Source organism: Jaculus jaculus, chromosome 15 (assembly GCF_020740685.1).
Source record: "Jaculus jaculus isolate mJacJac1 chromosome 15, mJacJac1.mat.Y.cur, whole genome shotgun sequence".
NCBI classification, from domain to species: domain Eukaryota; kingdom Metazoa; phylum Chordata; class Mammalia; order Rodentia; family Dipodidae; genus Jaculus; species Jaculus jaculus.
Window position 1 is genome coordinate 40,054,457 of NC_059116.1, and position 72,089 is coordinate 40,126,545.

The following is a 72,089-nucleotide window of genomic DNA, read 5'->3' on the forward strand; positions in this document are numbered from 1 at the left end:
AAAATTAAACTAAATACAATTTATAATATATAATAGTTATAAATCTACTATGAGCCAGGAACAAATTTTAATAATTTAAATACATGCCCCCCCCCCAGCAACTTGTGCCTGACGCTCCCTTACCAGAAACTTGTAGGCAATCCACCTCCTGGGAGACTGGCACGTGGCCCCCTTGGACTGACCCAGGTATGAGGACAGGGGTGAAGTCCACCATCTAGTGCTGACTAGACTCACTAACCTTTCCTCACCCTACTGGACATCAACACATACCAAAAAAAAAGTCTAAACATGCCATTAATCATATACTTCAATGTTTTTCCACTCTCTTGCTGCCTGATCAAATTAAAACAGATATGGCCCCTGTTTCGTTGGCAAGGCCTTTGTAGATTTTCTCCAGACCTGGAAAATCTCACATTCCACAGGCATCCCATACAACCCCCAAGACCTGGAAAATCTCACATTCCACAGGCATCCCATACAACCCCAAGGGCCAAGCTATCATTAAAAGTTATAATCAGACTCTCAAATCTCAATTACAAAAACAAAACAGGGAATCCTTACCCCCACATGACCAACTAAAAAAGCCATTATTTACCCTAGATATTTTTTAATTTTTCTAACAATTTATAATATGTGATAGTTATAAATCTATTGGGAGCCATGGGTGAAATGTGGTAATTTAAATAAATGGCCCCCAGTATATTCAATTGTTTATCTTATGGTGTGATGGTGGGTTTCAGATTTCAATCTATATAAGAAGTGTGCCTAACAGGAGTTCCTAAAGTGTACTGTGACATTTGGCTTTAGGCTTGTACTTTTAATGTCTAACTATCCTTCGTACTTACAGCTTTAAAGTAGTTCCTGAGAAAATTCAAAGTGTACCTCCCTCTAAGATCTTGGGCTAGATCCTTACCCTAGATACAGTTTCACCTGTTAGACACTCTCTATACTAAGGTTAAAAGTTAGAACTCATTTCGAGTGTCATGTAGATTTTCAATGGATTTGTGTTACTTCTAAAAAATATAATAACAGTCAACAGTGTTGGGAAAATGCATTTAAGAGATATTTGACACAACGATAATATTTCTTTAGATCTGATTCAATTCCATACAGAGATTTTGTCTTTACAAAATAATCATCTTACTTTTAATGCAGCTAAAGCTGCTGATGACATAATATCTACTTTTAAGTCTGCCTTGCCTGGATAAAATTCTCTCACTTTTGGATGGGAAGCTTTGCTACTACAGGTGCTTATCTTTTACTGATTATGTGTCTGCTGCCCATACTCATTAAAAGCCTTTTGAGATCCTTTATGGATAATCATACAGAAGTACTTGGAATATAGCTACGGACCCAACCCTGGCTTCTTGAGACATTATCTTAAAGCCCCTACATAGGCTGGTAGTCAAAGACGGGTAAGATTCTCTTGAGTTAGGTCAACCTAAGACAGGACATGAATGATGGAGTTCATGTACCAATGACGGGTAAGGCCTAAATATTGTAGAGGACAACCTAAGACAGACACAGTCTTTTTGCACTGAGGCTCAAAAGGGCCCAGTTCATTAAAAATAATAAATAAAAAAGGGGAAATTGTCTGAAACCATTTTGCTGGCCTTGTATCCATAGCTCTGGGCCATTTGACAGCAAGACTTTAACACCTACATGTAAACAAGATTATACATATTCAGTGCTACTGATAAAAGCTGGCCATTCCTTAATATTTATGTTTGTATTATTAAGATCCAAGTGTTTGTTTGTTTTCCAACCTTTGTACAAAGAAGTAATTAAAGCACAAAAACTCTGTAACAGAAAGGAGGTTTTTAATAAAAACTTATATGAAGCTCATAGAATTTTTGTCCATAAAAAAATCTTTATAAAAAGAAAAAGTCCCATTTGGTTACCAACGAGAGACCTAAAATATCTGGGCCTCCCTGGCTGCTTACAGTACAAATGCCCATACAACCCTAAAAAATTGCTCAGCCACCTTCCCCATCCCCATCCAGCTTTTCCCAATATTTCTTCTGGGCATTTGGGCCCCCCTTTCCCCTAATAAATCCAATATAGATATGGGATACATTCATCCTTCCTTCTGTACTTTTAACACATCTGAGCCCAATGCTCAATGCTGCCTGCCTTCTGGAATGGCTTATGTTTGTGGAGGTGGGATGGCCTATAAATTTCTGCCCACCAATTGGACAGGTCTTTGTTCCCTAGCCACCTTAATCCCAGATGTAGATATAATTCCTGGAAGCTAGATTCCCTGGCTAAGGTAGTCCTACAAAACAGGAGAGGACTATACCTACTAATGGCCAAAACGGGAGGCATATGTTTGTTTTTACAGGAAAAATGCTGCCTTACACCAATAAATTAGGAGTCATCCAGGACAAGATTAAGAGGCTCCAGGAAGACTTGAAGAGGAGGCAGTGGGACCTCCGGGACAAGCCACTACAGATGGGCTTACATGACTTCTTACCCTACCTTCTCCCTCTACCTGAACCCCTCCCACTCTTTCTCCTTCTCCCTCCCCTTCTCCTTCTCCTCACTGTCGGGCCTTGTGTAATTAACAAAATTACACAATTTATTCACCAGTGGCTAGAGGCAATAAAACTTCATCAGGTCAAAATACATTATCACAGGCTGACAACTCAGGAATTATGTTCCTCAGATGACCCACTGCATTCACCTCCGTCCTCCATGTGACCAATGATGGGTAAGCTCCCCAGAGAAGGACAACCTAAGACAGGCCATGGAGTGGGTTCTCAACAAGCTAAACACATGGTACCCAATTACGGGTAAGATCCCCAGAGGGGAAGAACCTAAGACAGGGGCCACGGTGACTAACGCTCTTACTAAAACAAAAGAGGGAAAAGTTGGGTCCTGAAAGGTCCAGGCATGAGGCCTAGTGGGACTTCCTGAGCCTTGGCAAAAGTTTGGTGACCTGTCTCTGGCCAGGTAGGACTCAGTAAGATGCTTAATGGCTTCTTGCCTGCCACCTCCACGTGGCAATTGAAATTAATAATTTTAATAGTTAGTTTCCTATTGGCCCTTACCTCTTTCCCCCAGCCCATCCTAAAATCACTGCCTTCATCCCCAACATGATATAGGCAACTGCTCATAGCAATAAAGTGAGTTTTTCTGTGAGTTCCTGCTTTGAAAAGACTCCTGACTCACTGTGGTTTTTCTCCAGAGGCTAGGAGAGGTTTCTGATTCATTGTACGCTCGTCTAGCTCCTCAACTCCTTGGGAGGAACCGGCAGGCCTGGTCCTTCCACAGAACTACCTGACCAGGGAGGAGCCCGGCAAATGTGACACTAATTGATTCAGCTAGAAAACATTTGTCCCAACGATACAGTTGATTGTTCATGTTAATGACAATCTGAAAAACTTGTGGGAAGGCGCAGCAAAGTATAACCTGTAGGTTACTTGTTCACTATGTGAAGATTGTGTGTGTGTGTGGCATGTGTGTATGCTATATCTATACCCATGTTCTCATCGATGCACTTGTGTGGGGGTATGCATGGACATGTATGTGCATGCAAGGGGAAGCCAGAGGTCAATGTCAGATATCTCCCTCCTTTATTCTCCACTTTATGTATTGAAATAAGTCTCTCACTGAGCCTGGAACACACAAGTTCAGCTAGACTAGTTAGACAAAGATCTTCTGTTCTGTGCCACACAGCAGTGTGATGAGAGTCATGAACCAATATACCCAGATTTTTACAAGGGTGTTGGAAATATGAACTCAGGTCTTTACACTTACATGGCAAGCACATTACATAATGAGCCATCTCCCTATCCACTGAGACATATCACTATTCATTTTTAATACTGGTTGAGAGAAAGGATATGCTTCACAATGTGCCATGGTGAGCACGATCCCTGACCACTGTCCACTTGATGCCAGTAACATCACCCCAGAGGTGTGATCACCAAAACTGTCTGCAGACATTGTCAACTGTCTCTTGAGGGAAAATTACTATATAAGAGAAACATTGATTGTTAAGTTGAGTAAAAGAAGGAACTGAAGCAATTCATAACATAATCATAAAATTATTTTATTATTTTTTGTTGTACATATGTATGATTTATGTGTTTCTGTGTGTGTGAGTATGGATGCACATATGTCACAGCAAGCATTTTATCCATGGAGACATCTTCCCAGCCCCAGGGAACAGATTGTTAAATGACACTTGTCAAAAAAAAAAAAAAGTCAACTAGAAGAGATGTTACTGAGGAGAGCACAGCATGTGCAACAGCCCTGGGCAAAGGATCGAGATAGGAGTGGGAAGAAGACAGTGAAGAGAAGAAGAGGCTTGGTAGCAGAATAGTATAAGGGATTCTGACCTGGCTGTAAGTCTTGTCTATACCTGTGAGGAAGAGAAGTTTGGCCAAGAAGAGACATATGCAGAGATGGAGGTGGAGGTAGGTGTTGTGATTCTGGATGGCATGACATAGCAGGAAGGTGGCAATGGTCAAGAACAGACACAGCAGGGAAATTATGGACCCCATGTGACTAATGATGTATGAGAAGAATTCCATCTGTTAAGAAGAAGAAGATCTACTGTTGGCTTCAAACAGGATCAAAAACCATTCCTACCCCTGAGCAAGAAAAAAAAAATTACCCAGACCTCTTTGAGTTGCTATCACAGTCTCAGAGGCTTTTATCCTGACAATCATCTTGACCTTCATGTTGCCCATGCTCCTTACACATCCACTGATAACCCTCTGCACTCATTCCCACATCTGGTATATCCACCAACTTCCATGTTACAGAGGCTGAACATCTACTAACTACACTTCCGAGAATACCTTGCCATTGAGTTTCTGCCTGTAAAGCAGATTCTCCATTGAGATAGTTATGAAAGTCTGGGAAAGAAGAAAATAGTACCTTCTTGCAGATAAAATTGCTCTATGAATGTAGTCCACATTCCAACTATCAAGTCCTAACTGCATAGCAGAGGAGTGGTCATGACATCAGCAATTTCTGTTTGTGTATGTGTGTGCACACTGCACATTTGGACACCCATGTATGTGCATGCATGTGGAGATCAGAGATTAATAACATCAGATATCTTCCTCAAACACTTCACAGTTTACTTTTGACTCAGGCTTTCTCACTGAACCTAAACCTGACAGTTCAGGCTAGAATAGATGGCCAGTAAGCCCTAGATAGTCTCTTGTCTCCACCTCCCTGGCACTGGGATTACAAATTTGTGACTCCACACTCATCACCTTATGTGGGTACCAGAGATCCCAACTCATCCTTGTGTGCAAGAACTTTACCCATTGAACAATCTCCCCACCCTGATAAGCACTTTCTGATTTTGGGATTACGCTGAGGCTGGTGGGGTGACCTTGAAGGTAAAAATCCAAGGCTCAGCCTTTAAACTGCAACATCTCTATCTCCTATTGGCAATATTGTGAGCCACTACCTACCCATATGAATCCCTCTTTGAAATAGATGAAGTCAAGCACTTGATTACAAACCAAATGCTAATTGTAAGACCCTAGTGCCAAAGACACTGTATGCTGTTGTTACAGAACATGAAGAGAACTAGCTGGAATCTGGAAGAGAGTCAGTCCACAGACAGTTAGCTTTTCAGGTGCCAGAAGGTGCTCAATGAGTGACTTGGGGAAAATGTCAAACATCTATAAATGCAAATCCTCTTCTATGCTACTGAGCAGGAAAAAACATGACATGATGCTCACTGAAGTACAAGAGTGGCACACAGCCATAGTGGGTAACCAACTGCACTTGAATGGGCTAACAGATCTTCTCAGTGGAACAAAACCCATGGCTGGAACTTGGAAACAAGTCAGAATCATACCCAAGAAATGAGTTAGCTCTCCACTATCAAGCTCCCACCAATCTTGGCCTACAAGAGGTTCTACAACTATTGAATTTTCTCTAAATTAATAATGGTTATCTCATTTATCCAGTCCTGACTTCAGTCTCCATTGCAGAATCTGCTTCTCTTTGTCATATGGGTGCAGAACCTGAGGAGAGAATCAGCCCATGGCACCTCACCAGGGCACCAACTGAAACCAAGAGTAATTGGAAAAATGAGCAAGAGTTCTGCTTTCTTGGTGAACCTGATACCAGCCTAGGTGTGAAGGAGATACACACCGAAAACAATGAAATCCTACCAAACCAGAGATCCAGAGACACAGAGGCACCCAAGACCTCTTGAATGTAGCAGACCTAAAGTGAACCCAACATGGCTCAGGGATAGTCATGAAAGAATGGGTGTAAAGATTGTTAGATACACAAGTTGGGAAGTTATGCACAGAGATATTGCCTGTTCACCTTAACTGATGGCTATCCCCACAAAGAATGACCCACAGTTCCCATGGGGATATCTGACATTCCCAATGAGGAAGGTCCCTTTGGAGGGGGGAGGAGGCTAAGGATGATACCAACATGTGCTGTTTACACACTGAATATGGGCATAACTAATGAAGAAGAAAAAAGAAATACCTGAAGTAATTGCCACTTGTTTGCTGAAGCCCAGACATGCAGACATGAGATACTCCAACTTCAGGGAGTAGAATATAACAAACCTATTTTACTGTGCCATTTACTCATGGTTAATTTTTGAATTTATGGTACATTTGAATGAGTTCCTGTCTGTTAAAGATAATATCAGCCAGTATAGCATGAGCTCCTCTAGTCATTGTCTAAGGATGGTTAAAAACTGACATGATTTTGCAAGTTTGCAGGTGTTATGGATTTGGATGAAATGCATAGCTGCTCTAACCTGTTTGCAAGGGGAATATTAATAATAACTTTTTATGTGGTTGTTTCAGAAAGATTAAATTAAGAAAAATATGGAGGCATTTATCAATATGGTCTGTAAGATATCAAGCCCATAAATATTAGATTCATGGTTAATTTTCTTGCTCTGTTTTGATAGAAATAAGCTGGGTTCCACTGAAATCATAGAGTAACATATTCAAGAAAACTGGGATCTGAAGAGAATCAGATGGTTCTGGAACCTCCAACATTCTTGCTCTATATTCAGCTCTTCTAAGTCATGAGCTACACCATCTTCTCTGTAGCAATTAGTCTATAGTCTTGAAAACAATACCAAGTATCTTACAAACAAACTAATTAATTTAACCTAGAAATTTTCAGAAAAGGACAAGGAAGATACTCTACAGCCTTAGCACCTGTGATTGTAAACATCTTTAATTAGTTTAGATACCTGTGTGGGTAACAATTACCCAGAGAACGTTGGAAACAGAGATACAGTACTTGAATTTTTTTTATTTTTTCAGATGACAATCAATGTTTGAGCATCTGGCTGTACCCTAAAGTAGGGAATATGTCTTAAGAGTTAATTTTGTTGTAAGCACTGGACTTAAGATGCCAGAAATGAGACAGTTACTTTACATAGAATAGAGCAGAATCTGGTCTTATTTGAGCTAAAACAGCTAGCTGAATTCTAACACAACCCTTAACAAATCTCTTTCAAATGGAAAAAATAATTGACAACCAGATTTTAGTTTAATCTTGATAGGTATTAATTTTATGTAATAGGAATTTTTATTTAAAAAAATATACATTTCACCCATGAATTAAATTTGACAAAGCTTAAGCAAGGTATCCCAACATATTTTACCTAACAGGAGCAAAAAGATTATAGTGACTGAAATTAAATGACTTGGAGCATCCTTGAGAATTTATAAACATTTGAAAAATCTTTAACTTTAGGCATAGTGTTTAGGCTTAGCCTGAAAATTCTTTCTTACATATGCACACCTTTATCCACATACTTTAACATTCTGATCTAAGTACCACTCAAAAATCATTTTTAATGAGCATTTTATGTCCAGCATTGAAAAGTTCCTTCCCAGTTTCTTCATTCTACTCATCTCACCCCATAATTAACCATGTTTTTTATAAGACTATTAAGAGTAACTACAGCAAATTTATTAATCCTATTACTCTCTGACAAGCATGTAGTCTAGATTAAAGACAATTCTCATCATTGATTCCTCTAACACACTTTGAAATGATTTTATCAGGATTAACTAAGGCAATTTTGTTTTGTCTTAAGGCAGGCTGTCCTAGAAATCAGTTCAGTTGCCTCCTCCTTTTAAGTAACAGGACATTACAGTCATTTTAACATACTTGGCAAATAAGTCACCACCTCAGAGAGAATTTTGTTGTTTTCAATAATCCTGTATGTAACTTGAAATTCACCTAGAACAAAAACTGAGTAATTATATTTATGATATCATGTAACAAATGACATTGTTTACATAAAACTTTAGTTCACCATAGGCTTTAGTTAAAAATGACCATTTTTTCGCCCTTGCCACTTCATGGTTCTGGCTGATACAATATAAGGAGGTTCCCAGGCAACTGGCAAAGGTCACAGGGCAAAGCCTAAGTTTGGGTATACCAGCATTGGAGAGGGCGTGGCCTCCTGTAGCCCGGGGATCCCTAGCAATGACTGGGTAGCTCAGGCCCATCTCCTGAAGGCTCCAGCCTATCCCTGCAATGCCCAACCCAGGTATATGGGATTCCTCTGAACAATTTTTCTCTTGTGGCATGAGTGTGTGCATGTGGTGTACATGTGTGTGTATGCATGATTATATGTGCATGGGCACACATGTGAGGGCACTCATGTCCATGCAGCAATTAGAGGTTGACATTGGGTATCTTCCTCCATCACTCTGTCTTATTCTTTGAGACAGTCTCTCTGAGCCTGGAGCTCACCAGTTTGACCTGACTAGCTGTCCAGTGACCCCTGGGGCTCCTCCCACCTCCTCCTCCCCAGTGCTGAGAGTGCAGGCACATACTGCCATGTTTGGCTTTTACATGAGTGTTGGGGGTCTCAGCTCAGGCCCTCATGCTTACTCTGAAAATGCTTTCCCCACATCGCTGTTTCCACACAACTGAATCTATGACCCCTTCAAAATAAAAGCTTTGATTTAAAACCGAGTATTGCAGCAACTGGGGAAACAGGGCTTCTGTGCATGGACAGAGGTCTCCTGACAAACCTGGATGTGCTCCAGAGTGTAGATGACTGGATTGGAGAAGTTTTCTTTCTTCTCCCCAGTCACGATGCCCCCAACAACACAGAAATTTATCTTCAGCTTTCTTCCAGACTTGGTCCAGGAGGTCTGAGTATCATGGAAGAAGTGCTCATCAAAAACCAGCTCCATGTGTGCAAAGGACATAAAAGCCACTCCATTCATCCCTGTATGTTTCCCCAAATAAAAAGAATTATATACCCTATGGTTAATACATATGGCTCAACACATACATACATGTACAAACACATGTCAATTTTCCCATACATTTTAACAGCCTATTCTGAAGATTTAACTTCCAGATTGGTTGGGGCAGGATAAAACACAATAACTTTTATTCAGCCTTGAATCATAAGGAAATTATGACATTATTTCTAAATAGATGAAATAGAACTTCTGGTTTTTTTTTTTTTTTAAAAAATAACAAGGAAGCCTCACAATGATGTTTAGCACCTTTTCTCTAATTTGCAGGATCTGCATTCTTCTTTCATAGACTCACGACATAGATGTCAGAAAGTGACACTTGGGAGAGGAAGTAGGAGAGACAGAGTAGGGACACAGTGACGTGTGAGGGATGATGCAAAGAGCACCACATTATCTCATAGTCAGAAACACGCAAATATAACCTGACATGTAAACTCGTGATACAAAAGCAGAGAAGAGACACTTGGGTTGAGGATGGGAACCAGTGGAAAGAGAGAACAGGGGTGTGGTTAATGTACAATGTGGAACACAATGTTATATGTGTATGGAAATATCCTGTGAAATCCACTATTTTGGATGCTCACTAATAAAAGAAGAAAAATAGACATATGTTCTAGGCATTATCCTAAATATTTTATCTCATGAATGATTAAATTTCTCCCTCCCACCATAATGGAACCCCCTTTTTGTTTTTCTGCCTCTGCCTCTTAATTCTCTCCAAGGACTTTATTCCCTCCCTTTAAATATATGGATGTTTTTTAGACATTAAGCTATATGCAGATAAGCACAAACGATGGAGGAAGGAAATGTTTTAGATGAATAAAGACATCGCCACAAGATAAATATCCATGGGGATTGAGCAGCAGGGAGGGACTCATGGTGTGGGAATCCATGTGAAGCTTAGTGTCTGTGTTGACATTGAGGGACTGACCAGACAGTTTGATTCACCATGAATTGGGAGTTTCATGATTGGTAATGCAAACATTGGAAAGCAGTTACAGTTGTTGGAATTCTCCACATGTGACTGGTAATTATCAGGGCATGGTTGACATAGTGATGGTGAGTTCTCTGGGTGACTGTACACTGGGCACATGCAAGCCACTGCCTGTGTTTGGCAGTTAACTATGTAGGACCCATGGTTCTGCCTGAGCTCTGACTCCCATAGACCCTTTCTGATACTTTCAATTCACATGTTTCTTGGACCCTCTGATGAAATCCACTTACATCATTTCAACTGTTCTCCAAACAAATCACTATTGGCACAGACCTGGAAAAATATTTCATCAGATTAACTCATTCCCTAGCAGGCGTCTGTGGACATGAGTGAGGTCATGGCACCTGAGGCAGAAGAGGATCTTCACAACATGTTTTTCAACCTCTATTTGTCACTCAGATGGGGACCTCAGATGCAGATGCCCAGGGCAAAGTGTCTCATATTCCTCCAGAGAGAACAAACTTTGTGGAAAGTCACATGGGAAGTTGAGCGGCCTTTCCATTCAGACACAGAGAAAAAACAGACACCCCTGGACATGCACGAACACATCTCATATATGGTGAATATCTTCATGACAGCACATGTCTTACCTCTGGTCACGTATATGTCTCAGAAAGACATGGAGAAGAGGTTCTCCCTGTTTTTTTTCTCTTTGCTCTTGAACTTTCCACACCAATTTGAGAGTTTCACTGGAAGCAGGTGCTTTTGGAGAACAAATCCCCAAAAGCACATTTTTGAAGGCATGCAGGATGACTGCATTTTTGATATTTATTTACAGAAAGAGCATATACCAGAAGGATTTTTCATGTACCTTCTTAATGAAAAGTAAGTGTCCTGTAGTTGCTTCATTTTCTGTATGTTATCATCACCTGTTGATGCATAAATTGTATGTGGCTGATTAGCTAACACTGTAGGTCTTCTGTCATATTACCTCCAATGACATCCATATAATGTGACCAAAAATTATTTTGGTCTTGTAATGAGCCACAGTGTTTTGTGTTTCTTTCCACACCTCACCTAAAATGGTAGGAGTGGAAATAAACAGTCCTCTCTGCCTGGCTTCCTCACAGGTTTCCTTCTGTTGCTAACCCCAAGGCATGTGCTCAGTGAACTTCTCAGAAATAGTTTCAGTGACTGTGTTCAGGGGTGAGCTGCTTCAGCCAGGTGTCCCTTTGTGTCTCCAGTGTTTCTTCACTGGCATTAGTTCCTAAGGCCTCAGAAGGGTCATTTACCTCTGTGCCACACATGAAAGGGAAAACCACTCAGGTAAATACCTAGTGACTCATTAGAATGATGTGGCAGCATCACGTAATGACATGTGTGCTCTGTGACCTATGGATCTGACATTAAACACAGGTACAAGACCGCCACCCACTGAGGGAGTTCATGCTCTGTGAGGTTATTGTGCATCACTGTGACATATGCATGGCCACCAATTTGAATTTTATGAATTTCAGGTATTTGCTAAACATTCTAATTAATGAAAGAAGCTGGCACTTAGTCAATTGTGAATCTGTGTTTGCCCTTCTGGTATAAATGGGATGTCAGTGAAGGCACTGAATGCTGTCCTGGTCAAAAATCCTAAAGCAGCAGTGGCTTCCAGTGCTGGCCACTAACATTTGCAAGCAGGGGTGTATTTTTCACTACAGGTTACCTTTGCAATTATGAAATAGGTCTGTATCTTACATTGTTTGATACAGCATTTTGTCTACTCCTCTATATTTCTAGGTTTTCTTACTATATATTCCCTTCTTTTCCAGTAATTTTATAAAAAGTATTTTCAAACTGTGACCAATGTGCACACAGTGATGCTGATGGTGATGCAGTGTTTTGTGATGTCAGGGGTGCAGAATCTGACCTTTCAGTAGTGGATGTTTTTGCCTCCATTCTCTTGTCATTGGCATAAGTATTCTCATTGTTTACACTTAATAGCATTGCTAATAATACTATGTTTAAGCTGGGATATATCTGCTATAGACAATTCTACTATTTAAAAAAAAAAAAGATTGTGCTCTGTACTGGATATATGATTGGCAATTGCAAATTGAGAGAAAAGGAGCAGATTTCAGATTCCCATGTCTGAAAATAATTAGTTAGAGTTAACAGAGGCATAAGGAGAGGTTCTGGTATAATGCGGATTTCTAGAGAAAGATGGTATGGGTGATCAAACAATCCTTTCTTGATTTAGTTGAATTTGGAACACAGGGATATCAAGTGATCAGACATCTATATTAGGTAGATTGTCAGAGAAATTCATAGCTAAATTTAACAATGGGATATGAAAACAAAATTCTAAGTGAGGGTTCTAGTGGTAAACGAAATCAGGGAAATCTCTAGAATTTGAACAGAGTGCATATCTTGATTTTGAATACAGCAGAGTAATTTCAGTTTGACCCAACTGCCTTATAATGCTGGATGTTGGGTAGAGATATTTTCTGTGTTCATTAGCAGTGAGACTGGGGTGCCTCCAAATCCTCTCCTGCTCTCACTTTCATCTTAGAGACCAACGTGCCTCAGTGACTGCTTCTTCCAGTCATGTGCCCTGGGCATGTTGACTATGACTGAAAGAATATAATTACAATTATACTGGCTTTTAACATTCAGGTGACACATCCTCTCAGCACTGGATTCTAGGGCTCCCAAGGCTTGTTTCAGTCATCCTAAATTCATAAGGAATAAGAGGAACACTAAACCAAGGAAAGCATTTTCCTGCATTAATTACATCTTTTGAGAATTCCTTGGTAAGTGCATTGCCGGTTATGCCTGTTTGCCTCTTGCCCATCTCTGTGGGTCACACAGCACCTCACATGCTCCATGTTCTTAGAAAGTGAATAAAACTCCTTTCTTGTTCTCCCTCTTGCTATTTCATTGCACTTCTAATTGTCAAGTATTCCAGAAATAAGTAGATATCATAATGGTGGAAATATTACCCTGTTCTGATTTTATGGGATTTCAAACATGGATCCTGTAACCATGTTCACTGATGACAAGAGGAGATCTCACAGGTCCATCTATGTATGTCCCTGTTCATAGCTTCTGATCATGTCAAGTGTAGGACACTGGAGTGGTTGGATTCACGTGTCCTCCAAAAACATAGGTGTTCTGATTGTGAAGTTACCACGTGATGGAGATTTGGGAATCAGCACTTCTTGGAGGCAGTGTACTTTTGGGGGCAGGCTGTTGGGCATTTAACAAGGTCCCCCTTGCCTGTGTTTGCATACTCTCCTGTTCCTGTTGTCCACTTCATGTTGGCTAGGGTGAGATATCTACCCTGTTCTCATCCCATTCTTTTCCCTGCCATCATGGGACATCCCCTCAAGTCTGAAAGCAAAAATAAGCCATTTATTCCCAAAAGCTGCTCTTGGTCAGGTGATATCTGCCTGCATTGCAAACCTGACTGCAACAGGCCCTACTGTGCAGGTAGCTTTGTAGTGTACTAGGATGTAGCTATTCACACCCCCACCATGTGTGAGACAAAACTGTTTGCTTTTAGAATGGAGTCTAGACAATTTTTTCTTTAATTTGAATCAATGTATTGTTGTAGGACTTATTCATATTATTTAGGTCATAATGTAATGTTTCCTTTTTAAAAATATTTATTTATTTTATTTGAGAGAGATTTAGAAAGAGGGGGAGGGAGAGATAGAAAATGAATGCAACAGTGCTTTCAGCCACTGTAAATGAATTCCAGATGCATGTGTCACCTTGTGCATCTGGCTTACATGGGTCCTAAGAATTGAATCTGGGTCCTTTGGTTTTGCTGGCAAGTACTTTAACTGATAAGCCATCTCTCCATCCCCTCTCCTTTTTTGTGAATGAGATTTTTATCGAATCCTAAGAAAAATAGTACATAAGATGTTCAGTGGATAACATACTCTAGGCTCCAGCTAGCCTACATTTCACCAATCAGAGGGGGCTAAGATGCATGATTATTTTTCCAGAATGTAATTTTATAGCTGTTAATAATGTTTGTGTTAACTTACATAGGACAGGTTACAACTGTGATGATAATTTGGGGCCCAATTTACAATTTGTTCATATAATAAAGTTCTCCCAGAAAAATGAAAATTCCAAAGGGTAAGGATGCTTTAAATATAAGATATTTAAGAAAAGCTTTCTCTGTGTTTCTTCATCTCTTAAGTAAGAACAGTGGTACTTATGGTTGTTACAAGATTTAAAGGTGCTAACACAGATAAAGGTCCTGGCTTATAATATGCTCAATACATTGTGGTTTACACAGTTCATCTCAAAGACATTAGGCCTCCTCCTGCTTAGACTATGTCATTTCAAATGCAGTAGAGCTCTGTTAGGTGACATCTGCCTTCATCATGTTCTATTGGATCGGTCAATTAGTAGTTCTTATTTGTACAGAGAACTCACTTATGTAATATGGTATATCTGCCTCTGTTCCTTGTCATGTAGAAAATTTTCTCAATAATTTTTGACTCTTGATCTTATTTCATAAAAGAAAGAAGCAAGCTTTTACCTAATGAACAAATTTAGCAAAACTTGTCTATTTCAAAACATACTAAATTTAACTTTTTCATTTTTACTATTAATTTTAATTTTTTATTACCTATGTACATATTCAGTGTGTAAATAGCACATGTTGGTACCATACTTCCTCTCATGCCTATGCCCCTCCAAAGGGCCCCTCCTATTTGGGGATGCCAGTTTCCCCCATGGGTATTGTGGGTCATGAATTGTGGGGGTAGCAATCAGTTATGGGGAAGAAGCAATGTCTCTGTGTACAATGTCCCAACTTGTGGATCCAACAATCTTTCTGCCCCCTTTTCCTTGAATTCCCCTGGACCATATTGGGGTATTTTTAGGTCTACTTCAGTGATGAGATCTTTGGAGCCTCTGTGTCTCTGGATCTCTGGTTTGGTAGGAGTTGATTGTTATCTGTGTCTATCTCCTTCACCCTTGTGCTGATACCAGATTCACCAAGAAAGCAGCATTCTTGCTTATCTCCCCAATTACTCTATGGTTTAAGCTGGGGCCCTGATGAGGTGTCCTGGGCTGACTCTATCCTCAGATTCTGCATCCATCTGAGAAAGAGAAGCAGACTTTCCAATGGACAGTTAAGTCAGCACTGGATAAATAGGATAATCATTATTAGTTTAGAGAGAATTTAATAGGTGTGTAAGACCTCTTGTAGTCCAAGATTTGTTGGAGCTTGAAATTGGAGAACAAAGTTGTTATTTACATCTGATTCTGACTTGTTTTCCAGTTGCAGTTAGGGTTTCACTTCCACTTAGCAGATCTGTTAGCCAATCCAAGAGGAATTGGTAAACCATGATGCCTGTGTGCCACTATTGTACTTGGGTGAGCATCACGTCAGGTAGTTTGCTGCTGAGTAGAACTGGAGTCCTTGTTGGCCATTTTCCCCCAATAGCACGTGTAGCATCTTCTGGCACTAGATGAGCTAACCATCTGGGGACTTCCAGCCCCTCTCTTCTATTTTAATTTAATTTATTTTTTATTGACAACTTCCATAACTGTAGAAAATAACCCATGGTAACTCCCTCCCTCTGCTCACTTTCCCCTTTAACACTCCACGCTCCATCATACACATTTCCCTCTCAATCAGTCTCTCTTTTATATTACGATCATCATCTTGTCCACCTGTTGTGAAGGACTTCTGTAGGTAGTGTCAGGCACTGTGAGATCATGTGTATCCAAGCCATTTTGTATCTGGAGGAGTGCATTGTAAGGATTTCTACCCTTCCTTTGACTTTTACATTCTTTCTGTCACCTCTTCTGAAATGGACCCTGAGCCTTGGAAGGTAAGATAGAGATATTTCAGCACTGAGCACTCCTCCATTACTTCTCAGCACCATGGTGTCTTCTGAGTTATCCCTAGGTAATTGCATCTGAAAAGAGAAGATTTTCTAACCAAAAGTGAGAGTAGCATTAATATATGGGTAAGAACATTAACAGAAGTGCTTGCAAGGCAGTTTGGTGAACACAGTGAACACATTTAGCCAGACACCACACCCCTAGGGGTCATGAGTAACCCCTGTTGTAGGTTTTCAGTGTCAGCGATGCATTACCTCCCATGGAGTGGGCCTTCAGACCAATTAGAGAGTAGCTTGTTGCTCCTATAGCAGACGTGCCACTATTGAACTCACTGGATCATTTGGCCTGGCTCACCAAATTTAAGGCATGCAGTGTCCACTATTGAGTATCTTCATTGGTGATTTCTCTCTCTCTCTCACTGAACTTCATGAAGCATGACTTTTTTCTAGCTTTCTTTCAGCTGGTCTACATGGAGGAGGTTTTCAGCTCAGCTCCAGCAGGGCTTCTCAGTGACCTTGCAGCCCAAGTATGCACAGTCTTCAGCAATAGGGTCTTACCATCTATTCCTGGTGGGATACCAAGGGCCTAGGCAATGGCCTGTAATGTTTTGGGGGCATCAGGGACCTCCCTGGCCAATACCTCACTGGAAGGTATCCCATCACTAGCACCAAAAATTTTCAAGAAACAATCTATGGCTTCTGAGTGTCCCATTGTTCAAAAATGTACATTTCCATATGACTTATTTATAACCTCTTAGATTTGGATCAGCCCTCCCTTCTCCCTTCCTTCACTCAATCTCTTCCACTAACCTCACTTTGGCATTTTCGACCTCATTAGTCTGTTCTTCTGCTTACATTTATACTATACCATCCTATAAAGTCTCTCCTTCCAGTCTATTCCTTTTATATCCTCTTTCCAGCCGACTGACCTCTGTTACTGAGTTTTATTCCACATATGAGGATTCACATATGAGAGAAAACATGTGACAATTTGGCTTTCTTGGCCTGGGTTACCTCAAATAATTTGACTTCACAAATATAACATAAGTCTAACTAGCATGTCTACCATGTAGCTTAACTCTTACTACACTCGAACTAGCTTACATACACATATTATTATTCTTGGTTCATACATGTACATGATTTTGGATAGCTATGCTCCTCCCACTGTTCTGACCCATCTCACCTCTGACTTCTTTTACTTAACTACTACCCAGTCTTTACTCTTAGACTTTGATGATACTGAAGGTCACCTACCTTTCATATCTATGATCTCTTATATACTGATTTTTAATTGTTTTTAGTTTTAGGAAAGAAATGTTGACAAAATGTCCTCCCATAATACTAATATCCCATGACAAATGGATGTTAAATTTTATCAACATGTTTATGTATTTTGATAAACTATTATCTTACATACATATAAAGATGTAGATAAGTAGATAGATAGATAATAGGTAGATGGATGGATGGATAGATAGATTAATAGGTAGATAGATAGATAGATAGATAGATAGATAGATAGATAGATAAATGTAACTTGTGTAAATTTAAGATATTATCTAATGTTCTAATAGTGTATTCATTTTGACTATGTTCACATTATATTTTGGGGTGGAGATAATAAGCTGTAAGATACATCATGAATGTAAAGCCGCCTCTCTCCTATATTATCTTTTTTGGAAAAAGGGAGAGAGACATTGAGATAAGAACACACCATGACCTTCAGCCATTCCAAATAACTCCAGATGCATGTGCCACCTTGTGCATATGGCTAATGTGTGACCTGCATAATGGAACCTGGGTCCTTAGGCTTTGCAGGCAAACTCCTTAACTGTTAAGCCATCCCTCCAGACCTCAGTAATGTCTTTCATTAGATTTTGTCATAAAACCCTAGTGGACTTTTCTTCTGCTCCAAGTACCTTGCTTGATTATATTGTGTCACCTATTAAATACTACATTACATTATTTGCATTCATATACATTGTATGATATTTGGGGCTCATTTGTGGAAAGAATTTGGAAGGAGTTGGAACGTTAGTCTAAGAGATACCTTGCAGTGTTGAATGCAGTTTGATGGACAATTACTTTCAGAGATGAAAGAACTGAAGGTAGTGAGAACTATGGAGTACAAGGATTGGCTCATGAAGGGAGGAGAAACTTTGTAGATACTGGGTTATGCATTGCGCTGTTAGGCAGAGGTAGGAGGAAGGTTGTGAGTTCAAGACCACCCTAAGACTACATAGTGAATTCCAGGTCAGCCTGTGTTAGAGTGATACCCTACTTTGCAAAACCAAAACCAAAATTAAACAAACAAATGAACAAAAACAGTATGTATGACATACTTGCTATGTTCTCATTGACTATACCCTGAGAATTTATTCAAGGTTGTGTTGCATGGAAATGGACTGGTCTGAGTAGATGGATATGGCACAGAAAGAAATAAAAGCTTAGGGCCAAAGAGAAAAGCTCAGTTCAGCTGCAAATGTTCGAGACATCTTAACAATTGGCACTAGTCCAGCTGTTCTCCATTGGGACATCAAGAAAAATGCTGGCTCTATTAAAAGTAAAAGGCATGAATGCTGAAAGAGTGTCCTGCCGCTGAATCTGGCTTTATTCTCTCCTGGATTAACAAAATTGGCAGCCTGTCTAGTATTTGGTTATGCGGTATTATTAATTGAGAGAAAGGATCTTTGTATTTGCAACCTGGTTTTGGTTTTTTTTTTTTTTTTTTTTTTTTTTTTTTAGGGGTGGGGAATGGCCATGAGTAATGTGAGGAAGAATTATTGAAAGTGCCTGCATTGAGGTCCACAAGCTGGCTTTGGTTGGGTGTTTTGTGTCAGCAATGTGAACTTAGCTGCAGCGCTTTGCATAGTATAATAATTTCCAAATCCACTCATTTTAGAGTGAATACCATCATTGTGTTCTTCATGCTGAATGAGCTAAGCTTCATTGTGTACATGTGCCCACATTCCACATCTGCTTGTCTGTGGGTGAGCAGTTACTACGATTCCACAATACGGCTGCTGGGCAAAGTGCTGACAGGAATTGAATACCAGGTGACTCTATACTGGGTTGACTTAGATCCCTTCAGGCATGTGCACAGGAAGGTAGAGCTGGATACTGTAGGAGTTTAAAGTGCATTGTGCATAACCATTTACAGAACTTTGTATCACCATCAGAAAAATTTTGGTGGATCATTGATGATACTGATATTGATAGAGGCTTATATTCCCAGCAGGAAATGTCAGGGATTCCTCCTGGGTCCTCACCAGACTTTCTTGTACTTTGCTTGTGTGTGTCATGGTTACTTGACTGGTTTAGATGGAGTTCAGTGGTCATTAGTTAAATATTGTCCTAATGATTAAGTATTATATTCATTTGCTCTGTAATTACAGGTCATGTGTACCTCTTCTCCTATTCAGACTGACTGGTCAATGTACCCATTTATTGTTTGGTTCACTCATACATTTCTGTTTTATTGATGCATTTTAATACATTCTCTGTATGAATTCTTCTCCATTAATTGCTGCAAATTGCTCTTAGTAGGGCATTTTGTGTAGTTTGTTTCTTGTGCTGTGTGAAAGGTTGTATTTTTCATGTAATCTCATTTATCAAACCTTGTAGATTCCTGGAATTCTTGGAATAGTTTCCCAGAAATCCCAAACCTACACCTATATGTTGAAGTAATTTCCATGGTTTTATCCTAGCAAGAATCCCTTGCCTCATGTCAAGGTGCCTTATTCTTTTTGAGTTAATTTTTGTATGAAATGTGGTCTGGTGGTATTACTCCATTCCTCACCATGTGAATATTCTTTTTCCCTATATTCATTAGAACTAAAACTTTTCTCCAATATACATTTTGGTGACCTATGTACAATTTGATTGGATGTAAGAGCCTGGTTCATATTGTGACACTTCCTTTAAATCACATTGTATCCTTGTCTATTTTTCTGAGACTGCCACATTTTTCTTATCATGGCTCTGTAGTATGAAATCTATAGTGTGAAATCTGGTACAATGAAACCTTTTGTATTGTGCTTCCTTCTCCTGACGTCTAAGTATTTGTGGACATTCTGTGAAAACAGATGAATTTTACCATTTTTATCTCTATTTCCATTATAAATATCATGAACCAATATTGTAAACTTTGCTTTACATAAAACACTATTTTGAGAATTTAATGGGAGAATTTAGGATAATCATTGATCTATTTAAGAATCAGATTTGCAGTTTTTTTCCTAAAATATTTTACATGCTGTCTTTCAATATTTTTTTAGGTTTGGGTCTGTGATACAAACTATCTCAGACTCAGTCACATGTTATTTGCTCCTGTCTTCAATGGTTACAAGGTCACACTTTTCCTTTTGTTTATACTTCAGCATATCCACTCCACAGGTATTTTCTCCCAGATCAGATATAGAAATGGTTTGCATATATTTCTGCCATTGAATCTCTAGGCTTCATTTGTTACATCTTTAACCAACACAGTGATGTGATTTTAAAGGCAATCACTTATATGGACAATGATTAGTTGCACCTAGTTCTTTCATTTGTATATTTAATGGGAAATTTATATGCAATTCAAGAAATTATGTTTTATGTTCCTGCTCATCTGATGAATTTCCACTTGAGAATTTCACTAGCAAAGTAAAATGAATTTCTCTCGTGGTAACTTCAATAATACTTTATTATACTTTTTGTAATACTTGTTTGGTAAATGAACATTGTAGCTTTTTTGATATGATTTGGGAACATTAAAGCAGGGCTGTAGTTTAACAGTGTCATATTCTAAGAGCCTGTGTGGTGAGTGTTTGGATACTATGTCACATGCTGGACGCTTGTGAGATACTGAAGTGATGCACTGGGGAAATTTCACATGCAGGCAGTGACCTCCCAACATACATTGCGGAATTTCAATGTTTCTATGATTTTCTTCTTTACATCCCTAAAGTGACATGAGTGTTTTGGTACACCACTTCCCTATGATCCTCTGGTCTTCTACATTCACAAAAGCACTAGATACCAAAACCCCAAATTGTGGATTGAAATCTTCCAGCCTCTAAGGCCAATAAAACCTTTCTTCTTTTTTAAGTGATTATCTCAAGTATTGTGTTTTAGCAGATAATAGCTTAAATTCATGAAATTTTAGGTGTGCACATTGATATATATCATATTAATATGTTTGCTTCAGAAAAACTACAAATAAATTCTAACAATTTCCGTATCTAAATTTAATCTTTTCCTGAAAATCTGAGAAATGCTGATTGTTGATTGCTTTGCTTCTCACTTATTTTTGCTTTATATTTCTAACTTGTTTGTGTAATTACACCTTAGAATTTTGATTAAATTTTCATTATTATTGGTGCATGTGTGATTGTATATTTGCTCATGCTAATGCTTTTTGTGCCCTGCTTGCCTTCACCTTCCAAAATGTTCTCTTGTCTCTGTCTCATATATTGCTTCAGCCTCAGTGTGGTGGAACTACAGAAGCCTGCCACAGCTTCTGGCTTACAACATAGGGTCTGGGGACCAGAGCAATGTACCCGAGCTTCAGCAGTGAGTGCTTTATTCACTGAGCCATCACTCCAGACACTCAAATAACTTTTTAAATTTTGAATTTTTTTATTTTAAAAAATGTTACTTGAGATATGTGTGTATTGAGTACACAAAGGGTGATACTTCTTCAGTGATATACCCAGTGGTAACTTGCCCATGCTCCTATATTAACCCACATGTGTGCTGATGCAAGCAACTCTAGTAAAACTCAAGTGTCACATACACAAATACACACAAAGACATGGAAATAGAAGAGTGGTTAGTTGGAATCTTAAAGGGTCAGTTGAAGGGAGAAAGAGAATGTAAAGAGAGGTGATTATGTCCAAATATCTGTGACTGGGGAGTTGGCTCAGTGAGTGATGGTGCTTTCTTGCAAAGTCTACCAGCCCGAGTTGAATTCCCCTGTACTCATTTAAAGTCATGTGCACAAAGAAGCACATGCAAGTGAAATTTGTTTGCAGTAGCCAGAGGACCTGACACAGTCATTCTCTCTCACTCTATCTCTGCTTCTGTGTGTGTGTGTGTGTGTGTGTGTGTGTGTGTGTGTGTGTGTGTAGAACCGTCACTCTTTCTCTCTCTCTCCACTTGGAACTTCTGCAATTGCAACAAAATAAGTAATATTTATAAAAATTATATGTATTCTTAATATTCCTAATGAAAAATTAAAATTAAGCAGTGGTCTACAGTTGTTATTAACAAACTATCACTATGATATGATTAGTGATATATTTTTATACAAAGTAGGGTGGACTATCATTCATAATTCAAACTTTTCTGATGTTCATACTCAACTTCCTATACCTTCAATATAATCACAGGACATTTTTACTATAAATATTCCATATATATAAATATGCCATCAGTCATGAAATAATTATATTCATTCATATGCTTCTTTTTGCATAATAACTACATTAGGTGACTAATTTATTTTTATAGTATTGTATTTCATTGAGACTTTGTGCATATATTTGCATTGAATGTGACAGGACATATCCATGACTTCTCCTTCTTACCCTGCATCTCTTCTCTGTCTCTGTTGTACTGTGATCCTGGCTTTATGGAACTTCTACTGCTGTCTGATTACATAGTATTAATATCCCACTTTCAGTATTCAGGAAGAAACTTGAAAACCTGTGCTTTTGTGTCTGACTCATTGATTTAGCCTCTGAGGTATTGACTCAATCTTTCTGCATATGACAGGAATGTATTCCTATTCATTTCTAAAGAGAAAATGTTAAGTATATGCACTATGTTTTAGTCAACCATTCATGTGAACATAAGTGCAAATGCGTACTGCTTTACCTAGCTATGAGCTGCCGGTGCTTTTGATGTGTGCTGACTTTATTTACTGTATGTTTATACTCTGTAGTGACACAGTTGCCTCAAATAATTTTCTTTTTACTTTAGTTGTAGTCATAATATAGTTACTGACAGTGACATGAACTAATTACATAAAAAAATGTATAATATTTTACTTTTTCCTCATGTTCTCACTAGTGTTTATTGATAGTCATTTGGACATTGCACTCATATTCCCTTCAGTGAAATATATTATTAATTCTGCTTTGCTTTTCATTGTCAGGACTACACACACTTTAATCTTTTTTTATTTTTATTTATATATTTGAGAGAGAGAGAAAGACAATGAGAAAGAGGCAGAGAAAAAGAGAGAAAGTGGATAGAGAATAGGTGTGCCAGGACCTCCACCACTGCAAGAGAACTCCAGACACGTGGGTACTGGGAACAGAAGCAGGGCCTTTGGCTTTGTAGGCAGATGCTTTTACCACTAAGCCACTTGTACAACTCCTTGATTATTTTTATTAGCATGTTATTGTATTTCTTTTGAAATGTGTCTGCTCCTTTGATTATTCACTTATTAATTTGATTGTCTCTTTTGTGGAAAATGGTTGATTGTTTTATCTCCACCTTTCTCCTTCCACAAGATGGTTAAGAAGAAAAAACAAAAAAAAAGCTTTCTCCATCCTCTGTCTCTTTACTCTATTCATTATTATTAAGATTAATAATAAAATATAAATTAATATAATACTCTATTCATTATCTATTAATATTGCTGTGCAGGAGTTTCTACTTCAAGTATTCACATGCCAATTTTGTTTTAAATTCATATCCAGCAATATTGGGTGGGCCAACATGTTATATGTTCCCCATGTTTTTCCCTGGTAGCCACTTAAATTCAGGGATTTCTTAATCCTTTCAAATACACATGATTGATTTCTGTTTGGTTCAGGAGATACATATCTCTTTTCAGTCTTGTTAAAGTGGTTATCCAGTCTTTAGAGATCTGTTTCTGGAAGGGCTGTCTCTAATTGAATGAATGCTTTGATAAGTGATTGAATATTTCAACATTAGTATACAAATTCTATGTTATATTTGTTATCTTCATATAAGTGAAAGTATATACATTTGTTTTAGTGGACGATTTGGAGTGTAAAAATAATCACACCTCATAGTTTGCCTAGTAAATAAACTCAAAAATATGTCTAGTTGTATACTAGTATGTTTGCTATGTAATAAGGTTAACATTTTTATACTGCTGTATTTTAATTCTAGTTACCATTCAAAATAAATTTTATGTGAATATAGGGGATTGAAATCTTATTTTAATGAATGCAAGGCAAGCCCCTTTCCAACAGGGCTATTTCCATGTCCCAAAATCTATTTCCCATTTTATGAAATTATAAAAGCATGAACTGTCCAGGCAATATTGTTACATATCCTTTGACTGAATTGATTTTCTTTACTTTTTCCTACACAAATGCATCAACACTATACCATTGCATAAGAATAATATGCAAAGGCGGTTAAACAAGAGAATTATGGGCATGCTTTCCTAGACATTCCAATACCAAACAGCATTTTACAGCCTTCTAGTTCACTCATATGCCTATGAGAGTAAAGTGTTGTCCACCACATTCTGTTCCCTCCTCTTACATACTTTATACATGTATGAATGGAGTTTCAGAGCCTGATGACTCCCCTTTTCCTTTTTAATGCAAGTGCAATATAGTGCATTTTAAATGAAAATGTTTGTTGTTGCTCAAAGAAAGAATTGTAATTAAAAGAAATCAAATGGGTACTTACAACATTCGTGTTAGTTTATTAGCCTAAGAAAATACTACCACACCAGGCAGCAAATTCTTCCATGAAATATAATTTTAATTGCATATTGAGTATGAACAAAGTAAGAAATTCCATGAAAAATGTAACTGGATGCCATCACTTAGAAAATTGAACTATCCAGTGACTGATGGCCAAGGGTAAAGCTAACTGGTAAGAATGTGCTATTGATTCACATACAAATTACCACAAGTAAATTTGTGTTTCACAGATTGACTGGGAGGAACAGAAAACCATATTTAATTTTATGTCAACTGCAATGCTTTCAGGAAAAAATAATGTATCATAAACAGGAGAAATATCCATACTAAAAGCCCCAGATATTCCTTAGATTAATACGTTGAAAGTATAAACCTCTATATAAAGCACAGTAACACACAAGACAGCATGCCAAGTTTGATAACAAATAGACAATGATTTTTTTTTTTTTTTTTTGGCCTGTAACCACTGTACTGTGCAGACAGCTCAGGGGTTTTCTTATTTCTCATTATACCCTAATTGGTGAGATCCAGACCAATCAGAGGCTCTGTTTTTATAAAGGGAGATGGCATCTGAGTTTGGGTTTGTCCTTTGTCCTCCATATGCCTGGACAACTATGTGCATCCACACAGATACAAACACACATGAACGCATCACACACACACACACACACACACACACACACACACACACACACCTGTACAACAAAAAAGGCTGACAGATGAAGGGACTCTAGAAAACTGATATTTAATCTGAAAGAATCAAAAATCCATAGGACACATGTACAATATTGGAAATCTAGATGATAACAGTCATATACTTTTGTGTACATAAAAGACTTTACATATGAAAGAATAGAATAATTAATAAGAGTGAAAGTGGTTCAGGTATGAAATCCTGACAATGGAACAATAAATTCTCACTTTATGAGGTAGAAACCCAGATATTATGCTCTGGTATACTGGAAGTAGAGTGCAGTATTAATGGAAATATGTAGAAAAATCCAAAGTAAATACAAAGGACAATGCCTCAATTAACACATTCATGATGAAAACACATGAGATTCCAAAACTCCAAGATACTAGAAGAGATGTGGACCATAGATTACATATGGACTACTTCAAAAAACATTAAAACCCATTCATACAAATGTAAGCTCAATATGTTGATGTATTGTTAATTAACAAGGGATAAGTATAAACAAGGATTCATTAATGAAATATTTTTCTACAGATCACAGATGCATGTAAATTATAATGTCAAATACTTGTAATCCATTACTTCATAACCTAAAATAGCAGGAATAAAATGAAGGAAAAGGAGGATGAAGAGGGAAAATAACTGTTACTGGAATTACCATTCACTTCAACAACCTTACAAGAGACAAGTATTGGCACTATTGACACATATGCTGAGATGAGGAAAACAGAATGCAATATATAAAGAAAAAGAAAAAAATTTCATCTCACATAATACATAAGACACTAAACAAGGAAAACAGAGAAAGAACACTAAGAGCTACAAAACAAAAACAGATCATCACTACAAAGGCAAGCCCATCTGAGTACATCAGATTCTGAAAATGGAATTTGGCATTGACTATTTCCAGTTTTCAAAGACCATTGATGTCAATCCAAAATTTTGTACTGGCAAATTTAGTCCTCATTATAGAAGATAAAATATCTTTCTATGGCAAATGCTGGCATTATAAGTTTTTGAGAGTTAAGCCATGCCAACAGAGGAAACTGCAATGAATACTTCATACTGCAGAGAAGAAACATACACAAAATCCTACAGGAGGGAAGAAAATCAATGATCAAAACTGCAGCAGACATAAAGCATATGAAGATAGGAAACTCAAAAGTGAAAAAGCCTTCAATTTAACTGGAATTAACTCACCTCTCAATTATAACACTGATCATTATTGGACTCAGCTCTCCAATCAAAAGACACAAGTTAACACGCTAAATCAGAAAACTGCATTCATTTATTTGCTATTTATAAGAAACTCACATTTATGATTAAAGATAGCACTAACTTAAGGAGAAAAAAATCAAAAAATAAAACTGGGAAACAATTAGGTCCAGCTCTATTATTATCTGACAAAATAGACTTTAAAAAGAGAGATAAAATTGACAATTTATACTTATTAAGGGAAAAATACAAGAGATTTTTACCATCATAAAAGTTTATGCATCAAACACAACTGCAGAAAAATTTTAGAGCAAAATTTATTTGGTATTAAACAAATAAATACAAACACAACAATAAGTTTTCATGTTAATGCCACAACATAGTCAAGAGACAAAGCATTTAGCCAAAAACATAGAAAAACAATGGAGATAAAGAACACCATACATCAAATGGACTTAACAGGCATTTATAGAATATTCCATCAAACATCAACAGCTCATGGAAATTTCTCTAAAGCAGATCCTACATTATGGCATAAAGCATGCCTCTAAAAGACCAGGAAAATTGGCATAACACCCTGTATTATATCTGACTGAATTAATGAAAGTAGAAGTCAACAATAAGAGAAACAAAAACAAAATATACCAACTCCTGGAGATTTAACAATGCACTATTAAACAATGATATTAAAAAATCAATGATTTAAAAATAAATGATTTAAAAAACAATTATTTTAAAAAATCCTGAACAAAATGACAATGAAACACGACCTACCAAAACTTTTGGACTATAGTGAGGACAGTCTGAAGAGGAAAACTGATACTTCTAAATGCCATAATTTAAAATAGAGAAATCTAAATTAAATAATTTAACCATTCACATGAGTACTTTTGAAAAACAAGAACAATTCAAACCCAAAATGCCAGACAAAAGGAAAAAATCATAAGCACAGAAACCTTTGAACTCATTTTTTAAAATATTTATTTATTTGAGAGCAGCAGAGAAAATGAGGGAGAGAGAGAGACATAGAGGGAGAGAATGGGCTTGCCAGACCCTCCAGCCACTGCACTCAAACTCCAGATGTGTGCACCTCTTTGTGCAACTGGCTAACGTGGGTCCCGGGGAACCGAGCCTCAAACTGGGGTCCTTAGGATTCACAGGCAAGCACTTAACCACTAAGCCACCTCTCAAGCCCTGAAAAATTGTGGAAACTACTAGATACTTTTATAAAATATAAACAAGATTAATAAACTAATGGCCAAATTTATCAAAACAAAAATAAAGAACATTATGAAAACGGTATTACAATAAATACTAATGAAATAGGGAGACGTGTTAAAGCATACTTCAAAAACACGTATTCCAAGGTCATGGAAAGATATGGAATATAAATAAATTTCTTGATTCCTATCACCTACCTTATCTGAGTTTAGAAGAGAGAAAATGCATGAATGTAGGTATAACATGTAATAAGATTAAAAAAGTAATTAAAACCCTCTAAAGAAAAAAAGTTCAGGCCCAGATGTACTCTCCACTGAATTCTACCACATCCTCATTGAAGAATAAAAACCACTTCTTCTCAGATTATTTCCCACAATTAAAAAGGAAGGAAGGGCTGGAGAGTTAGCTTAGTGTTTAAGTGCTTACCTGTGAAGTCTAAGAACCCTGGCTCAAGGTTCAATTCCCCAGTACTCATGTAAGCCAGATACACAAAGGTGGCACATGCATCTGGCGTTTGCATGGAGGTTCTGATGTGCCCATTCTCTCCTTCTCTCTCTCAAGTAAATAAAATTAAAATTTAAAAAGGAGGGAATATTCCTTTACATCCTTTATGAAGCCAATATTATACTAAAACCCAAACAGACAGAAACACAAGAAAAGTAAATTATAAACAATATCCCTCATGAAATTAGATGTGAAAATTATGAATAAAATTCTTGAGCCAGGCATGGTGGCACATTCCTTTAATCCCAGCACTTGGGAGGCAGAGGTAGGAAGATTGCCGTGAGTGCGAGGCCACCCTGAGACTACATAGTGCATTCCAGGTCAGCCTGGGCTACAGCAAGACACTACCTGAAAAACCAAAAAAAAAAAAAAAAAAAAAAAAAAATCTTGAAAATTGAATCCAACAACATATCAAATGTATCATCCAATTGATCAAGTTGGTTTTATCCCAAGGATGCAGTAATTGTTAAACATATAGATAAACATAATAAATCACATAAATAGAGATAAGACCAGAAATCACATGATTATTTCAATAGATGCAAAGAAAGCCTTTGACAAAATGCAAAGAGCCAATAAACATCTAACAAGGGTCTTCAGCACCTTTAGCCATCAGAAAAATGAGAATTAAAACTACTCTGATATTTTTCTCATACCCTTCAGAATAACAACTACCAAAAAAAAACAAAGAGCAAAGTACTGGCAAAGGTGTCAGAAAAGTACTCTCATTCACTGTTGATAGGAGTGTAAACTTGTACAATTCTAGAAATCAGGGTGGAAGTGCCTCAAAAGTCTGAAAATAGGGCTGGAGAGATGGCTTAACAGTTAAGCGCTTGCCTGTGAAGCCTAAGGACCCTGGTTCAAGGATCAATTCCCCAGGACCCACGTAGGCCAGATCATGTGGAGTTTGTTTTCAGTAGCTGGAGGCCCTAGTGCTCCCATTCTCTCTCTATCTCTCTCTCTCTCCCTCTCCCTCTCTGTCTCCCTCTTTCTCTCTATGTCTGTCTGTCACTCTCAAATAAATACAAAAAATAAACAAAATGTCTGAAAATATATCCACCATTTGATCCAGGGATACCACTCCTGGGTACATACCCTAAAGACTGTGCTCTTTACCACAGTGATACTTGCTGAGCAATGTATTTTGCTGCTCTTTTCACAATTGCTAAGAATTGGAATCTTCCGAGATGCCTACCTGTCGGTGTCCAGCCCTGGCTTGAAGGAGGGTCCCCAAAGACAGGTGTGAAAGGGAGCAGTGCAATAAAGACTTGGAGTCAAGTTCTGGTGCAAGCTGACAGGCTAATGCTGAAGGCAGCTGAGTTTCTCCATCTCTTTTTCTCTGTTTCTATTTTCCTCTGCTTTTCCCCTTGCTTTCTCTCTTTTATTCTTTTTCTCTTGTTTTTTTTTTTCTTTTTCTCTGCTGTCATAGCTCTTAGCTTCAGTTGTTTATTTTCTGATAATGTCATTTAAAAGCAAACTTCAGGAAAGGTACAGTTCCACAGAATTCATAGAAATTTTTGCTATTTCTTTACATCAAACAATCCCATAAATTATTTACCTCAAGTATAGTCACCAGGCCCCTATAATGATGAACTATTTTCACAATTTCTTCATGTATTTGTGGTCAAGCACTTGTGGTTTCCTGAGCTCCTACTTTCAATTACTACATTAAACGTGAGAGACAGAACAACCACAAAATTGGGGTTCCCACCATTGACCCAAGAAACCCATTTATCCCCCATACATTTCTTTTGAATTTTCTTTTGATGTCTCTCGAACACTTAGACTTTGGTCCCCGGATTGAACTCTTTCTGACCTTGGTTGCTTTTCCTGTAGGGATTCTTGGTAGAGTCATAGTTTGCTGCAATTGCCACCATTCAGAAAAATTAGTCATAGAACAAGTTTTGCATTGCTCCAGGAGGTTCACTGTTTCCTCCTCAGTGTACTACACTCCATGCCTGAATTTCCTTTAGGCTTAGGGAAAATGATTATTTCTGACCCATTTTCTTGTTTTTCCAATTCTATGCCAGAGCTTCTTTCAGACACATAGACCAACACCTCCCTAGCATCATTTTTTGCTGGAAAAGTAAATTTAGAAATTAGTGCATCAAGCAAAACACAGAAAAAGACAAACATTATACAGAAAACTATAGATATCTGTAGCACAGACAGCCAAAGATGTTTCTATAGAGGGGCCACATTGGACTCCAAGGAAGAGAAAGCTGGGCTGGAACTGTGTCATGCAGCTCTTCAGCACTCAATTCCTCGTTATCCTGAAGTGGCATGCTTGCCATCTCTGGCACCTATAGGCTGATGAATGGATAATGAAAATGTATTACATAAACACAATGGAATGCTACCCAGCAGTAAGGAAAAATTCAACAGTGAAAATTGCAGGAAAATGCATGAACAAAATCATACTAAGCAAGGTTATAGGCTCAGAAAGAAAACCACACATTCTCTCCTAACATGGAACAAATTGAATTGTGTATAAGTTGTAATAAGCATAAGAATTATTGGCAAGGAATTAGTGACACCAGGAGAACAGGGAAGGAGGGAGGGATGAATGGAGGGGATACTAGAGAGAGAAGTGGAACAACAGAATCCAGGGGGTTAAAATCTTCAGAACATTTGGGTAATGGATGTTTGGAATGTGGAAATATACAAAACTAATGATGTCATGAACAAGTACTGTAGAAAGCATTCTCTTGTTTAGTTAATTAAAAGATATAATACTTAGTAAGAGGGGCAAGAGTAGTATGGGCTGATGTACCACGGAGGGTGTGGAGAAAGCTTAACTCTAAATCTGTAAGTTTTGCTCATAAATCCCATATGGAGAACTGGGTTGCCCCACACAGTGAGCTGTTTGTCAGTGCAACCCACAGGCCCCAAGCCAAAAAAAAAAAAAAAAAAATTAAGCTATTGCCAAACCACTTGTTTATACACCATATCTTATAATGCTGGAAGGTTCTTTGTGAGCTGCTGGGTGATAATGGTCACCAACAGCATGAACAAGCAGATCCTACCATAGACAAAACCATAGCTAGCCAATGCAAGATGTACACACCAGTGCAGCAGTTGCACACAGCCTATGGGGGTAAACAAATGCTCTCTGGCTGGATCTGAGGTCTGTCCTGTGGAAGGGAGTTCATTCCTGCTTCTGAGAACCTAGTGAAAGGCCTATGAGTAGAGAGGTGTTACATTCTAGAGATGATAGGCCTCTATTCTCTGGATATTGTGAGACAGTACACCTGTCAAAAATGTTTTAAATAGGGCTGGAGAGATGGCTTAGCGGTTAAGCGCTTGCCTGTGAAGCCTAAGGACCCCGGTTCGAGGCTCGGTTCCCCAGGTCCCACGTTAGCCAGATGCACGAGGGGGCGCACGCGTCTGGAGTTCGTTTGCAGAGGCTGGAAGCCTTGCGCATCCATTCTCTCTCTCTCCCTCTATCTGTCTTTCTCCCTGTGTCTGTCGCTCTCAAATAAATAAATAAATAAAATTTATTAAAAAAATGTTTTAAATAACTATGCTTATGCCTTTTGACCCTTCCTAGTCTCATCCTTGGTTAGAAACTTGCTTTATACATATGGAACAGATAGTAGGAAAACTTAAAATTCATCAGTAGGTCATGGGGAAAAAGCCAACTGTAGCACACAAGACAAGTCATCTGTATTGTATCTGCCAGGTACAGGAGATAATACAGAGGAAAGTTAAAGGTATCTTAATTGGAAAATAAACATCACAATTTTTTTAATTAATTAAATTATCTATTTGAGAGCAAGAGAGAGAAAAAGGGAGAGAGAGAGAGAGAAAATGTGCACACCAGGGCCTCCAGCCACTGCAAATGAACTCCAGATGAATGCACCTCCTTGTGTGTCTGGCTAATATGGGACCTGGGGAATTGAGCCTTGAACTGGCGTCCTTAGGCTTCACAGGCAAGCAGTTAACTACTATGCCATCTCTCTAGCCCACATCACAAGTTTTTATACAGTAATCATTAATTCCGTCCTGATTTTCCTGTAGTTTGCTATTAAGAAAACAGCATCAACATGGTAGCTGGCATGTTTATCTATATGTATAACAATTACTGCATCGTTGGGATGAAACCTACTTGATGAAGTGGATGACACATTTAATATGTTAGTTGATTCGATTGTCAAGAATTTTATTCATAATTTCACATCTAAGTTCATGAGGGATATTGTTTATAATTTTCTTTTCTTGTGTTTCTGTCTGTTTTGGGTATTAGTACAATTTTGGCTTCATAAAGATGTAAAGGGATATTATCTCCGTGTTTAATTTTAAGTTTATTTACATCAGAGAGACAGGGAGAGAAAGAGAGAGCGAGTGAACGAGCGAGAGAGAGAGAGAGAATGGACACATCAGAACCTCCAGCCACTGCAAACAACTCCAGATGTATGTGCCACCTTTGTGTATCTGACTTACATGGGCACTGGAGAATTGAGCCTTGAACCAGGGTTCTTAGACTTCACAGGCAAGCACTTAAACACTAAGTTAACTCTCCAGCCCTTCCTTCATTTCTTCATTTGTGGGAAATAATCTGAGAAGAAGTGGTTGTAATTCTTCAATGAGGATGTGGTAGAATTTAGTAGATAATACATCTGGGCCTGAACTTTTTTTCTTGAGAGGGTTTTAATTACTTTTTCAATCTCATTACATGTTATACCTACATTCATGCATTTTGTCTCTTTTAAACTCAGATTAGGTAGGTGATATGAATCAAGAAATTTACCTGTTTTCCATATCTTTCCATTTTTTGGAATATGTGTTTTTGAAGTATGTTTTAACGTCTCTCCCTATTTCATTAATATTTATTGTAATACCATTTTCATAATGTTCTCTATTTTTGTTTTGATAAATTTGGCCATTAGTTTATTAATCTTGTTTAAATTTTAAAAAATCATCTACTAGTATCAACAATTTTTCAGTTCAAAAAAATGAGTTCAAAGGTTTCTGTACTTACCATGATTATTTATTTTTGTCTGGTATTTTGGGTTGGAATTGTTCATATTTTTCAAAAGTATTCATGTGAATGGTTAAATTATTTATTTTTGATTTCTCTATTTTAAAATATGGGCATTTAGAAGTATCATTTTTCCTCTTCAGACTGTCTTCATTATAGTCCAAAAGTTTTTGTAGGTCATGATTCATTGACATTTTGTTCAGGATATTTTAAAATCATTGTTTTTTAAACATTGATTTTTTTAAATCATTGATTTTTTTAAATATCATTGTTTAATACTGTGTTGTTAAAAGTCCAGGAATTGATATATTTTATTTTGGTTCACTTGTTGATTTCTAGTTTCATTGATTTCTGTCAGATATAATACAGGGTGTTATGTCAATTTTCCTGAACTTGTAGAGGCATGCTTTATGCCATAATGTAGGATCTGCTTTAGAGACGTTTCCATGAGCTGCAGAGAAGAATGTGTATACTATCATGATTGATGGAATATTCTATAAATGCCTGTTAAATCCATTTGATCTATGGTGTTCTTTATCTCCATTGTTTCTCTATGTTTTTGGCTAAATGCTTTGTCTCTTGACTATGTTGTGGCATTAAGATGACATATTATTGTTGTGTTTATATTTATTTGTTTAATATCAAATAAATTTTGCTCTAAAATTCTGATGCAGTTGTGTTTGGCACATAAAAGTTTATGATGGTAAAAATCTCTTGTATGTTTCCCTTAATAAGTATAAATTGTCAATTTTACCTGTCTTTATTAAAGTCTATTTTGTCAGATTGTAGAATAGCTGGAACTAATTGTTTCCCATTTTCATTTTTTTGGAATGTATTTTGATTTTTTTCTCCTTAAGTTAGTGTCTATCTTTAATCATAAATGTGAATTTCTTATAGATAGAAAATAGATGAATTCAGTTTTCTGATTCAACCTTTTAACCTGCGTCTTTTGATTGGGGAGCTGAGTCCAATAATGATCAGAGTTATATTTGAGAGGTATGAGTTAATCCCAGTTAAACTGAAGGTTTTTTGACTTTTGAGTTTCCTGTCTTCATATGCTTTATGTCTGCTGAAATTTTGATCATTAATTTTTTTTTCTCTCCAGTAGGATTTTGTGTATGTTTGTTCTCTTCAGTATGAAATATTCATTGCAGTTTTCTCTGTAGGGCTGGTTTAGCTCTCAAAAACTTATAAAGCCAGCATTTGCCATGGAAAGATATTTTATCTTCTATAACGAGGACTAATTTTGCTAGTATAATATTTTGGATTGACATCAACAGTGTTTGAAAATTTGAGATAGTCAATGCCAAACTCTTCTGGCTTTTAGTTTCCATTTGCAGAATCTGATGTACTGAGATGGGTTACCTTTGTTAGTTATGATCTGTTGTTCTCCTATAGCTCTTAGTATTCTTTCTTTGTTTTCTATGTTTACTGTCTTAAGCATTACTTGACATGAAAGTTTTTTCTCTGTTTCTTTATATATTGTATTCTAGTTTCCTCTTGTCAGCATATGTGTCAATAGTAAAAACACTTGTCTCTTGTAAGGTTCTCGAAGTGAATTCAAGTAGCAGTTATTTTCCCTCTTCATCCTTCTCTTATTTCATTTTATTCTTGCTGTCTTAGGCATGTAGTAATGGACTATAAGTATTTGGCATTACAATTTACATGCATGTGATCTGTAGAAAAATATTTCATTAATGAATCCTTGCTAATACTTATCCCTTGTTAGTTAACATTACATCAACATATTGAGCTTTCATTTGTTTGAATGGGTTTTAATAATGTGTCTTTGATTTGTCCATAAGTAATTTATGCCCCGCATCTCTTCTGGTAACTTGGAGGTTTGGAATCTGATGTATTTTCATCGTTAATGTGTTAATTGAGGCATGAACCTTTGCATTTTTCTACATATTTCCATTAATACTGTACTCTACTTCCAGTATACCAGACCACATTTATCTGGGTTTTATGCATTATCTCAAAAAGTGAGAATTTATTGTTCCATGGTCAGGATTTCATACCTGAACCCCTTTAACTCTTATCAATTATTCGATTGTTTCGTATGTTAAGTCTGTCATGTACTCAAAACTATATGACTGTTATCATCTAGATTTCCAATAGTGTACATGTGTACTATGGATTTTTGATTCTTTCAGATTAAATTTCAGTTTCTAGAGTCCCTTCATCTGTCAGGCTTTTTTGTTGTGCAGATGTGTGTGTGTGTGTGTGTGTGTGTGTGTGTGTGTGTGTGTGTGTGTGTGATGTGTTCATCTGTGTTTGTATCTGTGTGGATGCACATAGTTGTTCAGGCAAATGGAGGACAATGGTCAAACTCAAACTCAGTTGCTATCCACCTTTATTGAAACAGAACCACTAATCGGTCTGGATCTCACCAATTAGGCTAGAATGAGAAGTCAGAAAACCCCTGAGCTCTCTGCCTCTGTCTGCACAGTACTCTGATTAAAGGCCAAAAAACCCAAAAATCATTAGCTGTTTCTCCTCAAACAAGGGCAGGGTGTCTTGCATTTTACTATGCTTTATATAGAGGTTTTTACTTTTAATGTACTAATCTAAGGAACATCTGGGGCTTTGGGTATGGATATTTTTCCTGTTTATGGGACATTATTTTTTCCTGAATGTATTGCAGTTGACATAAAATTAAATATGATTTCCTATTCCTCTTGTCAATCTGTGAAACACAAATTTACTTGTGGTAATTTGCATGTGAATCAATAGCAAATTCTTACACTTGGCCACCAGTCACTGTATAGTCCAGTTTTCTAACTGATGGCATCCTATTACGTTTTTCATGGCATTTCTTCCTTTGTTCATGCTCAATGTATGATTAAAATTATAGTTCATGGAAGAACTTTCTGCATGGTGTGGTAAAATTATCCTAGGCTAATAAACTACCACTAATGTTGTAAGTACCCATTTGATTTCTTTTAATGATAATTCTTTCTTTGAGCAACAACAAACATTTTCATTTAAAATGTACTATATTGCACTTGCATTAAAAAGGAAAAGGGGAGTCATCAGGCTCTGAAACTCCATTCATATTTGTATAATGTATGTAAGAGTAGGTAACAGAATGTGGTGGACAACACGTTACTCTGATAGGCACATTAGTAAACTAAAAGGCTGTAAAATTTGTTTGGGATTGGAATGTCTAGGAAAGCATACCCATAATTCTCTTCCTTAATCAGCTTTGCATATTATTCTTATGCAGTAGTATAGCATTAATGCAATTGTGTAGGAAAGAGTAAAGAAAATTAATTCAGTCAAAGAATATGAAATAAAATTGCCTGGATAGTTCATGCTATTAAAATTTAATAAAATAGGAAAGAGATTTTGGGTCATGTAAATAGCCCAGTTGGTAAGGTGCCGGCCTTGCATTTATGAAAACAAGAATTCAATCCCCTATATCCACATAAAATTTATTTTGAATGGGATCTGGAATTAAAATCCATCAGTATAAAAATGTTAAGCTTATTACATAGCAAGCAGATTAGTATACAACTAGACATATTCTTGAGTCTATTTACTAGACAAACTATGAGGTGTGATTATTTTTACATTACAAATCTTCCACTGAAATAAATTTATATACTTTCACATATATGAAGATAATTAAATGATCAGTTATTATTTCTTATATAACAACAAACATAACATAGAAGTTGTATACAAATGTCAAAATATTCAATCACTTGTCAAAGCATTCGTTCCAGTAGAGACAATCTCTTCCAGAAGTAAATCTTTGAAGACTGCATTGCCACTTGAACAAGATTGAAAAGGGATATATATCTCCTGAACCAAACAGAAATCAATCATGTGTTTTGAAAGGCTTAAGAAATCCTGGACTTTATGTAGCTACCAGGGAAAATCATTGAGAACATATTACATATTGGCCACCCCCATATTGCTGGATATGAATGTAAAGCAAAATTCACATGTGAATACTTGAAATAGAAACTCCTGCACAGCAATATTAACATTGAATAGAGTAAAGAGACAGAGGATGGGGAAACCTGTTTTTTTTTTTTTTTTCTTTTTCTTAACTATCTTGCAATGGATAAAGCTGGAGATAAAACAACTATCAACTATTTGCCATGAAGGAGACAATGAAATCAACAAATGGGTAATCAAAGGAGCAGACACATTTCAAGAGAAATACAATAATATGCTAATAAAAGTAATCAAGGTGCTGTACAGATGACTTAGTGGTAAAGGCATCTGCCTGCAAAGCCAAAGACCCAGTTTCTATTCCCCAGTCCCAAGCGTCTGGAGTTCTCTTGCAGTGGTGGAGGTCCTGGTACACCCATTTTCCATCCACCTTCTCTCTTTTTCTCTGCCTCTTTCTCATTGTCTTTCTATCTCTCTCAAATATGTAAATAAAAATAAAAAAGATTAAAGTGCTGAGTAGTCATGAAAATGCAAAGCAGAGAAGAATTAAAAATCTTATTTCACTGAAGGGAATATGAGTGCAATGTCCAAATGACAATCAATAAACACTAGTGAGAACATGAGGAAAAAGTAAAACATTATACTTCTTTGTGTCATTAGTTTATGTCATTGTCAGTACCTTTATTGTGACTACAACTAAAGTAAAAAGAATATTATTTGAGGCAACTGTGTCAATGCTGAGTATAAACATACAGTAAATAAAGTCAGCACACATCAAAAGCACCCGCATGCTCATAGCTAGGTAAAGCAGTACGCATTTGCACCTATGTTCACATGAATGGTTGACTAAAATATAGTGCATATACGTAACATTTTCTCTTTTGAAATGAATAGGAATACATTCCTGTCATATGGAGGAAGACTGAGTCAGCACTTCAGAGGCTAAATCAATGAGCCAGACACAAAAGCACAGGTTTTCAAGTATCTTCCTGAATACTGAAAGTGGGATATTAATAGTATGTAATCAGACAGCAGTAGAAGTTCCATAAATCCAGGGTCCAGTACAACAGAGACAGAGAAGAGATGCAGGGTAAGAAGGAGAAGTCGTGGATATGTACCGTCATATTCAACACACGTATATACACAAAGTCTCAATGAATCACAATACTATAAAAATAAATGTGTCACCTAATGTAGATATTAGGCAAAAAGAAGCATATGAATGAATACAATTATTTCCATGACTGATGGCACATTTATGTATGGAATATTTATAGTAAAAATGTCCTATATTTCTATTGAAGTTATAGGAAGTTGACTATAAACATCAGAAAAGTTTGAATTATGATTGATAGTCCACTTTATTTTATATAAAAATACATCACCAATTATGTCATAGTGATAGTTTGTTAAGAACAACTGTAGACCACTGCTTAATTTTAATTTTTCATTAGTAATATGTAGAGTGCGCATAATTTTTATAAATATTATTTATTTTGTTGCAATGACAGAAGTCCCAAATGGAGTGAAAGAGTGACAGCAACACACACACACACACACACACACACACACACACACACACACACAGACAGAGAGACAATGATGGTGCCAGGTCCTCTGGCTACTGCAAATTCCACGTGCATGTGCTTCTTTGTGCACATGACTTTAAATGGGTACAGGGGAATTCAACTCAGGCTGGCAGACTTTGCAAGAAATCACTATCACTCACTGAGCCAACTCCCCAGTCACAGATACTTGGACATAATCACCTCTCTTTACATTCTCTTTCTCCCTTCAACTGACCCTTTTTTACATTAAAACTAACCACTCTTCTATTTCCATGTCTTTGTGTGTATTTGTGTATGTGACACTCGAGTTTTACTAGAGTTACTTGCATGAGCAAACATGTGGGTTAATATAGGAGCATGGGCAAGTTACCTGTGGGTATATCGGTGAAGAAGTATCACCTTTGTGTACTCAATACACACATATCTCAAGTAACATTTGTTAAAATAAAAAATTCAAAATTTAAAAAGTTATTTGAGTGTCTGGAGAGATGGCTCAGTGAATAAAGCACTCACTGCTGAAGCTCAGGTACATGGCTTTGATCCCCTGACCCTGTCTAGTAAGTCAGAAGCTGTGGCAGGCTTCTGTAGTTCGACCACACCGAGGCTGATGCAATATATGAGACAGAGACAAGAGAATATTCTGGAACCTGAAGGCAACTAGAGGACATAAAGCATTAGCATGAGCAAATATACAATCACACATGCACAAATAATAATAAAAATTTAATCAAAACTCTAAAGTGTCATTTCACAAAAAAAGTTAAAAATAGGGCTGGAGAGATGGTTTAGCCATTAAACGCTTGACTGTGCAGCCTGAGGACCCCAGTTTGAGGATTGATTCTTCAGGACCCACATTAGCCTGATGCACAAGGTGACACACGCATTTGAAGTTTGGTTTGCAGTGGCTGGAGGCCCTGGTGGGCCCATTTTCTCTCTCCATCTGCCTCTTTCTCTCTCTCTCCATCGCTCTCAAATAAGTAAAAATAAACAATTTTTTTTTAAGTTAGAAGTATATAGCAAATAAGTGAGAAGCAAAGCCATCAATAATCAGCATTTCTCAGCCTTTTAGGAAAAGATTAAATTTAGACATGGAAATTGTTAAAATTCATTTGCTGTTTTCTGAAGCAAACATCTGAATATGATATATGTCAATGTGAACACCTAAAATTTTATGAATTTAAGCATTTGTCTACTAAAACACAATACTTGAGATAATCACCTTAAGAAGAGGAAAGTTTTTGTTGGCCTCAGAGCCTGGGAGATTTCAACCCACAATTTGAGGTTTTGGTATCTAGTGCTTTTGTGAATGTAGAAAACCAGAGTATCATAGGGAAGTAGTGTAACAAAACACTCATGTCACTATAGGGATGTAAAGAAGAAAATGATGGAAACATTGAGATTCCACAATGTATGTTGGGAGGTCACTGTCTGAGTGTGAAATTTCCCCAGTGCATCACTTCAGTACCTCACAAGATTCCAGCATGTGACAAACATACTATCCAATCGCTCTTAGAATATGATACAGTTAAACTACAGCCCTAATTTAATGTTCAAAATTATATCAAAGAAGCTACAATGTTCATTCACCAAACAAGTATTATAAAAAGTATAATAAAGTATTATTGAAGCTACCACGAGAGAGATTCATATTGCTTAGGTACTGAAATTCTTATGGGTAAATTCATCAGATGAACAGGAACATAAAACATAATTTCTTGAATTGCATATAAAATTCCCATTAAATATACAAATGAAATAGCTAGGTGTAACTAATAATTGTTCATATAACTGATTGCCTTTAAAATTACATCACTGTATTGGTTAAAGATGTAAAATCAACGCCTAGAGATGCAATGGCAGAAATATATGCAAATCATTTTTATATCTCATCTGGGAGAAAATACCTGTGGAGTGGATATGCTGAAGTATAAACAAAAGGAAGAGTGTGACCTTGTAACCATTTAAGACAGGAGCAAATAAGACGTGACTGAGTCTGAGATAGTTTGTATCACAGACCCAAACCTAAAAAAATGTTGAAAAACAGCATGGAAAATATTTTAGGAAAAAAAGCAGCAAATCTGGTTCTTAAATAGATCAATGATTACCCTAAATACTCCCATAAAATTCTCAAAACAGTCAAAGTTTACCACATTGTCATGATATTTATAATGGAAATAGAAATAAATATAACAATTTATTAAAAATTTATTTATTTATTTATTTAATTGAGAACAACAGACAGAGAAAAAGAGTTAGAGCAAATAGCCAAACAAGGGCCTACATTCAGTGCAATTGAACTCCAGAAGAATGCACCACCTTGTGAATCTGGCTAGCGTGGGCCCTAGGGAATTGAGCCTTGAACCGGGATCCTTAGGCTTCACAGGCAAGCGCCTAACTATTATGCCATCTCTCCATCCCACATCACAAATTTTTATACAGTAATCATTAATTTGGTCCTGATTTTCCTGTAGTTTGCTATTAAGAAAACACAATCAACATGGTAGCTGGCATGCCAATATTTTGCCATGTTTCTCAAGAATGATAACTCCAGGATCAATCCATTGACAAACTAATTATCTGTTCAGAACAATGTTCATGTTTATTATTAAAATAATAAAGAATCCCCTACACCATCATATGGTAAATGAAATAATCTCATAAATGATTATAAGAATGGTAGCATTTACTATCACATTGCTGGGACAAAACATGAACTGGAACAAGCTTATGAAAGGAAAGTGTTTATTTTGGCACAAAGTTTTTACAGGAAGCTTCAGTATGGTAGAGAAGCATATTTAGTATTGATAGCCAGGTATCACATCAGCTGGGAGGAAGCAAGAGTGATGCAGATAATACAAGCAAGAGAGGCTGGATGATAAATCCCATGGCCCACACAAGTCTCACACCTCCTCCAGCAAGACTTTCTCTGAAGGCCACACCAGTAGGATATAAGTGTTAGGCAGAATCACAAACACTTGAGGCAATGAGGACCACTCCACATTCAAACCAGTACATTCAGCCACTTGCCCCATAGACTCATGGCCTTCTCCTGACTCCAAATGCATTCAGTCCAACATTAAGAGTCCTCATAGTCTTTACAAGTGCCCACACTGTTCAAAAGTCCAAAGTCTCATCAGGGACACAAGACCTTATCTTAACTGTGAACTCAGTAAAATCAAAACAAAAGTCACTTAGGCCTTCACCACATCATGGCACCAAGGAAACATTCCCATTCACAAAAAAAAAAAAAAAAGAGAGAAAGAAAAGAAAATGAGGGAAGAGTAAGTAAAGACTAGAGCAATGCTAGATCACAAATAAGCATAGATGGATTGGAGAGATGGCTTAGCAGCTAAGGCCCTTGCCTTCACAGCCTAAGGACCCATGTTCAGCTCTCCACATCCCTCATAGGCCAGATGCACAGAGGTGAGGCAAGTGCAAGGTCGTATATGCCCACTAGGTGGCGAAAGCATCTAGAGTTTGATTGCTATGGCAGACGCTCTAGTGTTACACTTTTCTCTCTCTCACTCTCTCAAATGAAAAAAATATGCTTAAAAAATAAGCATAGAACTGTGTAGGGATGGATTAGAGGTTCAGGAATTTGCCTACAAAGACAAAGGACCCAAGTTTGAGTCCCCAGAACCCATTTTAGCTAGATACACAGGGTATGCATGCATCTGGAGTTCATTTGCATTGGCTAGAGGCACTGGCATGCCCATTCTCTCTCTCTCTATCTTTTTCTCTCTCTTTCTCTCTCTCCCTCTTTCTCTGTCAAATATATATACTTGGCATATATATGTATATATGGCATTAAAATCTAAATTTTCCTCTCTGTCATCTGAGTCATAAGATGAAATCCTCTGGGCTCCAAAATACTTCAGCCTCTATGTCCCTCCATCTCTGTTGCTTGTAGCCAGGACAGGGTCTTCTTAAGCAAGAAGATTCCTTTGTTGTTGCCTGGCATCTTCAAAATTATGTAGTATCAATTGTAACCCATATCATGGGCTCAGGGGTCTCCCTACAGGGTCCTTTATTTTTATTCATATTTTCTACCCTCTATGACTTCTGAAATAATGGTATAAATTAATGCCGCAAACTTCCGGCATCCTAATGCTTCCAAAACCACTACCTGTTAAGGAATACCAACATAGTTGTAAATCCAATATGATTTTTAAGAACATTCATCTCCTTCAGGATTCTTCCTTCCGTTCTTCCTTTGAAATGAACCAGCACTTCTCCTACTATCAAGAAGAGAACAACTTGCATATCCTCAATGATGTTAACCTTTTAAAAATATTTCAGCTAAAGGAGCCTAAGAGAGCCCACACAATAATCTATGACAAACTCTATATCCTTCATATCTTTCTACTCTGTGATTTCCTCCATCAAACAATTGTCCATTACTCTTAAGTTCAACATTGCTCAAATTTCTTGCACATGTGTAGACTTCAGCCAGCCTCTCTACCATAATATCACACAAACTGCTTCTAGCCAATTTCGCAAAAAACATTCTCTTTTCACTCTGAAACCTCAAATGGCAAGCCTTCCCAGTTCACACCTCAATCTGCATTTAGGTTTTTCAAACACTTACTAGAATATTCTACCAAGCAATGCTTCTAGCACTGCTTGTGTAGTCCAAGTTACATATGCTTCCATCTTCCTCTAGAAACCCAGTTCTAAAAGGCAAGAACCAGGTAGTCAGGATTATTTCACCAAAATCACTGCAATTCTCATTACCAATTTTAGTAGCAGTTAACTTCTCCTTGCTGGGACAAAATGCTTGACAGGAAGTAGACTAGGAGAGTAAAGTGTTTACTTCAGCTCCCTGGAACTTAAGAGAAATTATAAGGGGAAATTTCATAACAGTGTGGGCACATACCGAGAATAGACAGCATGAACTCACATTTTTCGACCTCAGCTGAAAGAAACAGCAAGAGTAAGCTAGTATGTAATGTCAAGGGGGTGGACTATAAAAGCCAGACCCACCCATGGTGACACACCTCCTCCAGCAAAGCTCCTCCTGCCAATGGTTTCACTACTTAGGGATTGAGTCTAAAACTTAGTAATAAACACATGGGGTACAGAGAACATTTCACATTCACACCACCACAACAATGAGAATAAACTTATTTATAATTGTTTTACTCTTAAGAGTTTTCAATTACTAGCTTCTAAAGATGTCATGTCCCCCCATCCTCATAATAGAAGGAACATGATCAATAAGAGAAGTTCAGGGAGAATGTCATTTGGTACATAATGTTCAGTGTGCTTGATATGAAGCTTATGAATGACACGTCATCCATGATGATGATTGTGCTCCCCTTTCAGATTGCCAATCAGAAGGTTCCAGCATGTGCTGGCATTGATTTTTGCCTTGGAAGATATTAACCATAACTCCCAGCTACTACACAATGTGTCGTTGCAATTGCATTCCATTTCTAAGATTTGTAAGAGTTTTTCTGTGTTTGGTATTGAAGATGAAATTCCAAATCTCATGAAGGATGCTCCGAATTATATGTGTGAGCAGAAAGCATGTCAGATAGCACTTACAGGACCCTCATGGGCAGGATCTGCCAGAATAGCACCACTCATGCAGCTCTATGCAAGGCCACAGGTGAGTCTGAGTCTACAGAGGGAGTTGAAACTCAGTCTCCTAGTGGCATTTTCTAGTAACTGGACAAGGTTCATGCCTATGTTGATCATGATTTTAACTGAACTGGTAAACACTCAGAGTTGGTGGATTATTAACCTTTACTTGCTTGAAATAGAAAAGAAGAACAAGGTAAGAGAAAATGAGATTCACTAGAGGATGCACTGGTCAGCAATTTCCTATCAGGTTCTGGGAAATAAGATATTACTGTGGTAATAGCATGAACAAGATTTTCTTCCATTTTCTGCTGGTTTAAAAGGTCAGTCAGAAGTTACCTTGTGCCTGACAAAATCCTTCTCCTTTTGTAGAGTCCAATGTTCTGTTTTCTTTAGATTTCCTACGGACCATTTCATCCTACACTAAGTGACCGGGAGAAGTTTCCTTATCTTTATCAGGTGGCTCCCAAGGATACAAACCTGCCCCTTGCCATGGTTTCCTTGATGCTTCATTTCAGCTGGACATGGGTGGAGCTGTTCATCTCAGAAGATGACCAAGGCTTTCAATTTCTCTCTAACCTGAGAGTAGAAATGCAAAGATATGGCATCTGTTTAGCATATGTGAATATGATCCCTGTAAACATAGATATGTTATTGACAGCTCTTATAAATTTGCGTTATCCAATCTTCACATCATCAGCAAATGCTGTTGTCATTTATGGTGACATTAACCCTATTATGGAAATGAGCTTTAGAAAATGGGAATGTTTAGGCACATGGAGAATCTGGGTCACCACCTCACAGTGGGATCTCCTCCCATGTGAAGGAAACTTCATCCGTTTCTCATTCCGTTGGTCTTTCACTTTCGTACACCACCATGGTGAGATTTCTAGTTTAAAACCTTTTATCCAGACAATGAACTTTTCCAAATATACAGAAAACATTAATTCTGTAGGATCAAGGTGGATAGGTTTTAATTGTTCTCTCTACAAATCGTACTATGAAAAACTGAACAACTATTCTTCCAACCCTTCACTGGAGTGGTTTTCAAGGCACAGCTTTGACATGGACATGGATGAAGAATTTTACAACATCTACAATGCTGTGTATGCTGTGGCCCATGCCCTCCATGAAATGATTCTTCAACAAGTAGATTCTCAGAGGATAGGAAATGAGTTTATGAAATATGGTTCATGCACTCAGGTATAGTGTCTTAAAATCACTGGTACTTACTTTCAACCAATATGTCATCCTCAATGTTGTCAAGACATGCTCACGCCTATTCCTCTAGGATTCTTTGTTTCAGTTACAAGGTTTTCTGTATTTTGTCACGTCCAAGCAAGTAAAACTCTATGTGTGTATACGTCATGAAAAAGACTATGACTGAGCTTTGCTAACAGACATCTCCTCTAGGGAAGCTAAGACAGAAATATTACTGTGGGTTGAGGCAAGGCTAGGCTACAAAGGATGAGTTCCAGTTCACACTTGGCTAGTGAGAAACACTGCCCCAAAATTAAAATAAGTAACTAAATAAATTTAGTGTAAATCAAGGAAACTTTTAGTGACCTTCAATGATTTTGGAGAAAGATGACCTCCATATAATGCTTAAGTTTGGTGGTGTTGACCTGGAATTCAGTATGTTGTCTCAGGGTAGCCACAACACGTAGTGATCCATGTCATGGGTTTAAAGGCATACATTACCAGGTCTGGCAACTTTTTCTTTACTTGAAATATAAACACAGATTTTACCATATAAACTATAAATGAAGAGCTGGTAAAATCCTGCTCCTCAAGTAACAAGAACAAGGTGGATTGCGGGGGCGAGGGTTGTTTGCTTATCTAAAGCAGGGTCTACACTGGAAATAACTCTGTAACCCTAGACTGGCCTGGATCTCACAGTGATCCTACTAACTCAGCCTCCCAAAATGAGGTGTTAAGGGCCCAGAAGGTCCTTGAACCCCATACCATGGGTTCATGTCTACTATTAACCAAAAGTAATGAATAAAATAAGACTTAGAAGAGTAATTAATAAATTATTATATTTATTTAATGAAGTACAGAAACAAGAGAAGGAAAATGACTGCTTGCACATAGCTTGAGAGCCCACATGATGGTCCTGAAGAAAACACAGAAAGGAATGAAAGGAAAGTGCAAAGAGCTCTTGCCATGTGGAGAGCGGGAGGGGTAAAGAGTCCATGTGGAAAGTAGGTGTTAGGGGGACCCGCCTCAGCTCAGCCCAGCCAGGCCAACGCAAGGAGAAATTCAACATAAGTTTGAATGGATTACCAAGAAAAAGAGGTTTGTAACCTCACATGCATCTCTTTATAAGCTTATAGTGGTGGGCCCTACCTTCTGGCTAAGGTGAGCCAGAGAGACAGTAAGTGGTCTGGGCTAGGGGCTGTCTCAGGAAGAGGCGACTCATGACACCAAGTTTCAGGGGCTGAACTTCAGAAACTACAATGATAGGACTAGATTTAAATCCCAGGAGAAACTCCCTCCCAGTAGGGGTCCAGGCTTTGTGTGGAAAAACAGACCTAAGGAAGAGATGAGAAATCAGATCATGTTTTGATCTCTAGCAAAGTAGAAACTAGAAGGATAGGTCCAAAGAGATTCCAGCTTCTAACTTTCAGGTGCCCAGGTAACCTAGCTGCCTAACAAAGCTGCCTGACTCTCTCTCACTGGGACTAAAGATATGTACTGACATGCCTGCTTCTAAAAACTGTTTTTAGGAATCTGGGAGAGAGTTTCCATAGTTGGCATAAAGTAGTTCCTCCAAAACTAACCATGTACCCAATCTCCTTTTCATGTCTGAAGCTCTAAAAGCAACCAGAGACGATTTAGATGTTGATACTGATATTTTTCACAGTGTATAGTCTACCTATTATTTCTTTAGCAACTGTTTTGTCATTTTTTGTAAGACAAACTATTATCATTTTCTATTTTCCTTTGATTTTCAAGGTAGGGTTTCACTCCAGCCCCAGCTGACTTAGAATTTATGCTGTAATCTCAGGGTGGCCTTGAACTCACAGTCATCCTCCTACTTCAGCTTCCTGAGTGCTCAGATTGAAGACATGTACTTCCACACCCATCTAAGAAAGTAATATTATAAAAACCATAACGCTATTTTTAAATGATCTGTGTAAAGTCACGTATTTTACCAGTTTGTTTTCAGCAGTGAATGTGCATAGCAAGGAAGAAGTATAAAATAAAGGGCATTCCCTACATCATGCATTCAGTCATGGCATGTGGGCCTTTCTAGTCATGGAATAATGTGTATTTTTTAGGTACATGCTTTTCTGAAGAATGTTCTCTTTATTAACCCTATTGGAGATGTAGTGAATATGAACCCCAAAGGACAAGTAAGTGATGAGTATGATGTTCTCAACATTTGGAATTTCCCCCATGGAATTGATTTAAAGGTGAAATTAGGACAGTTTTCCCCACATTTTCCACATGGTCAGCAGTTGTATTTACCTGAAGACACGGCAGTGTGGGACACAGGAAGTAGACAGGTGGGTTGTCCTGTGGTGTTGCTTTACACTAGACATTAATGACCACACTCTTTTGGAATATGTGTTTCCTCATCATATATTGATTCCTAGATATACTTTATAAAATTTTTAAATATTAGATAACAACTGTAATTTTTCGTGATTTTGTTTCTATATGATTATATAAAGACATTATACAACATAGCAAAATTACTATGATCATCAAGCACTAAAAATATATTTTTCATGGTCCAATCATCTAACATTGTCTAGTTTGAGAGGAGGATCTTAGATTTCTTTCCCTGACACATATCTAAATTTCCTCAGATCCTGCCTTCAGTGTGCAGTGTGCCATGCCGTCCTGGGTTCAAGAAATACCATCAAGAGGGACAAGCAGCCTGCTGCTTCAATTGCTATCGGTGCCCAAAAAATGAGATTTCCAATGAGACAGGTAACTTCATGTGAGAAAGGAAAATGTGCCTCAGATTGATTATCTTCTATAATACACAGGAGGATTTCAAGGGTCCAGGAAGGAAATTCAAAAGAATAAAATCAGAGAGGCCTCATGGCATGTTCCTATAATCCCAGCACTTGGGAGATAGAGGTAGGAGGATCTCTGCATGTTGGAGGCCACTCTGATATTCTATCGTGAATTCCGGGTCGGCATGAGGTACAGTGAAAACATACTTTGATAAAAAGAAAAAAGAAAAGAAAAGAAAAGAATCTCTTCTGTCTTACTAATCACTGAGTTTATGTATCAACATTGCCCCTTAAAATATGTACACCCTATTACTCAACTCATTGTTGTAAAAAAATGTCCTATATACTTCTGTTTCAAAGTCTATGTAAGATTTCCCTTAAGTATGCATTATTTTACCCCCTAGATTTGTACAGAAATAACCTGAAATGTACAAGCCCTGGATTTGCTACACAGTGAGAAGTTCTTTTGTTTAATTTTTAGTTTTGGAAATTCTGGAGAAAACAGAACTTTTACCATGCCATAATCTAAAAGTGAGAAAAAGAAATGGGAGAAGGTAGAATTGTCTGACATACTACTGTGTATATTTCAGATTCTTTATTTAAGTAGGATCTGTACATTCTTGAAAATTTTGAATTTCATTTTCCAATGAGCATTTTGCAGTGAACTTCTCTTATATATAGCAAACAATGTGTAAGAGTACAAATGTATGTGAGATTCATGTAAAACTACAGTATTGCTCTGGTACAGAACATTAAAATCTTTGAAAGAAAAAACGAAAATGGAAGGTTTCCACTGAATGTCATTCATATATACCTTGTGGATGAGACCTATATACATTTATATACTTTTAAAAGGATAAATTATTGAATTACTAAAAAAATACATACTTTATTATTTCAATCCATTGTTTTTGTCATTGTTGTTGTTGTTGTTGTTGTGTGTATCAAAGTTTTATTAGGTAAAAGAAAGAAGAAGAAAGCTTCATCCCAGAATTCAAGATCTCAAGATGCAGCTTCGATCTGTTAGGAGTGTCAGCTTTTATTGGAAATAACTACATGATGCTTATAGTTTAAAAATGAAAAACAAAAAAAAAAGGATTGTGAGTTAAATCACAAAATCACATTCTGTTAAATAAGGGAGAACTATTACAAGAAGTCACAAGGTTACATACATCACATAGGAGGAACTTAGGAAAGAAACAGTCTAGGCTTTGTCATCACAAAGTTATTTAGAAACAAAGAGATATAGGGAGGTCATGGTGCACCGCACAGAGAGATAATCTCATCCCTTAACTAACAGTAAACACCTGCATTGCACAGATGGTTCATCCCATTCCTTTCACATTCCATTCTGCATTTCCCCCTCTGATATGACACTAACTTAAATCCTTGATTTGTGAAGAACAGTGTCTAGGATATTTTCATCTAGGGGGTGTATTGTGTCCACAATACCATGAGTTTAATGGAATTTATTCTATTCTTTACATATCTACTTAGAGCAGTAATAATGCAGGGTCCTATGGTAAGGCCTAAGAGCAGTAGTATCAGGGGGCCAGCAATAGAAGAGACAAGGGAAGTAAGCCATGGAGACAAACGAAACATAGACTGAAACCAATTACTAGTGTCTTGTCTCTGAAGTTCTTTTTCTTTGATACTTTTCTCTAACTAAAGCCATTGTATTTTGGATTTATTCCTAACTGATTGGTATAAAATCAATAAATTTTATCTAAAGCCACACAAAGGCTTTGTTTCATAAAAAGTAAGTCTGATGCTCTTCTATTTTGTCCCCTCTACTTTCACAGCAATTGCAGTGGTTAGGATGACATTGTGGGGGCCCTTCTAATGTCCCTATATAGTGTCTCTTATATGATCTAAACTCTTTCACCAAGCTGAAAGGGATGGGGGCTAACAGAGTGAGTCTGAAAAACAGCCTTGATTGCTGGAACAATGGTTCCTGTACTCTTTGTAAGATTTGGATAGAAAGAAGCATTTCATTAGTAAAGTTAGTTATCTGTTCAAGACCCATATGGGGCAAGATTTGGGGGAGGGTTTCCATACATACTTTTAAATGGAGTAATTCATTTTACATAAGAGGTACACCTGGCCCTCCACAGGGCAAAGGGAAGGAGTACCACGCATCCTTCATCAGTCTCTAGGATTAATTCTTTCTACCTGTCCTGAACTTTGAGGATGATAGGCAAAATGTAATTTCCAATTAATCTCCAATGTCTTGGTCAATTCCCTAGTGATTGGACACAAAGGCAGGCCCTCTATCTGATCTAATCTGGAGGCACAACCCATAGCAGGGAATTATCACCTCTAACAATTCCCTAGTCACACTTTGACTATGTCTCAGATATGGTCGGGAAAGCTTCCATCATCTTGAAAAGGTGTCAATATAAACAAGAAAATATTTATATCCACAATAATCTGGCTTTACCTCAGTGTAGTCAACGACCCATTATCTACCTGGCTATGTTCCCTGATCTCTCACCTCCATTGGTGGTACCTTACCAGAGGAGGCATTTGTCTGTTGGCAGGTCTCACAGTGGGTGGTGATGTATAGTCCAATTCCTCAGCTCCAGACAAAGTAATGATGCCTGTCTCAAGAATGAGGTGGACAGCAATTGAAAAGGCTACCCAGTGCTGAATTCTAGTCTCCAAATTCCCACTCACCCAGGTCCATGCACACTCAGAAAGAAACATGTAAAACACAAAGCTATTTGTACATGTGTGTGCACACATGCACACACACCACAAATGCACACACATTTACACACTTAAAAGAAATAAAGGTATTTTCTTCATTGTACATATTCAATATAAAAAGATATTCTACAAGTTTATCTAATGAGCAAACATATTTAAAATTAAATATTCACATATGTCATAACAAAACCTATCTCACAGTTAGGAGTGAAAACTTCTTCCTTTTCTCACTACACATCATCTATTCCTTGATAATTTGTTAATTGATATTTCTCATCCTGCTTTCTCAATAGGTCCTGAATAAATTACTAAGACAAAAGATTATATAGGAAGTAAAATTCAATAAAACGCATAGATGCTGACCATGTCCTCTCAAAATTAAGTTGCAAAACCTTCTCCAAGGTGATGGTATACAGCTTTTGATGATAATTATATCCTGGTGTCCAGTTTTAATCATAAGTTACTATCACTTAACCATATAATAGGGGAAGATTTGAATTTTCCTACTGTGAGTAACCACCACAGAGCTCCACCTAGATTCAGATAGTAGAATGTACTAGCTCTCACACTAAGTTTGAATGCACAGTCAGAATAATTACATATATTACATATACAATTCATGAATTGCCAAGTATAAGTTTTTTTCTGAGGCAAGAATTCACTTTAGCCAAGACTGACATGGAACTCACTCTGTAACTGAAGGCTGGTCTCAAGCTCTCAGTAGTCTTCCAACCTCAGCATTCAAAGTGAGTGATATAAGGTGTGAGACACCACACCAAGAAATTAAGACTTTTATTATGAATCTGAATGTGTTGACACAAGGAGTATTAAGATAAATAAACTACTTTGCATATGTGAGATAAGTGAAAGTAATAATGGTTCCTAAGTGTCCTTCACCATACATGTGAGAACAATTAATTTGGAGTAATTTCTTCAGGATAATACACTTATTTTTCTGTCAATGCCAAAACAGAAGGAACATGGTGGACACACTTATGTGAGACATCAGTGACACATGAAAAATGGAGCTATATTGATGAGTCTTTGCTCTCTACCTCAGACAGGGAGCAGTGTGTGAAGTGTCCAGGTAACCAGTACGCTAATGTACAGCAAACCAACTGCCTGCAGAAATCTGTGAGCTACTTGTCTTATGAAGAACCCTTGGGGATGACTCTTGCCTGCCTGTCACTAGGCTTCTCTGTACTCACAGTTCTTGTTCTTGGGGTGTTTTGGAAGCACCAAGACACTCCCATCGTGAAAGCCAATAACCGCACCCTCAGCTACATTCTGCTCATCTCCCTCAACTGCTGTTTTCTCTGCTCCTTGCTCTTCATTGGACGTCCCAACACTGTTACCTGCATCCTGCAGCAGATCACATTTGGAGTTCTCTTCACTGTGGCTGTTTCCACTGTCTTGGCCAAAACAGTTACTGTGGTCCTGGCCTTCAAGGTCACCACTCCAGGAAGAAGGATGAGGGGGCTGTTGGTATCAGGGGCACCTAACTACATCATTCCCACCTGCACCCTGGTCCAAATTACTCTCTGTGCAGTGTGGCTAGGAACATCTCCTCCCTTTATTGACATAGATGCACACTCTGAATATGAACATATCATCATCGTCTGCAACAAGGGCTCAGTCACTGGCTTCTACTGTGTCCTGGGATACCTTGGATCTGTAGCCATAGTGAGCTTCATGGTGGCTTTCTTGGCCAGGAACCTGCCTGACACCTTCAATGAAGCCAAGTTCCTGACCTTCAGCATGCTGGTGTTCTGCAGTGTGTGGGTCACCTTCCTCCCTGTCTACCAAAGCAGCCAAGGAAAATTCATGGTGGCTGTGGAAGTCTTTTCAATCCTGGCCTCCAGTGCTGGGTTATTGGGTTGCATCTTTGTCCCCAAGTGCTACATTATTTTGCTACGACGAGATAGAATTTCTCTTCCCAAGGTCACATACAAAATCAATTCTTGAATCTATATCTTTCCTTACAATTTAAACTAAGGTTGCTATAGAGACTGAAGACATGATAACATTACTTTTTTTATCCCATTTAGTTTTTTGCACCCCCACACAAGTGAGTTTCATTTGTTCTCAGCGATAGTTATGTATCATATGAGTGGTCTAACATGAATTACTTAGACAAGTCAAATCTTGTACCAGAAAGACAATGATTGATAGAGTTTTAAATAAGAAAATTACACATAGGGACATGACCTATCCATGAACATAACGTTGGACTCAATATCACTGGTTACCCATAGGATGATGAATATAATGATACCTATTGAGCAGAATTTTGTATGACATGACGTGAGGGCTCGGATTCTGCAAATCTTGTTATGGTCTTGGACTTTAGTCAATGAGAAATGTACATTGCTGAAATATTGAAACCATGGAGAAAGGAATTCCTTATTACATTGATATCATTGCTTACAATTGTTCTTTAATTGGCTGACCATCATAAATAACTTGTGCAGCTATGACACTGTTATGACGTAAATCCTTGCATCTCGCTTACATATTTGTTAACATGGGATAGTAATGGTTGTGTGTGTGTGTGTGTGTGTGTGTGTGTGTGTGTGTGTGTTATATAAGCATGGCCCAGTATTAGTGGCTATGGTTTTAGGTCACTTGTCTCCCAAGAGTCCTTGGGAGGAGAGAGTGTTGAAGATCAGTCATTAAGAGGTGTGCCTTACTGTGTTGTAGTAACCATCCCTCCCTCAATCTTCATTACCATCTCAACTTGAAGTTTGCACTCACGTGCATTCCCACTGTTATGATAACCTTCATCATGAGTTCAGCATACACAGCACCATGCAACAAACTGAGAAATACTGTTGGGATACTTTGACTGCCAATCACCTTAATTGCTAAAGTAATGCAAAGTGTATTTCAAAGGTAAGAATGATGCATGTTTTCAGGGGGCTTGGAGGATCCCATAACTTTACAAACCCAAATTTGCAGACTTGATCTATTTTTAACAAAGTATTGATAAAATAAACTCAAGCCAGGTAAATTATGAATTATTAAGTTTATTTAGGGAGAAATCACAAATTTGTCTTATTTTAGGGATATTGGGATATAAGAAGAAGGTTAGAGAAGAGTCATTATCACGTGGGAAATAGGAAACACAGCATAGTTTATAATTTAACAAAAATTGGGGTTTGTAAAGAAAGACTAATATTGAGACAAAAAAAATATGTGGAGGGTAGTAGAGCCCATTTAAGTGAAACTGAGGCTTTCAAAAGACTGGAGTCGAGACACAGCACATGGAGAATAGAATGTAGAAGCTTATGCAGGGAGACTTAGGAGAAACATGCATAGTATCTACCTTATAATTCCCCATGGAAGAAAATTAAGAGGGAAAATAGTGGGAACCTAAGAAAGAATAACAGAGTGAAAATACCAAAGCAGAGACCAAGAAATTTAGATGAGATATCTTAATATAGACATACAGTTGTACCCATGATTATCCTAAATTTAGAGACACAGGAAACAGGCCAAGAGTTAGTAAAAGCATCTACAAGGTAGGTCTGGAGACCAGAGGAAAATGAAACACATAATTTAGGTGACAAAGTACACCACAGTAAAAAGTGGAAGCAAAATATTAATAAAAATTGAGGAAAAAAAGTAGAAGCAAGTGAAAAATACATTCCTCCAGGCCAAGAAACAGTATTGCATTCTCCGGGTTGGGTGGGGGTAGAGGCCAGGCTCACATTTGTTCCACTGGCCTGAGCAAGGAGAGGCAAGCAGAGAGAGAATCCAGAGAGAGTGACAGGAAGAAGACTGAAGCCTTTATACTATAGAAACTGTATTCCTTGTTCAGATTCAGGTTTGCAGGAAGAAGACCCAGTTGGTTTGTAGATTTGGTGGGAAGACTCCAGGGCGAGTCTACCTGACCCATCTATTTTGGTAGCATGCTGTACTGTGGGCAGCAGTAGGGACACTATAGATCAATCCAATTATACACAAGTTTCTTTTCCTCTAAGAGTTCTATTCTTTTGCTAGAGCAAATTGGCATGTGGGGTGGCATCTCCTAGTTCTCTCTGGGCCCAAATTTTTATTTCTCACAGGTCAACAAAGCCACAGCTGGAACCACTGAGGAACTGGGAAGATAGCAAGAGTGCCCTGTCTATGCTGTACCTGATCATCAGTGTCATGGTGTAGGAGATAGACTCTAAGGATACTCAATACCTACCAAAGCAGAGATCCAGAGGCTTTTAAGAACTCATTGCTGAAGTAGACTTAAAACTCAGCCACTATGGCTCAGAGAATTTAATGGAAGGGGGGATGGAGAGATTGTAAAGAGCCACAGGTTAACACATCATGCTCAGAAGCATTCCATCCAATATTAACTGACTATTGATTCCAAAATACGTAAACCACAACCCCATGGTGAATACCTTTCAACCCATGGAGGAGTGTCACCAAAAGAATGGGTACAGGGACAAAGCAAAAGAGGGTACCAATACATGATGTATCCATATGAAACATGTTAATAATAATAAAAGAATTGTATAAATCACCTGCCACTGATGATGTTATTTTGAGAAAATATGTACCATCTCTGTGGAGTGTCATGAGAGTTAATGCGTAGACAATGGTCCATGAGGAAAGAACTGATGTCAGTACTAGACTTGGAGAAATATTACAACCTGGGTTTTAAAATAAGTATTGAAGTAAAATCAAAAAGGTGAATCACCACCTCAACTTCTCACCTTAATATTGCTTCACCATTTCTGCAGGGACTCATTGGCCTTTCAGTATGATGACATATGAGTCACTGCCAAGCCTGTACTGGCTTTAGGAAGCTACATGTATAAATTAAATGTTTTGAGACAATGTCAGTGATAGTGGTGCAAAGTAGTCTGAATTCATGTCCCTCAATAAACTCAAATGTTTTATTAATGCTTGTAACATAGATTTCAATCCACATGGCGAGAAGAGGTGCAATGTAGGTTGCTCCTACAATTCAGCTCTAAGGTTTTACTGGGGGCAGACCTGAATTCCTGTCTAAGGTATGCACAATGAGTTCTACTTTGGTTCCCTGTAGTTTACCTGATGATTTTGCTCTTGTTTTTGGTGGTACTGGTGTTGGTTTTTCTCTTTCACCATTAAGGAACATTCCCTGGATCTGTCACCTGAAATAAATCACTTCTTCTCATGAACTACGTCTGGTTTGGAGGTTCATCCACCAGAGTGGAGCTGAGGAAAAAAAGACAGTAATGATATTATGTGAGAGTGCCTCCTTGCTTGGGTGAAACTCAGGATATGTCTTAAATTATGAAGAGAGGAACATAGAAGAAAGGAGAAAACAGTATTTTATATTTTCTATACTTTGGTGGAAAAGAATTTCAAATAATGCAAAACCACATAAAACCCAGTATTAACCATCTGATCCATCTTTTAAAATTAGATTTGTACTCACTGAATACAGTTAAGTTGGTACCATTGTTAGGCTCATCCATGTCCTACAACTTCTCCCTAACCCCTCCTTGTTGAGGTATATGGGCCATGCATTGTGGGATTAGCCCACATTTAGGGTAGGAGAAATGTATCTGCATATCATGACCCAATGTGTGGCTCTACCATTCTTTCCACTTCCTCTTCCACAAAATTGCCCTGAGCCATGTTGGGTTCATTTTTGGTTTGCTTCAGTGATGAGGTGTTGGGGGCCTCTGGGTCTCTGGATATCTTATTTGGTAGAAATTGATTGTTCTCTGTGTCAATCTCCTTCACCCTTGTGCTGGTACCCAGTTCACCAAGAAACCAGCACCCTTGCTTGTTACGCCAATTATTCTTAGTCTCAACTGGGGCTCTTTTGAGGTATGATAGTGTGGTTCTCTCCTCACTCTGCATCTATCTGAAAAAGAGAAGCATATTCTCCAAAGAAGAGTAAAGTTAGCACCAAACAAATGAGATAACCCATATTTTTTATAGAGAATTTAATAGTTGTAGGCACTCTTGTAGCCCACAGTTGGTGGTAGCTTAATAATGGAGGATGTGCTCATGTTTGGATATGGTTCTGAGTTGTTTCCCAGCTCCAGCTATGGGTCCCGTTCCACTGAGGGGATCAGTTAGCCAAATTAAGAGCATTTGGTTTCCTACCATGGATATGTGTCACTATTGCACTTCTGTGAGCATTATGGCAAGTTATTTGCTGCTAAGTAGGTTAGACCATGAGTTGCTTGGACAGATATTGGTCATTTTCCCCTAGTCACCCATGTAGCACTTTCTGGCACTAGACATGCTGACTGTCTGGGGACTGACTCTCTCCTGGCTTCCAGCCATGTCATTCCATTTTACGTGTCAGCTGCATATGGAGTCTTCAGCAATAGGGTCTTGCCACTAACCTTTGGTGGGTCATCAAGTACCCTGACAGAAATCTGTCTTTCTCTTAGGAAACCTTGTAGGGCTCTCTGATCAAAAGCTGGTGGTAGATGAGAGCCACATGCTGGTACTGGGAGTCATAGGTCAGCACCCACTAAGAAAAGGAAGAAAAAGTTAACTAACATAAAAGAGTTAGAAAAGAGAGAGAGAGATAGAGAGGCTGTAGAAGATTAATCAGTCTTCATCAACCCTCTCTACTGTGTTGCTGCTCAGTTGTTCCATTTAAGGGCCTGGTGAAGGTTCAACCATTTGTTCTAGCTTTTAGGATGTAGAATCTTATGGTACCATTGCAATTTGGGTCTAGATTTGTGTTTTGCACCCCCTCCCTTGCCCTTCCCTTCCTTCCCACCCATCCTATTGTCTAGTCCTCAAAATGCTTGCTGAGTATGTAAGGCATCTTTGTTAGATTCAGGGTAGATGTTTAGATAAGTGAGACTATAAGGCGATTATCTTTCTGTGATTGGGTAAGGTCACTGAGAATTATCTGTTCTAGGTTCAACCATTTTTCCTCAAATTTCAATGTGTCATTTTTTTCTTAGTGCTGTATATAATTCCATTGTGTAGCTATACCACATCTTAGTTATCCATTCTTCTACTGATGGACATCTGGATTGATTCCAGCTCTTAGCTATTACGAATTGAGCCACTATAAACATGGTTGAGGAAATATCTCTGGCCTTTGGTTTAAAGGTTTTAGGGTACATACCCAGTAAGGGAATAACTGGGTCTGAAGGTAACTCTATACTCAGCTTTTTCAGGAGTCTACATATTGCTTTCCAAAGTGGTTGTACCATCTTACATTCCCACCAACAGTGGATGAGGGTTCCTAATTCTCCACATCCTCTCTAGCATTTATTTTCGTTTGATGTTTTGATGTTTGCTATCCTTACTGGGTTAAGGTGGAATCTCAAAATTGTTTTAATTTGAAATGCCCTGATGATTAGGGATGATGAATATTTTCTTAAGTGTGTGTATGCCATTTGTATTTCTTCCTTGAGAACTGCCTGTCCAGCTCTTTGCTCCATTTTGTGAGTGAGTTGTTTGACTTTTTATTGTTTAAGTTTTTGAATTCTTTGTAGATTGTAGAGATTAGGACTCTGTCAGTTGGATAATCAGTAAATATTTTCTCCCACTCTGTGGGTAATCTATTAGCCTTGCTTATTGTTTGCTTGCCTATAAAGAAACTTTGCAGCTTCATGTGATCCCATTGATCGAGTGAATGTTTAAAATCATGAGCTGCTGTGGTCTTGTCAGGAAGTCTTTTTCCATTCTTATGTTATGGAAAGTTGTTCCTATATTTTCTTCCAGTAGTGGATGAGTTTATGTTCTTATATTGAAGTCTTTGATACAGTTGGACTTGAGTGTATTGCCTGGCAAGATGTGCAGAGCAAATTTCAGTTTCCTGCATATGGTTATCCAATTTGTCCAGCACCATTTGTTGAAGATGCTGTCTTTTTCCAGCCTGTATTGTTAGGGCCTTTGGCAAATATCAAGTACCTGTACTTTATTGACCCAAAGTCTGGGTCCTCACTTCTATTCCATTGGTTTATACTTCTGTTTTTATGCCAGTACCATGCTGCATTTATTACTATGGTTTTGTAATATACCTTTAGCTCAGGTATGGTGATGCCTCCAGAGGTATTTCTTTTGCTGAGGAAATGCTAGGATATCTGAGGCCTTCTACCCTTCCATATAAAATTTGTGATCATTTTTTTTTCTACTTCTGTGAAGGACAATGTTGGGATTTTAATTGGAATTGCATTAAATCTGTATATTACCTTTGGTAGGATTGTCATCTTCACAATGTTAATTCTGCCTATCCAAGAGCATGGGAGGTCTTTCCATTTTCTCAAGTCCTCCTCAATGTATTTTTTCAGTGATTTTATGTTTTCTTTTGATATATCTTTCACTTCCTAGGTTAACATTATTACAAACGATTTTATTTTTTTGTTGTTGCTGTTATTATTATTGAAAATGGGACCATGTCCCTTTTTTTCTTTCTCTGTATTTTTGTTATTTGCATACAGAAAGGCTACTGATTTTTGTGCATTGATTCTGTGTCCTGCTACTTTGCTATAGGAGTTAATCACCTTCAGGGATTTGGGATGGAGTCTCTTGGGTATCATGTCATCATTGAATAGAGGTAACTTACCTTCTCCCTTTCCAAATTGTATCCCTTTTATTCCTTCCGCCTATCTTATTGCTTGAGCTAGGCCTTACAGTACTATATTGAAGAGCAGAGGTGAGAATGGACAACCTTGTGTTGTTCCTGATCTCAACAGTAATTCCAACACTCTCCATTAAGTATTATTTAGGCCTTAGGAGCTTTGTATATTGCCTTTATTATGTTAAGATATGAACTGACCATGTCAATTCTCTCCATTGTTTTGATCATGAAGTCATATTGTATTTTGTCAAAAGCCTTTCCTGCATCAATAGAAATGATCATGTGGTTTTTGTGTTTAGCCTTGATTATGTGGTGTAGTACATTGACAGATTTCCATATGTTGAACCACCCCTTTGTTCCTGGGATGAATCCCACTTGATCAAGGTAGATAATGCTATTGATATCGTGTTGGATTCAGTTTGCGAGGATTTTGTTTAGAATTGGTACATCTAAGTTCATAAGGGAAGTAGGCTGGTAGTTTTCTTTTCTTGTGGCATCTCTGCCTGGTTTTGGAATTAGGGTGATACTAGCTTCATAGAAGGAGTTGGGTACCTTTCCCTGTTCTCCAATTGTGTGGCACATTTTGAGGAAGACTGGTTTGAGTTCTTGCATGAAGGTTTGTTAGAATGCAGCTGAGAAGCCATCTGGACCTGGACTCTTCTTTTTGGGGAAGTTTTTTATTACTTTTTCAATTTCAATATGTGTGATAGGTTTGTTTAGGCGGTTAATCTACTCTGACTTTAGCTTTCATAGATGGTATGTGTCCAGGAATTTATCCATCTCCTCCACATTATTCAGTTTTGTGGAGTAGAGGTTATTGAAATAAGTCCTGATCATTCTCCCAGTTTCACTTATGTCTGTTGTGATCTCTCCATTTTCATTTTGAGTTTTGTTAATTTTTAGCATATCTTTTTTTTTTTTTTTCCTTTTCGATCAAATTGGCCAGAGGTTTGTCAAGCTTATTTATTTTTTCAAAGAACCTGCTCTTTGTTTGGCCATTTTTCTTGATTGTTATCTTAGCTTCCAATTCATTAATTTCTGCTCTCACCTTAATTATTTCTTTCCTTCTGAAGCTTTTTAGGTTGAAATTTTCTTTCTTTTCCAGTGCCTTTAGGTGGATGGTTAAGTTATTGATTTGGAATTTCGTTGTCTTCATTGTGAAAGCATTTAGTGCTATGAATTTTCCCCTGAGGACCGCCTTCATTGTGTGCCATAAGTTTTGGTACAATGTGTTTTCATTATCATTCATTTCTAGAAATTTTGCAATTCCAGTTTTATTTTGTCCACTATCCATTTATTGTTTAACAGTGTGCTCTTCAGTTTCCACGCACCAGTGGTATTCTTGAAGGGTCTATTGTTGTTAATTTCTAGCAATATAGCATTGTGATCTGATATCATAGAGGGAATTATGTCCTTCTTCCTAATTTTTTGGACACAGGCCTTGGGACCCAGTGTATGATCTATTTTACACAATGTTCCATGGGCTGCTGAGAAGGATATGTAGTCTGGATTTGGGATGGAAAGTTATGTAGATGTCCGTTAGTTCTAAGTTGTCTATCCTTTTGTTGCGCTCTCTTTCTTCCCTGTTGAGTTTCTGTTTGTATGATCTGTCTATTACTGATAATGGTGTGTTGAAGTCCCCAACTCTGATGGTGTTAGTGGCCATTTCTGTTTTCTTGTCAAGTAGGTTTTGCTTTATGAACTGTGGTCCTCCTCTCTCTGGTGCATACAGATTTATGATTGTAATATCCTCTTGATGGACCCTTCCCTTGATAAGTAGGAAGTGGCCTTCTTTGTCTTTTTTGCTTATTTTTCATTCAAACTCTATTTTATCTGATATTAATATACCTACGCTTGCTTGTTTCTTATTCCCGTTTGCTTAGAATATTGTTTTCCACCCTTTTACCCAGAGGAGGTGTCTGTCTTTAGTGGTGAGGTGGGTTTCTAGAAGACAACAGATTGAGGGGTTTAATTTTATGATGCATCTGGTTAGTTTGTGTCTCTTGATGGATGAATTTGGGCCATTAATGTTTAGGGTAATGACTCTGAGGTTTGATTTGATCCCTGCCATATTGTGTTGGTATATGTGGTTTGGTGTTTTCATGGACTTTGAATTATTTTGTGCTTTCTCTGAGTTTGGTTATTGTGATATGCTTCTTATAGGCATTTGAGTTTGATTATTTGATTCTTCCATGAGGAGAATATCCTGAAATACTCTCTGGAGGATTGGTTTTGTGTTCATATAATTGTAAAGCTGAGTTTTGTCATGAGGGATACTTTTGCTGGGTACAGTAGTTTGGGTTGGAAGCCATAGGTTCTTAGACTTTGCAGTGTTTTATTCCAGACCCTTCTGGCTTTCAGGGTTTCCTCTGAGAAGTCTGATGTAATTCTGATGGGGTTACCTTGAAAAGTGATGTGCTATTTTTCCCTAGCTGCTTTTAGTATTTTCTCTTTGGTGTCAAAGTTTAGAGTTAATGACAATATGTCTTGGAGAGTTTCTCCTTTAGTCCAATCTGTTTGGAGTTCTGTTAGCTTCTTTTATCTTGATGTGCCTTTCTTTTGAGATAGTTGGAATGTTCTCTTTGTTTATTTTGCTAAATAAATTCTCCATGTCTTTGTTGAATTTCTGCTCCTTGTGGTATTCCAATGTTTTGAATATTAGGGCATTTACGGTTATCCCACAATTCCCTCATGTTCTGTTCACAGACATTTTTGAACTTATTGTTCTATGTATAGTTTCCATCCCTTTGAAAATCTCCCTTTGCACCTAATTTTCTGATTTTCTTGATGATTCTTGGAATTCATCCTTGCATTTCTTTATGTCTTTAGTTAGCATCACCAACTGATTTTTGAAATCCTCTTTTTTTCAGTCTCCTTCATATGTCTTAACTGTTTTTGAATTCCTTCCATTTTCTTATTTATCAGATCTAGTCTAGTAATGGCAGCATCCACAAGATTATTTGTCCTTTGTTGCTTTTCTACAAGTTCTACCAGTAGCTTGGTCAGGGTTGCATTGCTCATAACTTCATTTTGATCCTAATGACTCTTCTATGTGTGTGGGCATGTAGGTGGGTGGATCAGCCTTGGCTCAAGCACAGTGGGAAGCTGAAGCAGTCTGAGGCAGTTGCCAAGCAGTCTGGGCTCTGGCTGTCACTTGCCAAAGCCTCCTTAGCTTCTGCCTGTCTGGGGTGCAAATTTGCCTGAGCACTGATGTGGTAATGCAACAAATCTGCCTGCACTGCCCCTAGGAGGGACACTGAAGTTCCAAGCACCAAAGCAGCATAAACTCAGGTGCTGCCAAACACTGGGACCTGGAAGCAGTCTGAGCTCCTCCACACCAGGACAATGGCAATCAGTTAGCACAGACAGGGAGGCCCTGGCACCTGAGCTGAGGCAGGCAAGCAGGCAGAGAGAGCCTGAGCTCACATGGGCAGTTAGAGTGGGCCTGGGCTCATGCATGAGCAGTAAGTGAGCAAATGAGCCAAGCAGGCTTAGCTTGCACAAGCAGGGATCAGCGTGGTGATGAAAGTGTGGAGGGAAAATGGGTCAAAAGATCCTGAGCTCCAATGAGCCATCAGATAGAGCCTGCCCAAGGTCACTCAAGGGCAGGGGTAGCAGGGTGATTGCCCCTGTGCAGTGAGACAAGTGGAACTATATTGACTATATTGGCCTGGGACCCTTTTCCTACAGTAAGTGTAGGAGTATCCTGAAGCTGGGACTGTGGGTACGGTGACTGCATGGGTGTGGGGAAGGACTCGTGGCCTACCCGGACCCAAAGGAATCAGCAATTCCCTGTTTTTCCCCTCTGTGTCCTCCCAGTATTGGAGATTGTCCCCCCCCCCACCACCATTAAAAGACCTAGTGAACCCTTAATGTCTTGCCTTTCTTCCCTGGGGATGTGCAGCAAAGTTAGCCGGTCTCCATCTTGCTTTATATTTTTTATTTATTTTTATTTTTTGATGAAAGACATTTTGACAGGAATAAGATAGAATCTCATAGTAGTTTTAATGTGCATTTCCCTGGTAGCTAAGGATGTAGAACATTATTTTAGATACTTACATACCATATGTATTCCTTCCTTTGAAAACTCTTTATTTAATACCATAGCCCATTTTTATTTTATTTTATTTTATTTTATTTTATTTTTTATATTTTATAATTAACAACATCTGGGCTGGAGAGATGGCTTAGTGGTTAAGTGCTCACCTGTGAAGCCTAAGGATCCTGGTTCGAGGCTCGATTCTCCAGGACCCACGTTAGCCAGATGCACAAGGGGGCGCACATGTCTGGAGTTCGTTTGCAGTGGCTGGGAGCCCTATAGCGACCATTCTCTCTCTCTCCCTCTCTGCCTCTTTCTCTCTGTGTCACTCTCAAATAAAAAAATAAAAATTAACAACATCCATGATTGTAAACAATATGTGCTCACTTCAGCCACACATATACTAAAATTGGAATGATACAGAGAAGATTATTATGTCCCCTACATAGGGTGACACACAAATTAATGAAGCATTCCGTAGCCCATTTTATATTGAATTGTTTTATTTTTTATTATTCAGTTCTTTTAGTTATTTTCTTTATTTTTTTGTTATTTATTTATTTATTTGAGATAAATGGACAGAGAGAAAAAGAGGCAGATAGAGAGAGACAGAGAATGGGCAAGCCAGGGCCTCTAGCAACTTCAAATGCACTCCAGACTTGTATGCAGCCTTTCTGTGAGTTCTTTGTATATCCATGATCTTAATTCTCTGTCATATGTACAGCTGACAATGATTTTCTCCCATTCTATAGGTTGCCTCTTTGTTCTATTCAGTGTCTTTTGGTGTACAAAAGCTTTGTAATTTCATGAATTTTCAGTGGTTGATTAGAACTTTGTTCCCTTCCTTTTATTTTTGACTGTATTCATTTAAGTAAATATTGTTAAGTTGTTAACATTATCTTAAAACAATTTTATTTATAGAATGCATTTTAAACACATTCAGCCACAGTACCTTTTCTACTTTCTCTCCCACTTCTTCCAGACAACTTCTTTTCCATACTGGTCTCCCTCTTATTTCATGCCTTTTCTAGTGACCCACACATTAGCATTGTTTCCATGAGCAAGGGAGGATATATTTACAGGAGCATTTACAATTTACCTGTTGGTATACCACTGGAGAAAATGTCTCCCTTCCCCCAGCAAATATTGTCTGCATTAACTCCTCAGGAATGAGCAAGCACTCTTTCCTGATGAGCCATCTCCTGAGACCTGAAATCAACTTTTAAATACAATATACACACTAAATCATATGGTTCTTGTATTTCTCTTCCTAACTTACTTTACATATAATGATGTCTTCCGGGTTCATTCATGTTATTAAAATGCTAATAATTTTGGAAAATTAATTCGAGTGAGATTGATTTAGATTCAATACCTGAGAAAGATTTCAAAACAATGTTTATAATTATGTTCAAAGAAAATAGAGAAGATATATTTTTAATAGAGGGATTATTAAAGAATGACATTCATTAAATGGATAGATGATCTCATGTGTAAATAGGAAATTATATAAATGCATGTTGGTGATAATAGTTGCAGCCAAAAAGCATTAATTTTAGAAAGATCGGATTGATAGTCAAACGAATATGCATATTGAATGATATTTAGAAAATACAATATATTGTTGTGCATGAATCTGTCATTATATGAATAAAAATTTTAATATTTTGATCTATAATTCTGTTACTCTTTCTAAATATATTCTATGAATAAGTATTTTATATAAATTCTTACATAAGTAATTGTCCTAGAAACTCAGGGCATCTGCTTGGCATACAGGGAGGACTATGAACGCTTTCTGAACTCAAAGATCTTGGAGGACATTACAGTGTGAGAGAACAAGCTTGCCACGGACAGCTTACTTTTACAACAGAGCCACTGTATATTAACCCACTCACCGACCAGTCTATATACATGTCTGTTGGGTTCCAAGGTCATTTAAGGGAAGGAAAAGTGGGCAGTTGAATGTGTCAATTGTTAACAGGATGGCTGCAGAGGAGGTTCAAACCTCTGGTCATGGATGGAGGGAATCCTTGGGTCTCAATCTGGGCATTATTTAGGTGAATAATTATTCAGATGACCTAGAGTGATGTACAAAAGTTGGTCAGTTTAACTCCATATTCACACCTTCTCTCTTTTCAGTTGTGTTCCTCTGTCACGATCATGCTCTATCATGATTTTACCTCAATCTCAGATTCACTTGGAACATAAGTGTTATTATATGACTGTGAAAGGTCACCCACAGCCTCATATGTTAAACCCTTGTCTCCAATCAGATAGCAGTTTGGAAAAGATAGACCACACATCATTGTGTTAGGAAGGAGATACTGAGGGTTAATATTAAAGTTCTTTATCTGTGAATACTGGTGCTTTCTCTGATCTCCCACTGTAGGTGCAATTTGACCAGCAGGCCTGAAGCTTCTCTGCCAGGCATTCTAAGCCTTGATGGGATGCATCTCCTCAGACAGTTAAGCAGAATAAACTACTTCTCCTTTATATTATGTTTCCACAGCAATGAGAAAAGTTTATCTATATCATCTATATCTATATCTATATCTATATCTATATCTATATCTATATCTATATCTAGTGACATTGTCAGTGTAACAATGGCCACTAAGCAGGCTATGTCCACCAGATGACATAGTCAGTTCTCCATATAGTGTTTAGGGTGTCTCATCTATTGATATGTGGCTTTGCCCTGGCAGTCTCAGCAAGTTCTCAGTGGTGTATGACACTATACAAGCAGTGCCAATTCTTCTGCACACCACCAGTCTCTCAGGTGCCCTGGCTCCTGCCCAGTACTCATACCATCTGTGCCTTTTACTGGTGATGGGAGAGACACAATGCTCTATGGTGGGGTGGATCTGCATGGTGTGTCTCTTATTTTACTATAACGCCCTGTCCTCCTCTCTAGGAATTCCAAGAAGCCTTGGGGTGGGTATCTCTAGGATGTTTTTGTGTACCCTAGGATTGCAACAAGCTTCTTTGGGACATACAAAGAAGGGATTCAGCCATTAGCTGTCAGTAGAACATTATGCCAAAAGAGAGGAAAAAATTATATGTAATGGAGAAAGTTAAAAATTACCAAGGAGGGAAATTAGAGCAGGATTAGTTCTCAATGACAAGGGCATGTGTGTAGACTGGCTCGGCTGTTGGGGTTGGAGTGACTTAATCAGAGATTATCTGAATTCACAGGCTCTATGATCTCCTGATCATCTCAGGATAATCCATCCAGTTCTTTGGCTTGAGCCCAAACTCACTTTTGATAATCATCTCCCTGTCAACTTTTTCTTAAGTCTATAACATACTATCTCTTTACTTTTGACCTACCATCTAGCTGGGTGATGGGTATGATGCAAGAACCTTACATTTCTACTTCTCAGTGGATCCACTCTTATTCATCTAACCAATATGTAAAACAAATCTCATTTATTTTCTGAATAACTCTTCATGAAAAGATTGGCACATAACACTCATGAGTATTAATTTCTCAATCTCCTATTCACTGTAGAAACTTACCATGTTTCTTGACCCAGGAAGTTTTTTTAAGGACAAGTGAGGTGTGTCCATCTTCAGAATTTCACCAATTAACCATTGATACACTCTTATTTTTTACAAATATCTACATTATAATGGTTTAGGAGATAAAAAGAAATATTTTCTTCCTTTTTTAAAAACATTTAAAATTTTGTTTGTGAGAGAGAGAGAGAAAATGAGGGGGCATTAATGAAGGTATATAAAGAGAATAGGTGTGCCAGGACGTTCAGCCACTGAAAATCAACTCCAGATGCATGTGACACCTTGTGCATCTGGTTGATATGGGTCATGGGAATCAAACCTGGGTCCTTTGGCTTTTCAGGAAAGTTCCTTAATCACTAAGCTATCTCTCCAGCCTATCATTCTTTAAGTGTATATTGATAAACATATTATGCATTATTTGTGAAAAATAGCCACATATAAATCTATCACGAAAAACGTGAAAAACACTTGAAAGCCAGACCAATGTTTGGAGATGTCTCTTCTACTCTCCTTGGCCCTAGAAAAACTGTAGTGGCCTCTTCCATATAAGAGTCACTGGGTTACTGCATTCTTTACACTGGGTTTCTTCAATGCAGTGTTGTCTAATCTCTGTAGGTATTTCCATGTTGGAGTCACTCAGTACCCCAGGGCTACTGTCAGGTTCATGAGTCACTCAGTACCATAAGCAGATACTCTCCATTCTGGGATCACCTAGGATGTCTAACAATTTCTTTTAACTTCAGATGAATTGGGTCCATGTAGAATGGTAGACATTGAGAATAGTTTCTGTTTTTTCAGACATTGATTCTGAGACCAGAGATGAAATGATTCAAAGACACTAATGTGGTACAATTTTCTGTCTTGTCTAGAAGTTTTCTTAGACAAATCACACCTGGACCTGAGTTTTCTGGGTCTCTCTATGCAATCTGGGTTCCTCAGGTCACCATCATTGGCACAAATCATGAGATTATCAGACAATCTTTTCACAATGTACAAATAAGGATTTGTTCCTCAGGAAGTTTTTTCAGAAAATACACTTGATCATTAAATGATCCAGAATGGGAGCTGTGCAGCATCTGCTGCTCAGGGTCATGGACCAAATGCTTTTGATTTGGATGACTTGCAGCCTCTTTATCAATTACTTCCTTTGTCATAGTCATGAAAATTGCATCATATAAACCAATGGCTATACTTGGTACATTTCAATATGAAACTGCTGATTAAAACAAATGCGGCCAAATTTTGCCTGAGTCCCATTGATAGACCTTGATCCTGCTTGGACTGGGTCCTAGGAGTGTAACTTTTCATGCTACTGGAAAACACCTAAGATTTCACAGTTTCAAGTCATCCGGAGGCTATGGTGAAAGAATGGCCATGAGACCAGGACTGGTTTGGGGCTATTGTGTGGGTTCCAGGTTAACCTGTGCTATGGTATGATCTTGCCCATAAATAAATAAATAAATAAATAAAAATAAAAATTAGAAAAAAAAAACAAAAAGGTTGGTCATCTATTTTATAACCAGTTTATACTTCTGCAGGCAAAACGCTTATAAATATATTTGTGAATGATTATTTTTACTTTAATATAATTAATCTTACTAATGGAAATTAACATCATAAATGAATTTTATTTTGACATTTTTATGTGCATGTCATGATATTTGGCTTATTTAGTCAATAAATCTCTATTTCCTTTTTCAGCAACTGACAATCTCACCAAGAACCACTTTCAACTCCTGCTTGCCAAAGGCTGTCTGTTCTTTGAGATGACATCCAATGGTAACTATGCCCATGTGGGTCAGCGTAGTTCCTTGTTCTTAGTGGATTCTATACTAACTCATTCAGTAGTCTGGCCAAACCTTTTCTCTCCCTGTTTTCAAACCTTCTTGTATTATGGTGCTACACAAAGCTGCTTTTACAATGTCAGCACAACCGCATAAGGTTAACAATCTAGTTTACCTCTGTCCACTTCAGCCAATGTATGTTCTACCTACATTTGAGTACGAATGACTGAGGGGCATGACCCTTTCCCTGTAAAATCCCAAAAGTGGGACTTTGCACCATTTTCTTGACTCCAAAAACATATTTGCTCCTCTAGGGCCTTTTCTGTAATTCCTTCTACATGGATGTTTTTGCACAGTTCATTTAGAAGAATTATATATGAGGAAAACTTAATTCTACTAACTACACCAAACGTGAGGTATGAAGTATTACACTAAGGATTGTAGATTTTGAGGCACAGGGAATTTAAAGAATTTCCTGTGAACCCTACTTAAATGTGATATCCTTTATTCAGGGAAAAGCCTGCTACACAGTTATAAGCAGATATACAAGTCATAAAAAAGGTTTCTAGAGGCTAAATGCTCATGGAATTTGTTTATAGCATATGTACTCTGCTGATTCATTTCTTGCCATATATCATACACAGGCCAATATGGTAAATACCACTTGTATATTTTTGCATCATATTGTCTAATATGGTTTGGCATTTTATGCTATTTTCACAATGACTAAGTATGACATCACAACACCATATTGTGACATCTCAATCCCCAAATTTGACATGAAAATTTGTGGCATCACCATTTCTTATTGTGACACAGTATTGCTGCAATCTTTCATAATACTACCATGGTGTGGGTGCACCCAGCCATATTGTAATATCAAAATGCCACACAGAGAATTGAAGTGCCCCAGAATGACAACCCAATAGACGACTGGGATCTCACTGTGGCACCTGTAACAACACTAGGTGAGTGTGATGTGTCAGTACTATACTTTGAAAGCAAAAGGCCCAATTAGACAGATACCCACTGTGAATCACAATTCCCTAAAGTGACATCACAATTTTGCTTCATGAAATAATATCCCATTGTGGACTAACAATGCCATAACATGGTATCACAATATTTCATTTAAATGCATTACGTCCTAATTAAAGCACAATACTCTTCTTTAGCATTACAATACACTATTGTCACATTAGAGTGTAATATTGATACATCATAATGGTCAATAGGACTTTAAAATGATTACTCTGGTATCACATTGGCACTATAAGATTTCAATGCCCTTTTCTGACATCAGAATACCCATTGTGATACCACAACATGCACATTCTGACATACGAACAGCTTATAATCATTTCACTTCTAAACTGTGACCTCACATTGCTCAATTTTATATAATATGCCCATAAATAGTTCATATGTATTGCAATATCACAAATTTATTTTTAATTTTTTAATGACATCTTCCATAATTGTAATCAATATCCCATGGTAATTCCTTCCCTCCCTCCCCCATACTTTTTCCTTTGAAATTCCACTCTCCAAAATATCCACTCTTAATCAGTCTCTTTTATTTTGATGTCATGATCTTTCCCTCCTATTACAATGGTCTTATGTAGGTATTCTCAGGCATTGTGATGTCATGGATGTCAAGACCATTTTGTGTCTGGAGGAGTGCATTGTAAAGAGTCCTACCCTTCCTTTGGCTCTTACATTCTTTCTGCCACCTATTCTGCAATGGACACTGAACCTTGGAAGGTGTGATAGAGTTATTTTAGTGCTGAAAACTCCTCTATAATTTCTTCTCAGCACCATGATAGCTTCTGTGTTTTCCCAAGGTCACTGCAATCTGAAAAGGAAGCTTCTCTAACCAAAAGTGAAAGTATCATTAAAATATGGCTATGAACGTAAAAAGAAGTGCTGACTGGGGCAGTTTGGTGAGCATAGTATGTCATTTATCCAGACACCAGCAGACATTATAACCCTAGGGCTCATGAATACCCCTGTTGTAGGTTTTCAGTATCAGGGATATAGTCCCTCTAATGAAGTGGGTCTCCAGTAAAATTATAGAGCAGTAGGTTTCTCAAGTAACAGACATGCCACTCTTGCACCTGTTGGCTCATTTTATTTGGGTGGCCTAATTTAAGGTTTGCAGTGTCCACTGTGTTGTATCTTCACTGGTGATTTCTCTCTCTCCCATTGAAGTGTTTGCAGCATGACTTTTTCCAGCTTTCTGTTAGCTGGTCTACACGGAGGATGTTTTCACTCATCTACTAGTAGGATTCCTCAGTCATCTTGCAGCCTAAGTATGTACAGTCTTCAGCAACAGGGTCTTACGGTTTATTCCTAGTTGAAAACCAAGGGACTCAACAATGGCCTGTAATATTTTGGGGCATCAGGGACCTCCCTGACCTCCATGGCCCACTACTCACTGGAAGGGATCCCATCCCTGGCACCAAAATTTTTCTAGTAACAATCTATGGCTTCTGAGTGCTCCATTGTCCAAACAAAGTAGGTTTCCATACACTAGTTTGTATCCTCTTGGATTTTGATTAGCCATCCCTCCACCTTTCCTTTACTCAGGCTTTTCTCCTGGCCTCATTTAGGCTTTTTCACAACCCCCATTAACATGTCTTCTATTTACATATATACAATACCATCTTATTAAGCCTCCTCCTCTCTCTGTTTCTATTCTCTTCATATCTCCTTTCTAGTACTGGTCTCTGCTACTGAGTTTTATTCCTACTCACATAGAAGTCCAGTCATTTGTAGCTAGGATCCGTATATGAGAACATGTGATGTTTGGCTTTCTCGGCCTGGGATAACTCACTAAATATGATAGTTTAACACTATGACATAACAAACCTCCCCCGTGAGGTAATAGTGTCTGAATTGTTTAAAATATCCAATATTATTACAATGGATCACTGAGTGACTACAATACACCACTCTGGCATTACAAAGACCAAATATGACATCCCGGTGCTTTCCTAACATGAGAATGTGTCACCGGAAAAATCAAAAATCTTAAATGTGACATTACATTATTTCATTCTGACATCAACATTCCTCATTGCCATCAAGGGACACAGTATGACATCATAAGGTTTT

At 37.8% G+C, this 72,089-nt stretch overlaps 1 protein-coding gene and 1 non-coding gene across 2 annotated transcripts; both read left to right on the forward strand.

The window, feature by feature from the left end:
• Positions 1 to 10,981: 10,981 nt before the first annotated feature.
• On the forward strand, positions 10,982 to 53,041 carry LOC123455058 (vomeronasal type-2 receptor 116-like). Its single transcript, XM_045134744.1, has 7 exons — positions 10,982 to 11,064; positions 14,227 to 14,316; positions 44,139 to 44,424; positions 44,793 to 45,599; positions 47,681 to 47,908; positions 48,215 to 48,338; positions 52,137 to 53,041. Exons 1-7 carry the CDS (start codon positions 10,982 to 10,984, stop codon positions 53,039 to 53,041), a joined length of 2,523 nt encoding a protein of 840 aa, XP_044990679.1.
• Positions 53,042 to 64,045: 11,004 nt separating this feature from the next.
• On the forward strand, positions 64,046 to 64,156 carry LOC123455183. Its single transcript, XR_006633736.1, has one exon. It is a non-coding gene; the product is annotated as a U6 spliceosomal RNA (small nuclear RNA).
• The last annotated feature ends 7,933 nt before the right edge of the window (positions 64,157 to 72,089 follow it).

What these genes read in the sequence shown, in the direction of transcription:
- LOC123455058 (XM_045134744.1), top strand. Translation starts at nt 10,982, where the DNA reads ATGCAGGATGACTGCATTTTTGATATTTATTTACAGAAAGAGCATATA. An exon ending in ATGTACCTTCTTAATGAAAA is followed by an intron (nt 11,065 to 14,226) that starts GTAAGTGTCCTG and finishes TAACTTACATAG; the next exon opens with GACAGGTTACAACTGTGATG. An exon ending in AAAAATGAAAATTCCAAAGG is followed by an intron (nt 14,317 to 44,138) that starts GTAAGGATGCTT and finishes CTCCCCTTTCAG; the next exon opens with ATTGCCAATCAGAAGGTTCC.